The sequence below is a fragment of the Cornus florida genome, unplaced genomic scaffold (genome assembly GCF_030987335.1).
Source record: "Cornus florida cultivar Cherokee Brave unplaced genomic scaffold, ASM3098733v1 CherokeeBrave_3.0.0_Hap2_Chr11, whole genome shotgun sequence".
In the NCBI taxonomy this organism is placed as follows: Eukaryota; Viridiplantae; Streptophyta; class Magnoliopsida; order Cornales; family Cornaceae; genus Cornus; species Cornus florida.
In genome coordinates this window covers 125,254,397-125,315,344 of record NW_026775581.1, presented here as the reverse complement: position 1 = coordinate 125,315,344, position 60,948 = coordinate 125,254,397, and the positions used below count along the sequence as shown (strand labels likewise).

Genomic DNA, 60,948 nt, shown 5'->3' with positions numbered 1-60,948 from the left:
TGTATGTGGACCCCAAAAGTGGGGACCACGTGGATCTATCATGATTTAGCAACAGTCAGTCAATTCCAACTCATTTTCGTAAATTTTTAATACAGTTATTATTATTTTTATTTTTGTAGGTATTATACTCCTATTAATTTTTTTATTTTTAAAATTACTAAAAACAAATTACTACTGCTCCTCCCATAATTTCCTGGTCCCACACAAATTTGTATAAATTTGTCCTTTTGAAAAAAAGAAGTATTATAAGAAAAAAAAAAAAAAAATCCATTTTGGTTGAGTAGAAAAAAAGAAAATGAAAAAAAGAAGAAGAAAATAATAAGATGCATATTTCCCATTTTTTACGTTTTTGATTTTTTTAGCCGAATTTTTCTAATGTGTTTTTTAAAAAATAAAAAATAAAAAAAAAACTATATTAGTATATTTTCGTATCCATCTTTTTTTCCGTACCATACTAACTATGCTACTATTCAAACAAATAAATATCTAATCTGGATTGAGATTCCCTACAATTTCAACGAATATTTATAGCCATCAAAATTGGATTCAACAGTACCTTTCTCTTCTGTTGATTGGATATTTTTATGTCAACGGCTGAATTATATAATTTTGAATTTTTTTAGCTCATGCTTGACACGTATCTTTTAAATCATTGGACGATAATTGATCATCTAAAATTTGAAGATTTGGTTAAATAGTTAATCCCTTGATGCCATTGGATTGGGGACTGAAATCTTGGCATCTTACTTGTACCGAAATTTTAATCAACTGCATTTGCACAGCTTTTATAACTCCTAAGGTTGACAAGTTTGACCAGTAATATACGAGTAATTAATTAATTAATAGATTCTATAAATGTATATACACACATATCTGGTATAGAATCGTAAAAAAAATTATTAGTTATATTTTGGTAGAATGCATTCTTCTTCATAATATTAGATGATTTCTTGCAACAATCTTGGTGGGCTCATTTTAGTTAATGCTTGTACAAGCCCAAATGTTTATGGGTAATTAAGTTGAACTTTGGGAATCCCATTGATGTAAGGCTTTAGCCTTTAATAGACCCTTGGATAATTTGTTACTCTTTTATATAAGAGATTCTACAAATACAAGCATATAAAATATTCTGAACAATTATTTTGTTGATGCCTCAATTATAGTTTTGTTTTTTAGCATTAGCCCAATCCTAATTATAAAATAAGTATTCGAAACAATAATCAATATTAAGGCATTAGGAAATGATAAGTGATTCAAACAAACTGACTATTTTATATGAATGAAGAATAACATGACACATAAATGGGTTGGATGTATTCAATTTTCGAATGTTATATATATCTTTACTCTAAGATACTACATTAAGTAATGCCCATAAGAGGCCAGTTTTAATTATTAAATGATTATATTTTATGCTTTATCCAAAAAAATCATCCTCACATGATCAAAACAAAACAATTACTCCATAGTCTGCTGTAGACCATGTTATATGTCACACAAATCACTCTCACTCCTTTGATACGCCCCCGTCCTGTATTAAATCTCCATGTTTGCTTTCAGAAGTTTTTAAAGGAGCATGCAATTGTCCCTTTTAAAATTATCAATTTATCCCTTTTTAAAAAAAATTATATATATATATAGGAAAATGCTACTTCACGAAATTTAAGTTGTGATTTTATCTTGAATTTTGTGGTTACTTATTTGGCTGCTTTATGTGTTATAAAAGTAATTTTTTTAATATAGGAAAGATCTTAATATAGGAAGGAGAAAAAAAATAGCTAAACTTATAGTTATTGAATTCAAACCCAATTATAATTTAATAACTTGAATTTAATTATATATCTTGGTTTGAGAGACTCTTTCAATTAAAATTTTAAATAATTAAAATTAGAAGTTACAAATTTTTACTACGAATTAATGATCTCTTTCTGATGAATAAGAACTTTAATTTACATAATTCACCCAAAAGATTTTTATATATAATTGTATTTTGATTTTATATTTTCTAATTACATTAAATTTTAAAAACATACCCAACAAAGATATAAAGTAGTTGAAAAACACAGAGAGTGCATAATATATATAGGAAAACAAATTAACATAGAGGGAGAAAACCTAGTGTAATTATTTGTTCTTTCCTTTTCCAATTGACGTTTAGTCCAGTTTGCTAAAATATGAAACAAAAGTGCAGAAAGGATTATAATGTAATATATATTAAATTAGAGGATGTTAATGTCTTTTTAGCTATCATCACATCAGATTCAAGATCACATCTCCAATTTTAATGCGAGATGTGTAGCACTGTTCATATATATATATATATATATATATATATATATATGTATATGTATATTATCAAGTTTGAAAATGATGTAAAATAATAACATTTATTTGTTTTGATTTTTCCAATAGGATAATTATTTGGGGCATCCAAAAAGAAAATTGTAAAATATTAAGACAGAGATAATATTATGGAGACTATGAGTGACAAATAAAAATGTACACAAAAGACACCAAGTGATCGGGACACAACTAATTTTTTAAATTAAGTGTAAAAATGGGACCATCAAAACTTTTTGACAGAACTAATTTTTTAAATTAAGTGTAAAAATGGGACCATCAAAACTTTTTGTTTTTGTTAAATAAAAAAATAAAAAAAATTAAATAGGGGGTTTTATGCAGTTTTTATAGTTAAAAATTTTTAAAGATGGAATCTTAGAGTCCATTTCCAAAAAGCCAAGTGGAAGTTCAAGAAGTATAATTATACAACTTATCACAATATTATACGATGATATTCAACGCATGCTTCAAGTTGCAAAGTTTAATTGTTGGACCCACGAGCCTTTGTCCCATACTCCCATGAACGAGTGTACGACCCTAAAAAGACTAAAAAGCCCCAGTAGCATTTACTCATTTAGAGAAACCAATACCCACGCACTAACACCCTCCGTTTCTTAAAACTGTTAATGGAGGTTATTAGTTTTTGGGTTGGGTTTCTCTCTTGGTTCTCTTAGGCTTGTTTCTTTGGTCCAAATGGACTGCATGGCATGGCCTAATGGCTCACATTGTAAATTTTTATTTTTATATTAATATATTTCAGTCTCTTTAAAATCCCAAAAAAAAAAAAAAAATAACATCCACAGTTGAATTTAATAAAAGATCTTTATCATTGATTAATTTTTTTAAGAATAGCGTCAAAGTGGGTTCCTAAAATTGATCTCGTCTTGGGCTTAAACTATATATATATATATTTTTTCCTTTTCTTATTTGAAATAAACTAACTTAACTACTACTATTCTTGCGGGGTCCAAATTAAATAATTTTCATACGATGCACTTTTAAAAATTAAATTAATGCCTAGTTTTGTCCCGGTTATATTTTTATGGTGGAGAAAAGCCAATATTGTATTGTATAATTTAGCCTCTTTTAATTTATTCATTTCCTTTAAAAAAATATGTGATATATTTATATCGAAAATACAATTTGTACTCATGCAATAGCCTATTACAATTCTATAACAACATTAAATTAAGAATTTTAAAGACACAAAGACCAAGTCATGAATGGAAGTACAGAGGCAACAAGTCAAGATAAAAGGCATACAAATTATGAAGCAAAATAAGAAAAATAAAGAACAAATTCTAAATTTGTTGAGAAAGAGTCACAGCACAACAACGAAAACCATTAAGGGAAAAGAGCAATAATGGGAGTGATCCAAACATCAAACCATTATCAAGGTAACAGCTCCACAACTACATCCACAAGGTGTCTCTAACAGGGAAAAAATCACCCAAACTCCACATAAGATAAAATAAGTCGAGGACAACAAAACTGACATAGATTAGAGATCTAGACAAAGAGAAAACATCATATCCACCCAGTCTAGCCGGAAATAAGCCAAACATGAATAGATCTAGTAAAACAAAAACAAAAACGGCGTGAAAACCATCCACAAAGCGAATTTATTGTTACACGCCGAGTTTGTTTAATCTGTGAGAGGTAAGAAACAACACCTCTCCCCTCTCGTGGAAGGGAGCAGGGAGAAAAAACGGAAGGGAAAGGCGAAGTTGAAGAGAGAGAATAGAGAGAGAAGAGAGAAAAAGTAGAGAGAGAGAGAAAACAGTCATCATACATATAATTGAAATTGTAACATTGCTGATGTAAAGTCGTTGCATTACACATTCAAAAGACATAACTCTCACCCACTTGTATATGTCCGGGCACACCGGATACTCTTGTTTAAGTTTTTTGATTTTTTTTATCACTGAAATATATTTAGGATTGAGGTCGATCAAGATTTGGATATTTTGATATGTTAGGGAGTAGGCTACTACTGATAACATTCTGCATTCACGATATAAAACGGTACCATCACCTTTTGTGACAAATGACATGATGCATGTATAGTGCATTCTCACTATCTGACCACATTATCTTGTCCCCATTATTTTTTATATTTTGAATTTGATGATTTTCAGTTTATCATCCTCTTGTATAGATTTATGTTGAAACTAAACTTTTCCCTTTTTTTCCTTAAGACAATAATCTTCTCGCTTAGCGGATCTTGTAGATCAATTTAAATTGTTCATGGGCTTATTGCTCCAGCTTTATAACTTGCCTCTGGGCTGATGCCCTTTTGGGCCTGTATTTTTTGTTCATATTAATATATATTGAAAATTTACCATTCAAAAATGAATAAATAAATAAATAAAATAATAATAATAATCTTCTCACTTTTAGTTTACTAAAACTGAAAATTGCTGGGAAAAAGGGTTCCTAGTTTGACAAAACATAATTTGAAGATAATCATTGAACCAAACTGATCGCTTCTTTCTAAGTGCAAAACAATTCTTTAGGGGCCACGTTCATCGACATAGTTCGAACTTTACCCGATTCGTATGGGACGTCTTACACAAGTCTATTAGATTAGTCAGGCAAAGTCCCGAACACCTGTATTATATGTATTAAAAAAAAGTAATCAGAGATTCGATATCTCTCGAAATAAAAATAAACAAACTATTTCTTGCAGGCTCTTTTTTATTTTTAATAAATATTGATTAATCATATATAATTCATTATGGATATATGATTTATAGTAGAGTATCCTTTACTTTTTGATCCCTTTTAGTTCCATATTCATAATAATAAATTATTATTATTTTTGAAAGGTGTTCCATATCAATGATTGTGATCTGGTCACCAAGGGGGTCAGGGTTCGAACCTCAGTGGAGACAGTGTGTGTGAGTACCAACTAGAAAAATAAATAAAATAAAAAATAAAAATAAAAATAAAAATGATCGTGATCTGGTCTACTCATTCCTTTACAAAACAAGATGACCTAAGATTTTGGAGTTCCTCTTGCAGAGAATAATATTTAAATATTTTAACACGATGGCTCTTTTAAATATGATCTATGTTTCAATTTTAATTACCAGTCCAAGTGTTGAGACATATAATTTTTAACATTACTTTTGAGAGGGAGAGAGATTCATAAAGCAATAGACATTTATATACAATATACGAAGAAACAAAGATGAAATGCATGCATTTTCATGGGTACAACAAAATTATTAATAAACATAGTAGGGATAGGTGAGATCGATGATCTGAGAAGTTGAAATAGCTAGTTGTTATGAGAATGACCAGCGCCTGGACTGTGACCTGGTGCGGTGGGTCGAAAACCCTCGGCATATTCCACCTTACTAGTACCACCACCACCACCACCACCACCACCACCAGAGGCAGAGGCCTTAACTCCCATTGTTGCTCGCACAGTCTTCTTCTTATGATCATCCCCTGAGCATTTCTTGCACAACCCATGCTTCAAATGCCTTCCCTCCACGCATATAACTTCATGGCATAAAATCAAAACAAGAAGAAAAACACAAGAAGCACTGATTCTACTCTTTGCCATGAAAGTAAATATTGCAGAGAGAGAGAAGATATATATACACACACACACACAAACACACTTGAGAGGGGTTTTGAGAATCCTAAAAACCATTTCTTCAACAGTAGTATTTATAGCAAGGGAAATAAGAGAGATGTGAGGGTCCGGGGTGGTGGAAAGGGTTTAACATGATCAACCTCTGATGTTGAAGAAATTAAAAGGATAATTAAGATAGCACTATCTTTGCTCTTGATGAGTTGTCTATATTCTGCATATCTGGCCCATGCTACTACCATTTCTAAGATGCACCATTGTTCAACACATGTCCCATTTATACATGTTAATATTTTTTTTGGTTTCCTTACTATATAATATTAAAAAATGACACGTGTCTCTCTTCAATGACTCACCAACCACGTCAGCTCTGCCAACCTCTTCATCGAGTTGCAAACACATGGAACAAAGAGTAAGAGTACCAAAGATAAACATGTATGAATCTGTAAAAGAACAACACTGAAGCTGGAAATTTTTTTCTAGGTCAATCCCTTGCGTATTCAGATTAGTCTTAAAAATTATTAAAGATTCATGAAATGACACCACCGTTTGCTGCTAATGGGAAATGTTTGAGGAAAATGACTGCAGAAAATAGAATTCTAGTTATTGCTCAAATATCAAACTCACTCACATGTGACTGCCACATCAGCAGCCATGCCATTCGAGTAGTTCCATGTCAAAAAAATCATACCTGAAGTATTATTACTTTTTTCATACTATATAATATGTGGGAAGGATGAGTGCACACAATGTGTGTGTATATACATCTAGTATAAGAATAGAAATGGCAGGACTATAAGATACGCCAAGCTACTTGCACTTGACTGTTACTAGTGATTCAGATAGTATACATAAAGAGGCTCACTTCAGATGTATAGCTAATTGTTGAAATATATAAATATTTTTAGAAAAATGATATTATTGATGAATTTAATATACCAACTTAAAACTAACATAGATAAAATATGATATAGTTATTCTAAAATTTCAACTTAAATAAACATCTTATTATTTGTTTCTATAAAATATATACATCTCTTTTTCCTTCCTTATTTTTTAGTTTTTCATAGACCATTTTCTTATCTTTTTAGTTTTTCATTTATGGTTGTATCATCTTCTTCTTTTTTTCTTTTCTTTTTCTTTTTCTTTTTCTTTTTTTTTTTTTTTTTTTTTCACAACAAGTTTCATGGTACTCAAATATAAGAATTTAATTTGTACAAAATCTACAACAAAAATTACAATATTTTTACAATTTTTCAATACTTTGCAATTTTATTTTATTTATTTATTTATTTTTTTAAAAAAAAATTCATCTCCTTATTTTTGTTTATGGGAGTCAGATAGATCATTAATTTTGATCATTACAACAATTAACAAATTTCTATCAAAGTAATTGATATATATTAATGATCAAAGATACAATATTACAATATTAACAATTACAATATTGATGTAGTATATAACCAGGGATAACCAACGGGCCAGTGTTCTAGCGATATCAGACCCTTACTTTCCAAAGGGAGGTAAGGGGTTCAAGTTTCAGTGGAGGCATGTGTGTGTGAGTACCAACTAAGAAAAATATATATATATATATAACCAGTGATACACAATCTACGTATATATATATATATATATGAGATGTTTAAGTATCTCAAGAGTTCTTACACAGATGTAATGTGATGTATATATAAAATAAAATACACAATTTGATATATATGGTGATTGACACTTTAATCACCTAATTAACAAATATACTAAATTAAGATAGAAACCTAAAAAAAGGGATTAATTACAACTTTCTAATTACCTTATATTTTAATATGAATTCCATTATATTTGATACATAAATAGCCACATAGAGTCGGTGAAGTATTAGGTTTTTATTTGTCTGGCTAAATAACAGGACTCATATTTTTATATAATTAATTGTGAAGCAAAATTCTCCACCAATCACGGTGATTCGGGTAATTTCCTTCCAACTATAAATATTTCTATATAAATTAAAGGTGAAGTAAATCCTCCACCAATCACCGTGCCTCCTTTGATTATTGTACACCTTCCATATTTTATTATCTTTACCATGTCTATATATAAGGTACTGAAACAAAACAAATCTAAATAATAAAAATGTAGTCCTTAGTGGCTATTTGTGTACGGATGTAGGCTTTAGTGCCGAATCATGTATATTTTTGTATTCTCCATCTTTCTTTCTTCCTTTTTCATATTTGCATTTCTTATTTTCGTATCTAAATTTTAGTATGGTATCAAAGCGTAGATATTCTTGTAATCCCATCTATAATTTAAGGGAGAGTATTGGTATTATTATCATGGTTCCAGCCATTTCTTGGCTTTGTTCCGGCTATTTCCGGGCTTAGTTCCGGCTTTTCCTGGCCATTTTTCCCGGCGGGTTCCAGTTTATTTTATTCGGCAATTTAGATCTGAGATCAATTTCCTGGCTTTGTTCTGAACACCTTCTCATCACCTTTTAAGGCATTTCTTTGGAATGTTGGGCATTCATGATATTTATGTTCCAACTTGAGGGGGAGTGTTGAAATAAAGAAATATTTCTATTTAATTGTGAAGCAAAATCATCCACTAATCACGGTGATCTGGGTAATTTCTTTCTAACCATAAATAGTTTTATATAACATTGAAGCAAAATCCTCCACTAATCGTGGTGCCTCCTTTAATTATTATACATCTTTCATATAATCTTATCTTTATCATGCTTATATATAAATTCTTTGTACTAAAACAAAACAAATCGGAATAATAAAAAAGCAACCCTTAGTGGCTAGGTCTTTGTCTATAAATGTAGGATTTAGTGCGAAACCAAGTATATCCTTATTTTCTCCATCTTTCACTCTTCTTTTCTTATTTGTATTTCTTATTTTCGTATCCAAATTTTAACACATGTTTTTTTGGGCATGGGCAAGGCTGCACGTGTCTCTAGGCCCACGTTGGCCCATTAATTTTTTTACTTTTTGTGCATATATATAGTTATAAAATACTATAAAATGCCCCTCTAAAATTATTTTTTTCCAAACTGTCTCTCTAATGCCCCTTAAAATTCTTTTCTCAGGCCTTCATTTTTTTATTCACTTAAAAAAAAAAATTACATTTTCTGTCTTCAACTAAACCTATTTTTTTCCCTTTCAAAGTTCTTTTATATATTTTTTTCTTACATTTTTCTCATATATATTAATATGCCCCTTCCAACCAAATTCATGGATCCGTCCCTGATTGTGACTATAAGGAATCAATGCTGAACTTGCGACATAAACAAGCAAATTGCCTTGAATATTAATAATTAAGTAAAAACCTGCTCAAGCTTAATTGGCTTGAATATTAGCTTGAGTACTACATTTTTATCACTTAGCTTGACTTAGCTTAATTGTATACATACCCTCTAATACTCTAATAAACTTTTGAACACTTCACATATCAAATTAGACTCCTCTAATAAATCTTTTGAGCACTTCGTATATCAAATTGACTCCATTTTGTATCTTAATGCCAATGTGGTAGGAAGACCTAACAACCACTACAATTAGGGTTATACTAAAGTAATATTCTACTAGATATTTTTAATTTAAGATCTTGACCCAAGATCACACCTTAAAAGATAGCTAGTATATGAAATCCTTCCAAGGTGATTGGAATCTCCAGTTTAAGCTGTATGTATATATATCTTCCACAGATTCTATTACCTTTGAATGAACTCAAAGGTTGCATTAGGGTATAATATTTAAAATATAGCTAGCAGAGATTGTACTATTTCCGGTTCCCACTGGCCATAAGAATACTGTTTATTTGAACGGTTCGCATGAGCTAGCTAGGTCTGCCTTTAATTTTTAGGGCTAGAGAAACCTAACTTTACAGCCAAAATTAAAGGCTATATGACCTTTCAAAAGTTGGGCTAACATGATCATTAACCACCATGTACATATACAAGAATATTCCTTTGCAGTTAATGGCAAGAAATGAATTGAAGAATCAAAAGGTGGTTTCCCCAGCTTGGGGGAGTTCAATGGGACTTATATATATATAATTTTCTCAATACACACACAATATACAAATTCTAGACAATATTTAGTGGATCCAAGCTTTGTTTAGTAGCTCCGGTCCTATTTGATTCCATTGTGATATGTTATAATTAATCTCATTTTTTTTTTCTTTTTATTGGGGTTGGTGAAGGATTTCTTTAGTACTACTTTCCTGTTGGTTTCGAAGCAACTTCATGGCAGGACTTTTAATTTTTCAATTGCAATCAAAATCAAACTTGTACCTAATGTAATTATAACATGGTCGGCTTTACTTTGCCTTAATTTCATTTAATTATATTCTTTTCTTTCTACAAATTGAGGTGATAGAATATATAACTATGTGTAACTTGTAATTATAATACTTTAGAGGATTTTTAAAGTGAAAAATAATATAATGGTTAAAAAAAGAGAGGAATTCATGAAATGAGAAACAAGAAGGAAAAATTTAGTAGGGAATAGAATTGCTTTTGTTTATGTTAAACATCTGTATGGTCAATATTCTAGCTAAAAAACAATAAAATAAAAATTCTTCTTCTTGCATGGAGTTGCTCTCAATATCAGTATGAACTCAGATCTACCTTGCCAGCAATATAGAGCAGTACATGGCTAATTTTCTCTTCGAAAAAGAAAAAAAAAAAATACATGGCTTATTATTATTATTTTTCTTTCAAAGTTAAAAGAAAAATAAAAAATGGGATAGTATCTTTGTAGTGATATTTCTGTTTCAGTCTTACTTGGTCGTTTAATCTCACAAATGTGAGGCGTTTTGAAAGTTATTTTTCTTAAATTGGGATAGGTTAATTTCTTACCTATTTAAAATAGAATTGTTTTTACTATACTATCGTTAATCTTCTTTGTAATTAGTATTTTCAATCATAATGTGGCATTCTAATTAAGCAGTTATTATTAACATCATGAAAACCTAACGAGGATTCAAAATTAAGTTTGCTATACAGTGCACAAATCTATCATGGGGCATTGCATTCTTATCTTGAGCTCGGGCTTTTAACCATGGGATTTAGAGAAAAAATCGCAAGTTTCTAAGTTTTTTTTTTTTGGTAAGTCAAGCTTCTAAGTTGTTCAACAATAGTGTCGTTGAGTTTCTCAACCATTTGCCTTAGGATTAATCAGTTCCATTTTTCAATGGGGCAGCCAAAGGATATAACTAAGCAATAGATCGGACCGTAGAGTGTCACCCTAATGTGGTGGAAGTCATCAATTTGAACATGATTATCCCTAAACACAATGTGAGTTTTTTTAATTTTGACTTGCTTCCCCGTGATTGAATGAGAATGGATAAGAGGCTTGTTGGATGGCTATATTATGGGAGTGAACTCTTGACAAATATGAAGTGCATGGATACATGCAATTTATGTCTTGGAATGAATGACAGTTCTAAATCAACTTTGTCTACGAACAAGGAAGTTATAAGTAATGCAACTATGAATCTCATGAAGAGTTTGATCTTGATTGTAAAAATTCAAAGACTATCGCCCACTATGTGAGAGATAATGACGGTAAGACCTAACAGTCTAACTGAAATCAATTTTTGTCCTTGTCCTTTGAATACATTGAATAAGTCCAAAACGTTGATATGCATTATTGATTTGAATAATTTTTGTTCTAAATAACACAATTATAGATTAAATTATAATATTAAAGTGGAAGTACATACCAAATTCAAATTACACACTTAAATACAAAGCAGGCTGTCTTAAACAATATAGATCCAAGTGAAATAATTTACATTCTTCAATCCTAAATGAAAATAAATGCAAATACATAGGCCAATGAAGATGCCATACAACCACAAGCAGCATCATATATAACACCATTAATAACACCACAAACGAAGACGTCTTACGACCACATGCACAAGAAGCTAGGCATCATAACGTACGTACAGTACTAGAAGAAGCATTGTACGTAACACCTTAGTTGTGATCGGAGTGACCAACACCAGGGCTGTGACCGGGCGTTGTGGGTCGAAACGCTTCTACATAGCCTCGATCCATTGTCCCAAAACCAGGTTTCAGCTGGCTAGGTGGTTTTGGATTTATTTTTACCTTGGGATTCAAGCATTTCACACACTTGAGGTTCTTTCCTCTCTCCAAATTCCTTCCTTGGGTGGAAAGGAATTCGGAGGAGGAAATCACAAGTAGAAGAAACAAACAAGTGCATGTGAACTTGGTCATGGTTAGAGAAGTGAAAATAAAAATAAAACTTGGTTTCAAAGGTTGAGAGAGTTAGGTCACAAGAAGGTGAGGACACTCCTCCATTGGGCTGGCTTCATCGATATTTAAGGAGCTAAAAAGGTGAATTAAGCATGTGAGGTCCCAAACATAGACTCATAGTATATATGTTTGCCTGCAAACGTACACATGCAGCGCTAGAAAAAAAGGTGGTGGACATCAAAATGTCCAAATATTTTCCAAGTAATTAAACTAAAATAACCTAGACAAGAACGGTAGGTATGTCGACACAGCTTATAATTAGCTTGCAATACTTATATGAAGTAACAATAGGCATGTCAACATCATGCGCTCATTTTCTTTTCATTTGGTATATGTACAACTTTTAAATTAAGAATATTGATTTGCATGCATGAACTTTTGCTTCATTTTCTTAGTATATATATCCTATGTTGTATCATGGGGCTGATATTAGAGGCAGATTAATAGTCCCCTATTAATAGTATTATTATTTTTCCTTGTTAATAGTAATTTGAAAACATTAAAAAGAGTTAATTAAATTTTGTCCACCCAAAGCCTATAAATAAGTTCAATTTAGGTCCTTTTAAATTTATTTTATTTTATCTATTTATTTTTTGGCAACCAAGTCCTTTTTAACCTTACTTTGAAAACCCGCTTCAACTTGGAAATGCTGCTAGAATTAAAACTCAAAAACTAACCTCTATTTACATTCTTATTCTCACGATGTTGTAGAACAAGGGATCCAAACTCTAATAGGTTACAATTTACAATCATTTTTAAAGGAGTAATGATTTCTTGCACTTTGATAAGTAAAAATTTATTCACATTAACATAATCAGGTCGAATATGGTTCAAGTGAAAAAAAAAAAATTAATTACCAAAAAAATATAATAATCATATCCAACACAACATAATTGCTCTTTTCTAAATAATCTATCTTAAATACTTCAATCGAGGGAATATGCGTGCATATATATATATATATATATATGTTACTATAATTTATAATTGCTGTTTAAAATCTTATTTCACCCTACAGTGAAAACATTTTACTCCGTACCTATTAACAGCTAACCGTACTCTTCTTATTTTTATTTTTTGGGAAGGTAATGCTTGTATAAAAAAGAAAAAGGTATTCTGTTCATGGGCCAAACGACTGTTAGATTGGATCAAAAGAAACAGAGAAGGCCCAACGTAGGCCCAAACCGACTCCATTGCTCAACCCTCTTCATGATTTTTTCGATCCACAAACTCCAAGGTCGTTTACATTTTCCTGCTTATTTTTCTATATTTTTCCTGTTTATTTTTTCTTTTTTTTCCTGAAAAAAAATAAAGAAATACAAGTTGGTACCAGAATAGTTATCAAACTAACATGCCCAAAGAATGTGGGGGAGAGATTCTTTTAGCTTTCCCTCTCCCATGCCACTAAGAACAAAATTTAATAATAACTGAATGGTGTTGATTAGAGGTTAATATATATATTACTGTATCTAACTGTATTTCTTGGCTGCTACCAACATAAATCAGATTCTTTCAACTAAAAAAATCATAATGACTTTCTTGGCTGCACACCATCTAATTAATTTGCCGCCAGATATTAACTATGACCAAGAAAATGTTTATTAATAAACAAGTACCACTATTGTTCTATAATTAAATCTATCTAAGATTCTAAAGATTCACACTTTTCCAACTTTGCGGCTGAATAATAAAGATTCCAGCCAAAAGCTACAATATATCATATAGTATTTGTGTGCCGTATTATTCGTGTAACTTGATAGTAATGTGTGGTTATAACTCTTTGTGATTCCATCAGCTTGTTATCTAAACTTATACGAGTATAGTGGTGCAGTTGTTGATTATGATTTTTTTTTTTTTTAACACTATTTTTTTTATTTTAGTAAAGTGCAGAAAATACCGTAAATTCATTATAATACTTGCACTCCTATTTTAGAAAGTGTTATTAATTTCTTATTCTTTTATTTTATTTATTTATTTATTTTTTAAATATAATAAAATACTGTAATGACTTGGTATCAAAAGAGAGTGTTTTTCGGATCGAACAGTTCAACGTAGCACCAGATCATTTATAACTTTCCATTTTCTGTCTAGATTATTTATTTATTTATTTTTGCACGAAAACGATATCATATACCATTTTAAAGGCACAAAGATCAAGTCAACCACAGTACAAAGGCAAAAAACCAAGTTAAAAAAAGCATACAAATCATGAAGTAAAGCAATAAAATAAAGAGCATGTTCTAAATTTGTGGAGAAAATAAAACTTAAAACTTTGCGACGGAATCACTACAGGAGACCGCAGAAAAATGGAGTAACCTAAAGGTCAGATCATCGTCAAAATAACAAATCCAAAACTACAACTACAAGGTACTCTGTCACCCAAGAAACTCCGCACAAAATCAAATTAAAGGAAAAAAAAAAATCAAATCTAGACGGGCCAAAACCAAAACCGACTTAGATGGAAGATTTAATTGGAAAAAATAACAATCCGCTCATGTGATCCAAAAATGAATCCAACAGATCTACCGGAACAAAACAAAAACGACATTAAAAAACACTAACGCACTTATTAAAACTAGCTCAGTTTATTGCAGTAGTGCAAGGCAGTCATCATCTCCCCACTCCCGGAAACAGGGAGGCAGTGATGAAGACGAAGGGGGTTAGAGAGAGAACAAATACCCTTGTAACTTTGCATATACTTAACCCACTTTAAATCTTTTTCTCTCACCTTTTTCAAAAATAAAAAAATTTCTCCCTATATATTTTCTAAAAACTCAATGTACATTCTTAAATTTTCACAAGCTCTGGGTGAATGGTGATCGTTGGAAAAAAATCGTGTGACAGAAACGAAATGGCACGAAATATCAGAAAGGGTTTGGCGAGACTTTCAATCACATAAAAGGTGCGTTTCGTTTATAAGTTCTTTGCTGTTCACAATTATGGCGTTGATTGATGAGGACAATGATGATGATGATGATTGTGATTATATACTAGAAACTCTGATTAGCCTCTGTGTGTGTGTGTGTGTTTTTTTTTTTTGACCGCATGATTTGTGGTTTAGGGTTTGCAATGGAGTTTTTTTTTCCTTCTAATTATGCACTGAAATTTAGAAAACTAAAAAAAATTATAATCTTTGAATTGATTAGTATAAAACACTATTAAATTTAAAATTTCAGAGGTATTGGTGAACATGTGCTCCATGAGAATTCTCTCTCTCTTTTACTCTCTTATGAACTATGGAAGTTAAAAAAAGCGATTGATTGGCTCTTCCCAACCTAGCTTTTTTCTTTTCCATCGTGAAAAGTTGACTTATGAGTTGGGGATTCATTTGCACTATTGCACATGCACCAAAAGAAGAAAATTAAAAAAGGGGCTTAACATTCGTGTTTTGCTCTATTTGGAAAGCTTTTTTGCTCTTCTTTCACTTCCACTTTTTGGAATTTAATTTTGTTAGTCTTTAATCTTTTTATTTAGTATTCTTTTTTGGTGGGACGTTGAGCTTTTGATCTTTAAAAATAAGTTTCATTTTATTCTCTAAGTCATCCATAAAAAGGGTTTTTGCGGATGTGAATCGATGTAGTGACATCTACTTTTCCATGCCAAAGCTGATTATAAGAAATGCTAATCAAATAATTATTTTTTACGGTATATATATATATGTGTGTGTATTTATATATTTTTATCACAATTAAACACTTATTCTAATTTTGAGGAAGTTTGTGTATCAAAGGAACTTTCAATTTTGATTCCACTTGTGCTCATCTCATAAGAAGTTAATAGCCATTTATTTATTTATTGGTAAATAAGAAGTTAAAAGAAATTGATATTAATTCTTCATTTACTTCCATAAATCAGTTTGTTGCCCACAATGACAGTGGAGCTTCCAAAGACTCATTTAATCCCTTTCTCTTGACTGGAGTTAGACGTGGCAATTGGTGTTGGAGATAATTTTAGAAATATTGTTAGAATCAATTTAACACAATTGATAATTTAAATGTGGGAAAAAGCTAACTTCCTCAGTTGTTAGGAGTATTAGTATGCCCCCGATTGTCACTTCCTATTGCTATGTTCTCTTTGCATTGTCACTTCCTATCTGCATAATACTCCTTTTTCTCTGTTATTCATATATTTTCTTCTGGTTTATGATCCTATTCATATATTTTCTTGTGTTTCAAAGGATGGGTCCATATGTGAATTCCCACTCTCAGACCTGTGACACCTCCTCTTCTCATGATAGTGGCTGTATTCCTTTAGCTGTGAGAATGATGATTGGTGCATAGGTTAATTTGTTTTTCCTTTTCTGTGTTGGAGCTTGTAGTGCCTAGCCTCTTGGGTTCTGAGAAGATTTATTTTCACTCTAGCTTGTTTGACTATCATTTTGGACTGAGAGGGGTTGTTATTTTGTTTGTCAGGCTATAAACTTGCAAGTGATTCTGGTGTGTTTCTTAGTGTGCGCACGATAGCCAATGACATGTTTAGACTTCTATTTTATATTATATTTTTTTGGTGGAATAAAATTTTTATTATTTTACCAAAAGATAATAGAAAATCATGATCTTCGCTACCATAAACGTACTCAAACATGCATATATGTGTATACTCTATAATATATGGGCAACTAGATTATATACTCAGAAAAAAGGAATACAAGGCAATACCATGTTTGAAGTTTTGGACATAGTCGAACTCCAAACGAGGGATATGCTATGAAGTTTTGGACCTAAAAAGGAAAGTTCATGATGTAGGTTGATAAACACGTAAACATTTTTATTGCACACAATAGCCAAGTATGTCATCGCATGAGTGGTCTAATATACTTGGCATATAAGAGTCATAAAGAGACGATTAAAGTTATCAAACTGGTGAAACAAAAATACATTCTTCAAGCAACCTTTGGACCTACAAGGAGAGAAATTTACAAACATAGGAGTAGCATCCAATATTATACGTTTCATGACATGTCTATGCATTTTTCTGCGAGTTTCAGTTTTGAACAGAGTGGCCAACCCCGGGGCTGTGACCTGGGCTTGTATGCCGGAAGTCATCTGTGTTTCCTGCAATAGGGTGAGTGAGACCAGGACCATCTCCTAGTGCCTTAGGTTGAACATCATCTTTGTGTGCCGCAAAACGATGGCCATAACCAGGACTTGGTGTTGTAGGTCTGAAATCATCTATATTTGATGCAACTGAATCATCAAATCCAGGACTTTGATTAGGTGTCATAGATTGGAAGATCTCTTTGTTTTCTGCAGCAGAATGGTCAACACTTGGAACTGGACCTGTGTGTGGTTCTCGAAGATCCTCTTTACATCCTATAGGATTTTGGGAGTTGATAGCTTGGCTGACATGCTTTGTTCCCATTTGTCTTTCACCTTCATTGGAATTATACTCCTGTTTCTTCACTGATTTTAGTTGCCTTCCCTCAGTGAGTAGAATTTTATTGCATGCAATTAGTGCAAGAAGAAAAACACAGGTATAGAGTGGTTGTATGTAAGCCATAACAATAGCAGGAAAGAAGTTGGTTGTTCTTTTAGCGTTTGAATGAGAACGCTTACAATAAATTCAAGCTCTGTGTGTGTGTGAGAGAGAGAGAGAGAGAGAGACAGACAGAGAGAGAGAGTAACGCTTACAATAAATTCAAGCTCTTTGTGTGTGTGAGAGAGACAGAGAGGGGGGGGGGGGGGGGGGGGGGGCGGTTTGAACACAATGGTATCAACCTTGCATCTCCTTTGGTATTTATAATCTTGGTAGCATGTCATGCAATGTTCTTAATCATTAGCAATTTCTTAAACTCATAAAGTCCTCGGTGTTAATATGAATTTGGACAGTTCTCACTTAAAAAAATTCTTTTTGGAGGATCACTTGTCAAAAAAAAAAAAAATCGAGGTTTTTCTTTTGAAAGGACTTAATGTGTAATTGTGTATAATGTCTTTCTTGATTATCTTTCTCAATATATTTCATGTCTCTTGCTATCATTATATTATTTCTTTTCTTTTTGCAATTTAATTTTTTTTTTTTTCTTGGGTTGTTAAAGAAGTTCTTCCTCTAATGGCATATAAATAATAAAGTAAATTTCTCTTGCTGACTTTCTGGTCAATATATGTTTATAGACATTCACTAAATGAGGATCTTAATTCTAAGTATTTCTTAAAACTAATAAAGTCCCTGGTGCTAATTTAAATTTGGAAAGTTCTCATTTTCAAAGACTTTTTAGGGTTCTCTTTTTTTAAAGGACTTTTCTCAATATATATTTGATGTCTCTTGTTAGCATTCTTTTCTTTATTTTTTTCTTCTTTCCCAATATATGTATTGAATTTTTTCCTCTAGTAACATAGAAATAACAGAGTGAATTACTTTCGCTGACTTTTGGAGTGATGTGTTTTTTATAGGCAGTAAGTTAATTGAAGTTGAAATTTGATCCTTGACTGTATAATGACCTTTCATTTTGCTGAAATGCTGTTTTAATTTGAATGTTGGAAGGACGGTAATCTATTAAATCAATTGTTTCTGACAAATGAAATGGAAGAGCTCAGTTATGTTAATTTAGAATAACAAAAAGATGATCTTAGTCCGCCTCTCCACCACCGAAATGCACCAAAAGACAGCTTCTACTGTACTTCCCACTTGCAGATTTATATTATCGTATTTGGATGGCTCATGTGCAAGCTTTAAACTCTTTCTGTTGACACAATTAATTGAATCACATCTGTCTTTAATGTGAAATTTAATTATTTTTAATTGTATGTGCAAGCATTAAGCGATTTGCATGATCGCTTAGCCGCTCAAAGTCTAAGATTTTGCGGAATGATAACCATAACAATTATGTGCATCTTTCTAGACTATATCACTAGTTCTTCTTGCTATTGTCGCTCTCCGTGATTTGCAGATCATACATAACCAATTGTTTGAGTATCTTGGTTATAACTACTATTGTTACTCTTGTCTCATCTATTTCTGTTGAAAAGGAAAGATTTGGTAGTAATACTACCAAATATTATCAGTTGTAAATATAATATTTGGAGAATATTTTCTGTAAATAGAATATTGGGCAAATGCTGTAAAATAGGAAATTATTAATTAGGCTAGTTAGGTATGTACATGTATTCTCTCCTATAAAGAGAACCTGTGTAAACTCGTGAATTGAGTGCTAATACAGAGGAAAATGTTTTTCTATTTATCTTTCCTTTATAGTTTATATGGTATCAGAGCCACCCTAAGGGAAAAAAAAAAAAAAAAAAAAACCCTAATTTTCTTTTCTTCACTGGTCAGCCATCTCTGACGGTTCCTCCATGTCATCCTCGCCTATCACAACCCAGTCAACAAATCCGACAACCCAAGCCTCCAGTACCGATTCTCACTCGGTTCAGATCACCAATATTCGCCTTAATGGTGATAATTATTTACGGTGGTCCCAGTCCGTTCGGATGTACATCAGAGGGCGGGGAAAGATCGGGTACCTGACAGGAGACAAGAAGGCACCAGCATCGGAGGACCCAACGTACGTGACCTAGGATGCAGAAAATTCAATGGTGATGACTTGGCTTGTGAACTCCATGGACGAGGATATTAGCTCCAACTATATGTGCTACTCCACGGCTAAGGAGCTCTGGGACAACGTGAATCAGATGATCTTTGATTTGGGAAATCAGTCTCAGATCTACGAATTGACTCTAAAACTTGGTGAGATTCGGTAGGGAGAAGACTCGATCACCAAGTATTTCAATTCATTAAAGCGCATTTGGCAGGACATGGATCTATTCAATGATTATGAATAGACATCCACTGAAGATGCCAATCACTACAAATGGACCGTGGAGGCTCATCGTATTTACAAATTTCTTGCGGGGCTCAACGTGGAATTTGATGAAGTACGAGGACGGATCATTTGCAGGACTCCACTTCCTCTAATTGGTGAAGTGTTTGTTGAGGTTCGAAGAGAAGAGAGCCGCAGACATGTAATGTTGGGGAAGAAGACTACCAGCGGACCTGTTGAAAGTTCTGCCCTTATTGTTGCCGAGACTGCTGCTAATAAAGCAATCAATTTTCAGCGAAAACCTGAAGAAAAGCCACGGGTTTGGTGCGACTTCTGCAACAAACCACGCCATACTCGAGAGAACTGCTGGAAAATCCACGGAAAACCAGCGAATTGGAAGAGTAGCAAGCCTGGTGACAGAAATAGGCGTGCGGTTCCTACTGCCAATGAAGCCGAGACAAGTCTCTTAAGCAAGGAGCAAATGGATCACCTTCTGAAGCTGCTGAAATTTAATTTCTCATCTAGTATTCCTAATGTTTCTCTTGCACAAATAGGTAGTGCACTTAATGCCCTTTCTTGTTATTTAAATTATACTCCATGGATCATCGATTCTGGAGCCTCTGATCATATGACCAGCCTTTCAAATCTTTTTAGCACTTACTATGTTCTTGTCTTGAAAAAATTAGAATTGCAGATGTTAGTTTCTCACCTATTGCAGGAAAATGTTTGATAAAATTATCCGAGAATATAAATCTTAATAATGTTCTCCATGTCCCTAAACTAGCCTGTAACCTTTTGTTTGTGAGTAAACTAACTAAAGAATCTAATTGTCGTGTAATTTTCTGTAATTCTTACTGTGAATTTCAAGACCAGAGCTCGAGGAAGAAGATTGGCAGTGCTAAGATAATAGATGGACTTTACTACTTTGATGGGGACTTCTCTAGTAATAAAAAGGCTCAGGGCCTTAGTAGTATTAGTTCTAACTCTGTTTATGAACAAATAATATTTTGGCATTTCAGACTATGACATCCTAGCTTTCCATATCTTAAACATTTGTTTCCTACTTTATTTAAAGGTTTGGATTGTTCATCGTTCTATTGTGAAAGTTGTTGCTTATCTAAGAGTCATCGTACTACTTATTTGCCAAAACCTTATACTTCTTCAAAACCATTTTATTTAATACATAGTGATGTTTGGGGACCTTCAAGAGTCACTACTATCTCTAGAAAAAAATGGTTTGTTACTTTTATAGATGATCATACCCGTTTATGTTGGGTTTATTTGATGAATGAAAAGTCTGAGGTTGGAAAATTTTTAAGGATTTTTACACAATGGTTGAAACTCAGTTTCAAGCAAAAATTAGCATTTTTCACACCGATAATGGAACTGAGTATTTTAATGAAATTTTGGGGAGTTTTTTGAAAGAAAAGGGTATTCATCATCGGTCTACGTGTGTAGATATCCCTCAACAAAATGGAATTACTGAAAGAAAAAATAAACATTTACTTGAAGTGGCTCGTGCTATAATGTTTTCAATGAATGTTCCAAAATATCTTGGGGGAAGCTGTTTTAACAACTTCGTATTTGATTAATAGAATGCCTTCACGTGTTTTAAAATATAGCACGCCATTAGAATGTTTCAAAAGAACTTTTCCATTATCAAGGATATACTCGGATTTACCTCTAAAGGTTTTTGGCTGCATAGCTTTTGTTCATATACCCAATAATACTCAGTCCAAACTTGATCCCCGAGCTGAAAAATGTGTTTTCATAGGGTATGCTTCTAATCAAAAGAGATATAAGTGCTATAATCCCCAAACAAGAAAATTTTATGTAAGTATGGATATCTCTTTCTTTGAAAATAAATCCTACTTTCCCAAAAATTCTCTCCAGGGAGAGAATGAGGTGATGAAAGAAAATTTTTGGGATTTATCTCCTACACCTTTACCAAATGTGATTTTGACTCCTTCACCTCATCCTACTTTTATTCCCGAAATTCAAAGTTAGGAACAATGTGATAAAACCAATGAAAACAATGAAGAGAGTCCTAGTCATATAGTGCCAAACATTACTGTATTTGAAACAGTGGAAGAATCATTACAACCTGGCACAAAAGTTCCCAATACTGAGCCTCTGGTTTATACTCGGAGAATACTTCATCAAAAGAGTCAAAGTCAGCCTATTCCTCTTGGAATTGATCAATCTCCGGGAACTGGACTTCCAGATATCATAGGTAATTCTGATCCTAACTCATCTTCAGTTCCTATTGCTTCTCCTACTCAAGAACCATCAGATCTTGATATTCCTATCGCTGTTAGGAAAGGTATTCGAATCAAATATCCAAATCCAAAATATCCCATTGCCAAATACCTTTCTTATGAAAAACTCTCTCATACTCATAGGGCTTTTGCCTAAAAAATCTCACACTTGTTTGTCCCGAGAAACATTCAGGAAGCTCTTGATGATCCGAATTGGAAGTTAGCAGTGATGGAAGAGATGAATGCTCTTAGAAGAAGTGGTACTTGGGAGATAGTTGATTTACCTAAGGAGAAAAGAACAGTAGGCTGCAAGTGGGTCTTTACAGTGAAATGTAAAGCTGATGGTAGCATAGAGAGGTACAAGGCAAGACTAGTAGCAAAAGGGTTCTCCCAGACCTATGGAATTGATTATCAAGAAACTTTTGCTCTTGTAGCCAAGATAAACTCAATCAGAATTTTGTTATCTTTGGCTGTGAATTTTAGCTGGCCATTACACCAGTTAGATGTAAAAAATGCCTTTTTAAATGGAGATCTTGAGGAGGAGGTCTTTATGAATCTACCACCTGGGTTTGAGGGAAAATTGGGACCTAATAAAGTCTGTAGACTGAAGAAATCTTTATATGGTCTCAAACAGTCCCCTAAAGCTTGGTTTGAGAGATTTGGAAGAGCTGTGAAGAATTGTGGCTACTGTCAGAGCCAAGCTGACCATACCATGTTCTACAAACACAGTAGAGAAGGTAAGGTTGCAGTGTTAATTGTCTATGTGGATGATATAGTCTTGACAGGTAATGACAATGAAGAATTGGAGAGACTGAAAAAGAGACTTGCAGCAGACTTTGAGATCAAGGATTTGGGTGCATTAAAATACTTTCTTGGAATGGAGTTTGCTAGATCCAAAGAAGGTATATTTGTGAATCAACGTAAATATGTTCTTGATTTACTTAGTGAGACAGGTCTGCTAGGATGTAAACCAGCCGAGACACCCATTGAGCCCAACCTTAAGCTGCAGTATTCTAAAGATGAAGAAGTTCTGAATAGAGAGCAGTATCAAAGACTTGTTGGAAGACTGATCTACTTGTCACATACACGTCCAGATATAGCTTTTGCAGTCAGCATAGTTAGCCAGTTCATGCATTTACCTGAACGAGAACACTTTGATGCAGTCTACAGAATTCTTAGATACCTAAAGGGGACCCCTGGAAGAGGCCTATTGTTAAAAAACCGTTGGCATTTGCAAGTTGAAGCCTATACTGATGCAGATTGGGCTGGGTGTGCTATTGATAGACGGTCAACTTCTGACTCCTGCACCTTTGTTGGAGGAAACCTTGTCACCTGGCGGAGTAAAAAACAGAATGTAGTAGCGAGAAGCAGCGCAGATGCCGAGTTTAGATCAGTTGCTCATGGAATTTGTGAGGTTTTATGGATTAAGAGACTATTGGATGAATTAAAGGTCTCTAATCCATTGCCTATGAAATTGTACTGTGACAATAAAGCTACTATTTCGATCGCTCACACTCCAGTGCTTCATGACAGAACAAAGCACGTGGAGGTAGACAAACACTTCATCAAGGAAAAGCTCGAAAATGGATTAATCTGTACGCCATACATTCCTACTACCGAGCAAGTTGCAGATGTGCTTACAAAGGGACTTCCTACAAGACAGTTCGACCGACTAATTGGCAAGCTGGCTATGGAGGATATCTTCAAATCAGCTTGAGGGGGAGTGTTGAAAAGAAAAGATTTGGTAGTAATACTACCAAATATTATTAGCTGTAAATATAATATTTGGAGAATATTTTCTGCAAATAGAATATTGATCAAATGCTGTAAAATAGGAAATTATTAATTAGGCCAGCTAGGTATGTATGTATATTCTCTCCTATAAAGAGAATCTGTGTAAACTCGTGAATTGAGTGCTAATACAGAGGAAAATGTTTTTCTATTTTTCTTTCCTTTATAGTTTATAATGTCCATCCACCAAAAACTATCTCATGGAAGAGTTATTGGAACTCCACAGTCTTGTTCAGGCAATTTCTTCTTAAAACTGTTAATTCTCTAGAAAGGAACATTACCCTGCTAAAATTGAGATTCCTAAACACACACATTTCATGCACAAAGCAGTGAACGAACAGTATATATTCTATGCTGATAAATTATGAACCATTTGAATTGATCAGTGGCGGTGCCACGTGGTGCCCAGTGGGGGCAAATGCCCCCCACTCAATTTTTTATATTTGCATTTTGTATACGCAATTTTCTAGTAATTGTAAACATTCCCCCTATCAAAAAAAAAAAAAAACTACAGCTCTTAATTTTCTATGCCTTGTATTTATAGTCTCTATTTATTTTCTAAACTAGAATTTAGATAATTTATATTTTTTAACTTTGTTCTATATAAGCAATTTCTCAAAGACCTACAAATCACAGTTGTTATGAAAAGTAATTCCAAAATTTTCGAAGGCATGCTATCAACACCCACGTAGTTAAATGCCTGACTTCACCTATTAAACACTTGTATCCTTGACCTTTGAGTTCCTATGATCAAATGTGTCGCACTACAATTTAACAAATTGAACAAAACTGAGATTGATAAATTGAATGCTTAGTCATGACATTATAAATGCGTACATATTGTATTGAATATTTGAATGTATCAATCGATATTTAAACTTTTGTACTTACTGTTTTGGTTCAACTAAGTTTATAGTTTAAGGTCGCTGCCCCCAATAGTGTAAAGTTCTTGCTCTGCCACTGGAACTGATGCTATTTTTTTTCACTTCGTCCAATGATACAAAAGGAGTTGAGATATATTTGAACTTTTTTTTTTTCAGGGCGTAGGAAAATAAATCAAATTTAATATATTTATTTCTTTTGTCTCTTGACATTTGATAGGAAAATAAATCAAATTTAATATATTTATTTCTTTTGTCTCTGGACATTTGATAGGAAAATAAATCAAATTTAATATATTTATTTCTTTTGTCTCTGGACATTTGATATATTTACTTGTAATCTTGGACCATTATAAACTTGTAGATGTTAGAGATTTTAAGTGAAAAATCAACATAAGATGTATTGTTGCTCTCTATCATCTTTTTGAGTTTTTGTGCTATTTGTTATTGTTGTAGATCACATAAGCTAGGTGCTTAAATCATATAATATTCTGTGTAAAAGTAAAAGCACCCGGCAGTAGTGAACATATGGACTTAAAAGAAAATGATTTCTATTTACAAGAATAACTACAACTAAGGCCTAAGGGTAAAGGCAGTTGAGTTAGGGATGGACGGTTTACCTAACTGAGCCATAATTTAATAATATCACGTGCCACGAGTAAAGATTTGAATTTGCTTTTCTTAGGTTTTTATAAGAAAATTTTTGACCTCTGCAATCTTTGTGGAACTTTTTTTTGTATATTATATGAGTTTGACTCCCTCATGATATTGGCCTCTTCAGGCTCTTTTTGTTAAGCCACTCACAGTCTGCCATGTCATTAATGACTAACCATTTATAGTGCGGCAAATAAAGAAAAGGAAAATAAACAAATGGTGTTTTTATATGGGAAAATGATACTTAAGACAAAAAAAAACTTAGCTGAGTAGCCAAACTGAAAGAAAAATGACGAATTGATACTGATTAGATGACATCATATGTGACCCAAGTAAACATATCTGTTGGTCATTTTTCTTTTACTCTGTTCAGTTGACTTGGTGTTTTGGTTTGCATAGCAATAATTTTTATATATATTCCAAAAATGGAGGGAAACACTAGAGCGGAGGTGGGTGCTTTTAGACCTGTAAAAATAATTTAGTGTAAAGTTAATGGTTTATATGAACCCACGAGGATTGGTTCAAAGATTGCTATTTATAGTTTCAATCTTTTCTAGGTCTTTTGTGCAATTATAATCATTTGGACAAATTTAAAACTTTTCCTTTCCAAATCCCACTGGGCCTTAGATTCATCAGTTTTACATAATTACTTATATTTCGATTTTATTCTATTTGTCCCACATTTTTTAATAATCCTCATGGTCAAGAATCAAAAAGTTAAGTCAAATTGGCCCAGTACCACCAAATCCAGAGGGTCCCTACCACTCCTCTGCTTGAAATCAGGTAGTTATTTGTTTATTCAAATAAGTCAAATGAAGCAAATCATGAGTTTGGAAGTGCTGCCATTTAATCCCTATCCTCTTAATTAAAATGAAATTGAAAATGGAGATTCTTCTGAAAAGGACATTGTGTGGTTTGGCTCCTTGACTTCAGGAAGCCTCTACCCATCCTCCTCACACTAAAATATATAAATGAATATTAAAATTGTAGAGAACAAAAAGCATTTGGTTCTGTTTTGTGCTGGCTGTAGTGCACGAGCATTGGTAGTCATTACTGGTTATTAAATTATGATGTGCAAAGGTTGTTGTGTGATAGTGACAGTAACATGAAGAGAGAGTATCTTTTCCGTGCCCTTTGAATCCGGTCGGTACAAGATATTGTATTCTTTCCCTGTAAGCAGGTTCTTTGTAGTTATACGCCTTGTACGGTTGATCTACGCAATGAACTACTAGTGCATTGCAGTATAGTCTGGTGGGTTATTGGTATACTTTTTTTTTCTACACAAGGAACAGTACTCTTAGCACTTGAAAGCATGCAGATTTCTTCTAGGTCAGTCATGAGTTACAACTTGAGATTTGAATACCTTTTCTTGCACAACACCGGATTTGTATCATCCAAGGAATTATTTGGCATAATGGAGCATGGATAGTGGATACTGGAAAGAATAATGAGTGTGAGATGTTAACTTTGAACCTTGCACTTCAATGACACTTCAATACCCATTTGAATGAAATTGGGAGACTGCCTTGATGTGCTTATGTTTTTTAAGTTGTTTCATTTTCTGAAATAGGAGTTACTGATCATCTATGCTTCAGACTGGTGAAACATTAATAAACATTACGAAATCTGGAGGATTATGCTAAGGGTTTCACCAGTTCTGATGATGGCTCCATCACTTGAAGTCGAAGCATTGCCAGTTATTAAGAATGACAACTAAAATCATTGTGGTACTTGAGGGAGGATTTGAGACTTTGTCCATGTGCAGGTTTACCAACCTGATATTGTTAGTCTTGGAATGGTTGCTAAAGAATTTAGTCAAGAACATGTTTTAGCGGTGCAAGATGATTAATGTGCTTTTGTTTTGATTGTTAATATTAAAATTTATTCAACAATTGTATAACATTTGGTGGCATGTGCAAGATGCCAGGTAAATTGTGGATTACCTGTGGTTTAGCCATGTTAAATCTTGATTAGAGGACCATCACATTGCGTTCAGCCTCTCCAGTGAACACATCTTACTAGCATCTGTACTCATCACCCCTGCAGAGCAGAAAACTTTGATTGTGTAGACTGAGAGCTGCTCTGTGAGCTAAAAGTAGAGAATGATTGCAGTTATGTATATGGTTTGCTGGTGTAAATCCTTGCCTGCTTGTTTCGTAATAAATGAGATGGTTTCATCCATAAAAAGCTTAGGGAGAAAAAGACCTGATGATTGTAGCCATTTACTTGCAATATATTGATGTACAGATAATTAAGCTAAGCAGAATGCAATACTTTTAAAAGCCAAAACAGAAGTTCTCATGCTTGGAAAACTTGCTTCCACAGAATTGGAACAAAGTATTCATGAATGTCAAGCAATCATGTTACTCACCTTTCCCCCGTCATTCAGATGATTGAATGATTCTTATGGGTTTTGCTGTTCTAATTTGTAAAATCAGAATGTAATTTGCTGTTCTAGTTTGTAGAATCATAATGTAAGTGATGGGTTGGAGAAAATTGTCTTGCTTACATTACAATATATATAGGGTTTTAAACATGAAAAATTGAGGTGCTATGAGGCTGTACATTATGTTGGACGAATGTATTGATATATTATGGCTTTATGTATACTTATATATTTGTGGGGTGGTATCCCATGGGTTGATAGAAGTGAATACGAGGATGTATATGTTTGGAAAGGAAAATGGCTAAAAGAGGGGGAAAAAAAAAGTAAATTAAAGTATTAAGTGTTAATTAAACAATTGCGAAAACATAAGAAGCTTGGTAAATTAGATTGCTTAATACCTTTAAACCATATTTTTCTTTCCTTTATCCTTTCAGTGAGGCATAACTGTATGGAGGTAAAACTGATCACAAAGTGTGCTCTTGTTACTTCTTTTTTCCCTTTTCTTGTTACTAGTCAAACCTCTTTCAGTCAGTTGGCTTAATACTGAGTTTAGAACATGCTAATATATAAAACAAACAAATAAATAAGAAACCGCTAATAGCATTGCCATGTCGATTCATAATTTTGTAGATATGTACAAAAACTACACACTAATGTAGATTGAGGCTAAAATATTATGCCATTACTTGAATAGGTAGATGATACATAATAATACATAAATTTATTCCTTGTACAATGAGTGAGATGCATAGCACTGAGAACATAGCAGATGGCAAATATTTGTAGGGTATATACATCAGGAGAGTTGCAATGTTGCACTAGCCCTAGTTTTGAAGAGAATGCCCGACACCGGGACTGTGACCTGGGGCTGTGGGCCTGAAGTCATCAATATTATGACCTGGGGGTGGTGGCTGAGGCTTGTTTACAGCGTCACCTGGTGCCATTGGTGGCACTGGTGCAGTGGGAATAGATTCATTTGCATATGCCATCTTCTTTGTACCGTCAGCACGCGAATAGCTGTTGTGCTTTGCAATCTTTGTTTCTTTTTTGATCATCTTGGTGTGGGTTTGAAGTTTTGGAAATTCATTTTGGTTCCCTAACTTCAAATTCCTTCCCTCACTAGACTGAATTTCTTGGAAGAAAATCAGTACGACAAAAACAATAGCAAGTACTAACTTAATTTGTGCCATGGGGAGAGAGAGAGATAGATAGATAGAGAGGGAGACACACAGAGACAGAGAGAGAGAGAGAGAGAGAGAGGTTGATGCTATATTCTTCTATCTCCTTAGATATTTATAGAGTTCAAAGAGCCATGCCATGTGAGTTTACACAGGTCCTCTCCAGTAGGAGATTCTTCAATATACAATATACAAAGATATTAGGACAATGTAGTGGACAGCTTAGGGTTGTAGGAATAGTCTGTCAAAACTTTCTTTGCATGCCCATGCACCCATGTTCACTCGTTCCTCCTTTTTACTCTCTTTAATTATAGGTGTTAACCAACGCGAAGAAGGCACGGAGAATTTAATTTCACCATCATTGTTGCTTTTATTCTGTATAAATGGAATTAGTTACATGAATTATTTTTTTTCATTATATTCTATTATAAGTATGTCTGCTATTATTGTTTGATTTTTCCATGTTAGTTTAGGACGGCCTCTCTGTCTCGTCTCAATGCAAAGCTAATTGATTTTTCTTACTAGTGCATCAACTGTTCTATGCTATCTAAGCATGTTTTCTCTTATTTATCACTAATATGTGTTACTCCTAGTGTGTTCCTTTTATGGTGGTTCTTATTGATGCTATCACTTTTAGTCCTCCTATCATACATCTTAACATTCTCATTTGTTTTATTTCTTCTTTTACACCCTACACTTTGCTCCATAGAAAATTTAATTTATTTTTCCAAATGAAATTATTTATGTTCAATCTGTACAAAATTTGATCATTAAGCAACTATTTTAAGTGTAGCTTTAAAATTTTGAACATGGTGCGGTTGGTGTGCAGTGTGAGACTATCATATAATATATTAAGATGTTAAGAGGTTAAAATCTTATTTTATATGTAATAGAATATAATTCAAGAATTTAAAAACTTATTCTATATGTGGTACAATAAAAGAGAGATGTTCTTGAGACAAATTGGACGTACAAGAGCCGACCTTTATGTTATTAAAACATTGTTGTGTTACCTTTTTAAAAAAAATTATTGCTGTGTTTATTATTCAAAGAGTTACTTTTTCAGGCAGACAAGGTCAGCTTTCCAACTAGTAAATCTGACTCTTCTTTTGTATTTTGCAGCCTTTTGAATGTTAACCAGCTGGTTTTCTTCTACATTTTTGCTGCTACAACTAAAAAAAAAAAAACAGGGGCTAGCTCAATGGCACTAGACTCCCGCCACTGTGGAGTATGGGGAGGGTTAATGTAAGCACTTCTACTTCTGAGTATAGAGAGGTGGTTTCTTGTTTCAAATCCGTGATCTTCAGCCTCTCTACGTCTTTTTGCCGTCACAACTAAACTGTGAAAAAGTTATTTGATGAAACTGGAAAGAAAGGGAAAAGATATTGCTTACTTTTTGTAAAATTAGTTTAGTCAAAAAGATGGAATCATTCTCCGCACAATTACGATTAAGGCTTTGAGAAGTCAGTCCAGCTAGTCCTGCTGCATTGTAATTCAAGTGTCGGGGCCGGCCAATTTTAATATTTGTTGGTTCTAGTGCTATCAACTGAAGCTTCAATTCCAAATGTGTTTGATATTATTAAGTTTAGCTTGAGATGCTTGATTCCATGAGAATAACTCTTTAATATCCAACACTCCTTCCAAAGAAATCTTTTTTCAACTTGCTCAATAAAATATATAACCTGCTTTAAAAGCATGAACATAGCTGCCCAATACACTTGCACTGAGAAAAGCAGAGAGTTTATAAATTGCATCCTATCAGCTGCATAACGTTTTTATCCTGGTGTGAACTTTCGGCTATCATTTTTTACCAAAAGAGGCTTCCAGGAGCTCTAATTTTACGTTTAGAAATTGGAATTGGAGAAAAATGAGCTTTAAATTTAAATTAATATGTTCTAAACCATGGATTCCATTTGATTTCAGAATATCAAAAGAAAATTTCAAAATTTCAGCTAGGGCAAGGCATAAAACCAACATTTCAGTTCACAACTGCCGTTGAACATCAACCTGTTCAACGACGCGATACCATTTAGTGCCATTAACAAACAAACATCAAATTTGTACAGTAACTTATACAATCTACAAGCATAAAGAATCTGGATATCAGATTGGTGCTGAGTGTTATTGCATTCAAATAGGTAAAAGCAATAAATATCAGATTTCTCCTCTATAACCCCCACCACCAAAATAATCCCTCCTAGAGCTAGCTATTTGCATACTTTTCTGATGCTCCAACTTGGGGCAATCGCGGATGCGATGGCCAAGCCCACCACAATATGCACAACCTTTCACTCCACTTGCATTTGTAATTGCTTCCCCATCTTCCATTGGATCATTAAGCTCAGCCAGCACTGGAGGTATCCTCTGTTTTGCTTCTTGCAACAGGTGCTTCAAATCGAGAAGTGTCGTCTCACTTTGATTTTTGTTAATAAATGTTGTTGCTATTCCCGTCTTCCCACATCTTCCTGTTCGTCCAATCCTATGGACATAGTTCTCAATTTCAGCAGGCATATCGTAATTAATAACGTGCTGAATGTCAGGAAAATCCAAACCCTTCGAGGCAACATCTGTTGCAACCAATACATCTTTCTTGCCTGCTTTGAAGGACGAAATGGCATATTCTCTCTCTTCTTGATCCTTGCCTCCATGAATTGCCACTGCTTCAACTCCTTTCAGAAGAAGATACTCGTGAATGTCATCCACATCAGCTTTGTTTTCACAGAATATTAACACGGGAGGAGGGGTCTTCTGCAAGCATTCGAGAAGATAAACAATCTTTGCCTCCTGCTTCACATACTCAACTTCTTGAATCACATCGAGATTTGCAGCTCCAGCCCTTCCCACGTTGACAGTCACAGGCTTAACCAACGCACTTCTAGCAAAATTCTGAATCTTTGTAGGCATGGTAGCAGAAAATAGAAGAGTTTGTCTCTGAGCTTTGAAGTGATCAAAGACTTCTCTTATGTCATCTTCAAAGCCCAGATCTACCAACCTGTCTGCCTCATCTAATGTCAAATACCTACAGAGAGAAAAAAAAAAAAACCTGTTACGATCAAATTTGAAAGTAAATACAATATGGCACAAGTATAAGAAGTACAAAAGTTTGTCAGGCCTATCCTCAAATTGAACATGTCTACAAGTTTGGAAAATGCATAATACTGAAATACAAAGCAACTTTATACAAAGCAAACGGAAGTAGAAGGTAATAGCTACAAAAACATGAAGGCAAATCACAACACATACTGTGATTGAGGATCAGTCTTTCTTTAGATTTCAAATTGCTCTACTGGTAACTAAAAACATCCATTACAATAATTCAAGTGTCATAATAAGATAGTAAAGTTCCTAACATGTATAAATATCAATCTAGCAATTTGTAATAAAGTGCAAAATTAAACATTAAACTTTAGATTCAAAACATTCGTTAATCACCGGCTAATAAATTAAAGCTCTAGATCCAAGAGCCCATTGCAAACTTCCATCATAAACTGGCAATCATTAAATTAAATATATATAATAGAAATAAGAAAAAATACTAACCTCAACTACCTTTTTTTTAAAGTAAAATTGTATACAGTAAACCTCCAGGGATGGTTTTAGAGAACCTCTTTACTTCAGTAAAACCATCCCTGGAGGTTTAATCTCTAGAGAGAAGTAAAAAGGTTCTCTTAAGTAAAATAAAACCACAAGTAAAATTGTGATTGCTTTAATGAATCCTAAGGATCAAATAGTGCACCTTTTATGACTTATCAAAAAATAGAAATAGTGCATCTTTTGTGTTGTGATGATGGGTACAAGTCATCATCAGACCCCAATCAAGATGTTCTCTCAAGTCATGGGAAGGACAAGTAAGAAAATAGTGGTGCCATAAAAGAGAAGATTGTGATTTCTGCTTGTCAGGAGAATGCAGGACTAGCAGGAAAAGGTGAAGATCCAAGTATGCTGGTTAAGGAACAGAGCTTGATCAGCGAGGAAAGTGAAAATTAAACTATTTTGGACATTGACGAGGAACCACTTCTTTAAGCTGCTGCCACTTGAGCTATTTCACAGGTTTCAAGTGCTTGAGTGTAGAATCAACCCATTATGCAATTGGTATCAAAGCCAACACGGGAGTTCTACAACGCGGGTTGCGGCAACTATTGCATAGGTCCCACGCAAAGGTGTAGGTCCCCCTTCTAAGGGCACAAGGGTCTGACCAGGGGTAGCTTTCATGGATGCGTAGATGTGCTTTGTCCCACATCGGATGTGAACCAAATCATCTAAGGGTTAATAAATGGTGAGAAGAACCCCACAAGAAACTAGTCCTATTGGGTATGGAATTGAACCATTACGACATTAAGCCGAATTCTTAAAAGCTTAACTTGATGTAGCTCACGATGGAACTAATAGAGGAGATAAAAGTAAATAGCTACAAAACTGCATATAGAAGAAAACGAGCAAGACGGATTTAAAACAAGAAGTCCCCATCGTGAGCAAATGAAATTGAGAAGATGCATAAATCGTTTATGCAAGGTTATAGAAGTACTTGAGCCCTGGGAAAGTTGCATTAAGGGCCAATGCAGAAGCTGTTGGAGGAGCAAGTGAAACTCACTTTCTGATCAGGAACATAACCCAGCATTTTCAACAAAATGGTAATATGAAAACTGTAGAAAAGCCTTCTGTAAATGCTAATAACTGTCACATTACATGGGCAAAGGGTTGGCTCACAGCCTATAACTCTACAACTCATGAGACTAGGATGAATAGGGTCCAATTGAAAATCATGCAGATGCTAATGGATTTTATTTTATTGTTCAAATTTTCTGGAGAATTAAATTGTAATTCCATTCTATCAAGAGGCCCTTGGTTATTTGTAAAAAAAAATCTCTTTGGTTATTTGTAAAAAAAATCTCTTTCTAAATAAATTATAGTCTAAGACTAAACTTCAGAAAGAAAACTACAGCCGCTCAGACAACTAAACTAAGCAAACCAAGCAGGTTCTCTATCACTAGGGCCTCAGTCATGGAGGGGGAAGAAAATTTCAAACAGTGCAGAATAAACTACAACAATGCTTGGCAGGGCTTCTCGAAACGAGAAGACCATTCAATATGAAGTGATTTTTAAGAAGTCCTTCGTTGATTGTCCTCTAAAATAAAGATGGCATTTGGTGAATGTCAACCAGACAACTGGTTGCTTTTGTGGTTTTTCCCCAGTAACGTGTAACGATTTTATGATGTTACCATACTTCATTCATTTGACTAGCAGCCATAACATCATAATCACCAATAAAAATCAACAAATAACCAGAACTTTCTTCTTCATCATACGTTATTTAAAAAATAATAATACCAAATATATTCTAGACAAGCTAAAATTCCTTTTAAGGTGTTCAAAAAGCTGCGCAAAGCACTACCTATCTCGCTTCTTTTGTTTATCATATATAGAAGGAAAGAAATGTCAGGGCCTTCTGAAATGAGTTCAGATATGCACTATCCGTCCAACAAGAGATTTATCCAACTTCCAGATGCAGATTGTGCTCGATGAGATTTGAAAAGTATTCATCTAGACATAATCTGGAGCAGTTCTTAATTTCTATCTCTGGTGCAGCAGATAACAACTTATTCAGCCCCATTTTAAGTTTTTCAGCAGATGCCCAGTGTATTGTCATCTATTTCTCTAGTTTTGCAAAGGTTGATTTTAAGCTTCATAGTATAAGAAGAGTTAATGAAGTTCATAATTCCCATTATATAGAGGGGGTTATCCTATCTTCTACAAACGACCAATAATAAAGGCAAGAGTCTCTTGTAAGTACAACAAAAGCCAGCAAAAAGAAAATCTTGACAAAAAAATATGCAAGAAAGCTGAAAATTAAAGGATAATTTAACCTCTCCTCCATAATAAAATTATATTTAGTCCCAAGTCCCAACAAATGTAGTACTAAAGTAAACTCCAAAATGGTATAGGAGGATTGAAAACTAACATTAGCAATTCTACTACAGATTCTCGTGAGAAATTTATTTCAATCTCTAATAATAATTAAAAAATAAATAAATCAATCAATCAATAAAATAAATGCTCTCTCCTTCTACGCTTAGTTGAAATCTAAACTATTTAGCTGATTAATTTAACCAGGCATTCCCTTACAACCTCACTACTTTTGGCTTTATAGCCAAAACTGACTATAAATTTTGGAGTATGATTATTATCCTTGATGTTAAATACTTAAACTCCCTTGTAATATGAAAAGGAACTGATAAAATCTTAAAGTGCATCACCCAGTATAATTTCTGGCCATGAAAATGCAGGGAGCGGATCATAGCAAAATCTGATCATTTATTTTGCATAAGGTGTCTGCTTTGAGAATCAAACTGAGTCCTCAGATCTGTGGGCTAGAGTTTATAAACTACACCAAGCAATGACCCCCTACAGAAACTGACAAATCCTTGATGTATATTATTCACACAACCAACAGGATCTCTAGAAACACTGAAATATAAAGGAAATTTCAAACCTTCTAGTACAAATAAACAATTTTTTCTTTACATGAGACCCCATGAAAACATCTAGAAGGAACAACAAACACTAGTCATAGTGCCATCAATAAGATGAACACAAAATATTAGAAAAGCAAAGACGGCTCCAGACTTGGTGTGAAACAAAATTAACGTAAATTTTCAAAGCATATTTTGTGTGTTAACATAACTGCAAGAAAAAATAAAGCCCATTCAACGTAAAGAGATCTCACCTGCAATTATCAAGACTCATCTTCTTTTTTGCAAGCATATCCTTCAACCTCCCAGGGGTAGCAACAACGATATGAACACCCTTCTTCACGACCTCCAACTGCGACCTCATATCAACCCCCCCAATGCAAAGCAATGGTCTCAATTCTGGATAACCATGCTCCCTCAAGGGAGCCAGAAACTCCTCCACAACGTCATAGGTCTGCCTAGCAAGCTCTCTCGATGGGCAAATTATCAACCCAAATGGCCCTTCCCCGGGAACAATAGGCATCATCAATTCTTCTTGCAGTGCCACCATGATAAGTGGCAACACAAAAACCAATGTCTTGCCAGAACCTGTGAATGCAATGCCAATCATATCCCTTCCCGATAAAATAACAGGAAGTCCCTGCACTTGAATGGGTGTTGGTTGTACAATTCCCTTAGCTTTCAGCATCTTCAAAATTGGCTCTGGAAATCGCATATCCTTGAAATTCTTGATCGGTGGGGGTATATCTTCACCATCCACGATAATATGCCACTGCTTCCGAAGGACATCACAGGCTTTCTTGGACATCCTTCTAATTAGTAATGGTGGTTTCCATCCTGTTAACAATGGCTCCGTGTAAGTTATACCTTTTGCAAGTTCACGAACAGACATCAAAGTCTTACGATCCGACAAATGTTCAATCATCTCCTTTTCTTGTTGCACTATTTGTTCAGTGGGACTAATCTCTGGTTGGTCCCGCTTAAGCTGAGATGCCTTGATAAGCAAACTGGGTTTGGCTTCAGCTAATTTTAATTTCTCAGTATCATCTTCAAATGCTGATGATTTCCCCTTGCGCTGGAGAACTTTTTGCGCTTCAATAGCCCTACGCTTGTTCACCGGGATGTATTCGACATAATCATCGTCCTCCATTTTCTGCAGGTATAAAATAAATTTTAGTAAGATAAAGGACGGCACTAAATCTACAATGTCATTTGTAAAGACTACCAATTAAGTTAAATATGTCAGAACCTGAGAGAAAAAGAAGTGATCAAAGCAAGTAATTTCCTTGACAAGAAACTGTCAGCAGGATAAATTCAATGACCATATACCATCAAGGTAAGGGTGGATTATTAGTAAATATGTGGATAAGAATCCAAATGCAATTTGTTTTATCTCATCAAATCTTCTCTCTCCTTGTTTTCTCTGTCCTGTCCATTTCACTTTTTCAACTCCACCTTCATGCACCACAATTCCAACATTTATGCACCAAACAATAACAGCAACAGCATTTATTACAACCCATCTAATATCTTCAAACAGGAATCTAAACACATGTTTCGGATGCTATATGGCTCGAAATAGTGTAATCTCTAAGCTAGGAGAAAGTCGACGGTCGAACACATATGACGAATTGAGTGAGAGTTAATGTCATCATGACATCAATCCTCCCTCGTATAAATCAGTCAAAGTTGTCCGACTTTCGAATTCCAAATTATCATTCTTATTATAAAATAAATAAGAAAAAAAAATAAAGCTCAAACCCTAATTAATTAATAACTAAGCCATGACCTAGTCAAAGTAAAATAAAATGCAGACAGTCTTACAGGGATTTGGTTTGGTTTTCACGTGATTGCCATAAACCAACTTGCAACACAAAAACCATTTACTTTAGTGGGAAAAAATGGTTTAAAATAATCATTACTCTTTTCCAATCCACAAAGGGTTAGAAAAAAAGGATTAGGAGGAGAACAGAATTAATAATTATTCTACTTTTTCTTTTTCTTTTTTTCCCTTTTTTCATGCCCAGATTCAAATTTTCTTGTAGACATAATTGACAAAAAAAAAAAAAAAAAAACAGAAATAGAAGTTATAGAAATAAAAAAATATTTGTTTTGCTGATATAAAATATAGATTACCTCAATGCAATGCAATGCAATGAATTGATTTAGGTTGCTGAAATAAAATATAGATATCACCTCAATGCAAAGCAAAAAAAGTGGTTCATAATTGTTTGACTAAAATCAACAATGTTTGATTCTTCCCATATTTTCCTTAACCTAATTAATCAGAAAAAAGAATGGAGGTTTTAGTCTGATTCTCCATTTTGATTCTCTTTAATTTTTTTTATTTTTTTATCACATAAGCAATAATTGACCGCAAATATTTGGAAAAAAAAAAAAAAAAAACCTTGGTAATTTTCCTTATTGTTCATCAGTACTGTTTTTATGATTTTATCGTACTATATATAATATCTATATACTTGGAACACAACCATTTATACTTGGACATATAATTATATAAATAGCAATCCTAGCAAGGCTGAGATCTTCATAATCAGAAAAAGAATGGAGGTTTTAGTCTGTACGGAAGATTGAATTCTTGATTATCCAATTTACCCTGCCTTTTTTGTTCTAAGCCTCTAAGGTAAGGGGAAAATCCCTATTTCAAGCGTCCCATAAATTTTCAAAATTCTATAATCAACCAGAACTATGCAATTAGATTCAAATTGATCAAAAGGGAGATAAAGGATTCCATAAACACACGGAATCAAGAAAAAGAAAAAAAAAAATCAATTTCAGATTCGAAAAAGCCAAAAAGGAACCCCGTACCATAAATTGGATGAGTTATTTGTAATATTTTCGGCGCTGCTCCGGATGAAACTGAAGCTAATCTCCCAAACCCTAAACCCAAATCTTTATCCTTCGACTTCGAGCCTTCTGGTCAGTTTGGTGCAATGGAAAAGGGAGGAAAGGAAAGGAAAGGTGATGGGTGATTAAAAATTTGTGTTTGGCATAAATGGTTGGAAGGAAAGGAAAGGGAAGGTTTCGGAAGGATATCACAAGCTTTGAACAGTAATTTTCTTATCCTCCAAAAAATGGGAGGAAATGGAAGGAAAGGGAAGGCTAGGGTTGATGAATTATTTCTGATGCCAAATTTAACCTTACACAAAATCAAAGATTACACTTGATTTTAGGATTTAGTTTGCAAAACAAGAATTACAGACCTTGATTGGTTGATTTAGAAAAAAAATTAAAACAAAACCCATACATACAATACAAGTTAGCAGTTGCAGAGAGAGAGGGGGAAACCTTGAGAGTTGAGAGACAGCGGCTGAGGCGAACCCGAACTGGAACAGTGGGCGACGGAAACTGAAAGATATGGGTTTTGATTTTTGGAACAATCTGAGATGATATGCCGATATGGGTTTTGATAGGTAATGGGATTTGCACTTTTGATTCTTGCAGACAGATAGATAAACTGAAATATATGGGTTTTGAACTTTTGATTCTTGTAGATTTTGTAGTTGCAGAGAGAGAGAGAGAGAGAGAGAGAGAGAGAGAGAATTTCAGAGTTGAGAACGAGAATAGAGATGGAGGCGATTGGGGAGGCTGAAATTATTTGCCCTAAAATTAGTATATATTTTTCTTGGCGGCCCATCATACATGGGCCTATAATTTTTGAGGCCCATAAATTTATCTTTTTAAAATATAAAAAGGTATATTAATAAATTTATTAAAATACTTTTCTTTTCCATTCTTTTCTTAAACATGATCATTATTATTATTATTATTATTATTATTATTTTTATTTTTATTTTTATTTTTTTCCTTCATTAATCAATCAAATACAATATGGATTAAAATTATAATTCCCTTCTTTTTTTCTTTCTTTCCATTTCTTTTATAACTAATGTTATCTTTGCTGACAGGAGCCCTAGAACAAAGATCGTTTTTTCATTTTTTTTTTCTTGAGGGTAAAGAAAATCAGTGGCTAAAACAGCAAACTGAACAAAATTGGGCCCATAAACCCAAACGTTTTATTTCTATTATGGGCCCAACACTTTTTCTTTCTGTATCAGTATTTTTTTTTTTGGGCCAAATTTTGATGCCTATAATAATAACTTAATAAGTATATTGGTTGGGCCAAATTTTAAGGCCCCCAAAATTTGGAGGCCCTAGGCGACAGCCTGGGCCGCCTAGGCCCACGGCCGGCCCATGTGTTAAGTATTGAACATAGCAAAGAAAGCACTCCCTTTTCTTTTCATTTATCTTTCTCCACAACAAACTTATTGGACCTTTTTTTTTTTTTTTTTTTGATATATTGGATTTGGTTGGTCAACTCCCTCCACTTTGGAATTCCTCTCTCTCTCTCTCTCTCACACACACACACAAACACACACAAAAAGTCTAAGCTTGAAAAACCTAACATAATCAAGTATTACCGTGCAAGTACCAAATTGTATATAAATTGATGAGTCAAGTTGAAGAACAGAAATAAAAATAAAAAATGGTTGAGGCTTGCAAGTTAGACAAAACAAAATTTTAATTAATTCAACTTCTAAAAAATCAGAATATGCATAAGATCACTACGTGTCATATCATTCAAAGTACATACTTAGTCTTAATTTCGTTTTAGATCAGTCCATTTCAAGACCTTGTTGACTACATGCTTTAAGTAAATTTTTCTTTACTAATCTGGTGTAGTATATTCCTATAATCCTATTACTTAATTGCATTTAGTATATATATGTTTCTTGCAGGGCTTACTTACATTCAGAGTATTTTAATTTTTTCTTCTGAAATTATTTTACTTTCATTTTTTGCTTACAGATTTCTTGTTCCTCGTATATCACTGGATTAATTAGACTTCGTCCACTATATGAGGAAAATTTATCTTTCTTTCTTCTAAAAAAAATATTTGTGAATAGTAGTGAAGATCATTAAGCATGTGAAAACGTCTTAGTTTCGTGAAGCAGATATGAAAAATTAGATTCATGTTGACAAGTTTTGTTGATCCTACACTAGGAGAAGGAGATAGACATGCAGGGCAGGTATAATGTACGGGCGTGCGCTTGTCCATTTACTCAAAAATTTAAGTTACCGCGTACTGCTGCATATCCATCCATTTATATCCCAATCACTTTTTCATCCGGATTTGATATTGGGTAAATGATCCTTGTTACGTTCTCCCCCTCCCGAACCCAAGCAACGCCCTCGTTGCGGTCGGATCACCCTGCCTATTCGGGGTTAAAAAACCTGGATGCCTTCCTTTGCCGGGCGCTTGACGTGACACCGGATTAATGATTGGGTCTGGCTCTGATATCAATTGTAATAGGTGGACGTTTACCTATTTACCTAAAAGCTCAAGATGTTAAGTAGTATTGCATATCCATCCATTTATACCTAATCACTTTTCCATTCGAATCCGATACGAGACAAATGACTCTTCTTATAGCAAGCCTAAACATCTTTCAATTTGTTTATAATATGTATAGATTAATCAATACACATAGTAATCAAAATATTCTATAATTTTTATGATTTCAGTAGACCAATTAATTAATGATCCTTATTGAAAAACTAGGAAATTAAGATATGCAATAACATTATATTTATGTTAAATTAAGCCATGATGACTTCTTCTTGAAATGAAAGAACCGAAATATTGTTGGCTATATTTTATTTGATCTCTTCTATCACAAGTTAATTAGATAATAAACATTAACAGCAATAAATGTATAAATAAACAAGAATATAGTGGAAAGTAATACACGACATCTATCAACTAATAAGATCATACCATCTTTTACAAGAAAAGTTGAAACTCAGAAGATCATTTTGACGTTCAACAGGAGGGTGTGGTTAATTTAGATGAGTTGTTGGCTTCTATTAACAAGAAATATATGACTGGGATCTTATTTTCTTTCTTCTTCTTCTTTTTTTTTTTTTTTTTAACTGAACTGTGCCAACTACTAGTCTCTGCAAGTTGATATTACTGTTTTTTTTCCTTCTAATGTGAGTTGATAAATATTTATTTATTCATTTAATTGCGTGTGTAGTGATGTACAAGCTAGGGGGTGGCTAGTTTTGCATCACGTACCATCATCTCGTGACCAAAAAACTTTTATACAAGAAAAATTCTAAATTGCAGTGCGGTCGTTTATCCATTCAAAGTTATCATTATTATTATTATTATTTCAATGGAATGGATTAAAATTTGTTTCTTCCAACAAAGTTTATGTATATATATACACTACTGATGTGATCAACTTCGACTCATTCGACTCTATCTTCTTAAAAACATTACATGCATATTCTCTCTGAGCTTCTTAAAAATATTACATATTCTCTCTGTGCTTCTTGAAAACTTTACATATTCTATATATATATATATATATATATATATATATTATTCTATATATATATATATATATATATATATTAACGTGCTAAAGTACGTATTAATGGAGAAAACAACATCATCCATACAAATTAGACCTCCGTGTTATGGGAATCTTATAACAATTCTTAGCATTGATGGAGGAGGAATTAGAGGAATCATTCCCGGAGTTATCCTCGCGTACTTGGAATCACAACTACAGGTACGTACGTAGCAATTCAAAGTACTTACATCCATGAAAATTCTATATACAAAGAAAAGCTAGCTACGTACATATTATAAATATATATCCTTTAATTATGTTCAAAACCATATTAGTCTTAATAAATATAGCTTTATGTTTTGATTCTAACTTGGAAGACTACATTTGGCGGTGATTAGGAGCTCGATGGTGAGGATGCAAGACTAGCAGATTACTTCGATGTGATTTCGGGAACAAGCACAGGCGGTCTCATTACGGCCATGTTAACAGCACCAAATGAAAATAAACGACCTCTATACGCTGCCAATGAAATAACGCCGTTTTATCTTAAGCAAAGCCCTCAAATTTTCCGACAAACAAGGTAAAATTGATCGAACTGAAACTCTGACATGAAATTTTGATTCTATGCAAATCAGAAGTATTAATTTTAGTGCATGCTAAATTTCCCTTGACATTAACATTCCCATCAATTATGATGATGCCAAAATTTAAGGTAACTTGAAAAGTGGCAAGACTGAAGATGAAAAATTCTAAATTATCTCATGAATACGGTACTCCATGTCTCCTAGTCATTGAATGTAACAGTAAGACCCATATGATGAATGATCTAACCGTTGGGAGAACTCGGGTACGGTACTATGATATTGAAAAGTGTGATGGCACATTAATTAATGTAATATGGTACTAAACTTCCTAATTATATATTCACGTCAGTTTGAGCAATGCATGCAACAAAAATATTTCTGGAATCTGGGTTGAACAGCATCGCTGTTGTGGAAAATTACTCCGTTTGATGCAATAGAAACTAAGTCATTTCCTTATCTTCCAAGGGAAAAAAAAATCTAAAACATTCTTTTTTCTATTGGATCACAGAGGAATTTTTGCTTCGGTAATGAATCTAGTAAAAGCTTTAGTTGGACCCAAATATGATGGGAAGTACCTTCACAAGCTGTTAAGGGGCATATTGGGGGGCACAAGGTTGCACCAGACCTTGACTAGTGTTGTTATTCCAACGTTTGACATCAAGAATCTCCAGCCTACCATATTCAGCTCATACCAGGTTCTCTTTCTCTCTCTCTCTCACACACACACACACACACACGCATACTTAGTGTGACCGAACGAAAAATTATTACTTGGTGGTGGACTAATCAACACTTAATATATCAATAAATGTGTCAGAATTGTAGAAGCTTAATTTATTTAATTTTTTGTTGATTGACCAGAATCAATAGTTCCGAATCATGTAATAATTTCTCGCAGACACAATTTAAAGAAAATCAACACATATATTTCTGTTTTATTTATGATTTTTTGTTTACTTATAATATATAAAATCAAATGACAAACCACTGCATGCATGGACTATTAGCTAGCATGCATTAGCTATGAAACTTATCAGAAGCTGTTAGGTGGTTTATTTGGGTTACTAGTTGATAGGAAGCGTGGTGTACACTTTATCTTAATTTAGCCAAGTCAACTTCAAATATTTTGCGGGTATTTTGGCACATATTTTCACACTTAATACGTAAGTCCTAATTCTATGCTTGAGCATAGTAGGGCGGTGGTTAATCATTGTGAGTTTTGTAATTTGTTCTTTTTAATAGTGAAATTTCGGTGGTTTTCTGGAAGAATTCATAATTTTGAGTGAACCACACAAATTTGTATGTTCTTACTTTCTTTTCATGTTAATTTTTGCAAAACTAGTAAAATTTCATCAAAGACCAACTGTACTAACTATTCTACTTTCCTCTACTCCTGTAAGTAGGTCACAGACGCTCCAATCTTAGATGCCTTATTATCAGATATATGCATCGGCACCTCAGCAGCGCCAACATATCTTCCTGCCTATTCTTTTGAAAACCATGATCAACAAGGGAATGTGAAAGAATTTAACCTCATTGACGGTGGTGTTGCTGCTAATAATCCGGTACTTAGATTGCTTTATAAAAACAAATTTCTGATAAACGATCTGTTTGGTTCAGTTTTCATAAAACAATTTTTTTTTTTTTTAATCTAAAAAACAAAAAATTATACGAAATTTATTTCGTTCAAAGTTTCTAAAAACGACTTCCTGATTAAAAAACGGACTTATTATTGTAGGGAACTGTTTTAAACAAGTAAACCAAACAAGTCAATCCTTTCTTTTTTTTTTTCTAATTATTTGGAATTGACTTCGAGAATCAAAACAGAAACTAATAAATCGTATTGACGTTGCAATGTCATAATTCAATCCAGGCTTTGGTTGCTGTTAGTGAGGTGACGAAACAATTGTTGAAGAAGAATCCAGATTTCTTTCCCATGAAGCCCATGGACTACGATCGTTTTCTGATTATATCAATTGGGACGGGCTCACCCAAGTCCGAACATAAATACAATGTTAAAAAAGCGTCCAAGTGGGGACTTGTTGGGTGGTTATACAACAATGGATCTACACCGTTGGTAGATATTTTTAATCAAGGAAGTGCAGATATGGTTGATTTTCACATTTGTGTGGTTGCTGAAGCTCTTCATTCAGTAGATAACTACCTCAGAATCCAAGTAATTTTTATTTTATTTATTTTATTAAATGCTTTAAATTAAATGATAATGACTTAATTGATTTTTGTTCTTAAATTAATACAAAACCAGGTTGACACTTTAAGCGGCGATTTAGCTTCTGTTGATGTGTCTACAGAGAAGAATTTGGAAAATCTTGTGAAAGTTGGTGAAGACTTGCTAACTAAAACAGTTTCGCGGGTGAATGTGGAGACTGGTAGCTATGAACCAATTGAAAATGGTGGCACTTACAAGGAAGCACTTACAAAGTACGAATATATATGCTGTTATTTTAATTTATATATATATTAATTCTAACTTTGTAATAATCATCCCCTACACAATCTAATAATAATTTTCAAATATTGTAGGTTTGCAAAATTACTTTCTGACGAAAGAAAGCTCCGACAGTCAAAGTTCGTGGACATGAAAGAAACAAAATAAAACGAGTTCCAGTCACTTGTTTATGCTTTAAGTTTTATTTTATTTTTATTTTTTAAATTCTTCTTTGTAACTCTTGTAATAAGTTTATTGAGAAATTTCTAATGTTAAGAAATTTCAAATTCAACTGATAATAAGTTTATTGAGTGATGCTTAGATGTTGCGCCAACTCCTCACAACTTCACTAGTGCTATGTGACCCACTACATGTTGATGTTAGTGAAGAGCTTTTGCATCATCTTTTTATAAAGCGTGGTATCTGATAATGTAAGGCCCCAAGGATGGTGACCAAAGCTAAGTTCATCATTCCAATTTCCACACACAACACATTTGAGTGTTTTACAGATAGATGAAAAGACAACACCCATGCCAAATTTCTTGTGATAATGCATTTCAAAATTCCTTAAATTTATTTTCTAAATTTCATCCTTACTCTCTCTCTATATGTATATATAGATTCAGGCATGATATTGCAATTCAAAATCCCTTAATTTTGTTTTTAAAATTTCATCACAACTCTCCCTCTCTCTCTCTCCCCATATATATAAAAAATAAAATAACAAAATTTTAAATTTTCATCGGAACTCTTTCTATATATATATGTATGTATGTCTAAGAATATGTATGTATATGTATGTAAATTCCCCACCGCCCCCCCCCCCCCCCCCCCCCCCCCCCGCGCCCAAAAAAAAAAAAAATCCCAAAAAAACCAAAAGAACAAGTGGTGTGTGCCTCTGATAGGAAACAAATAGTATTACAAGTAGCAAATAAGATTTAATTGATTTACGTAATATGTTATTTCTGCATTTATTTTGTGAAATTCAATACCTAATTAATTAATTTTTTTTATTACAACAGCATTCTTATTAAGAATAATTAAAAATAATAATAATAATAATAATTTGTGGGCCAAATTTGTCAATTATCAAATTTCATTTATGAAAGGAGTGATAGGGTCTATTACATGACATGTGGGACTCACCGCCCCTACTCACATAAATTACTACTCTGACACTCAAATGTGTTGCGTGTGGAAATTGGAATGATGAACTTAGCTTTGGATCCCACTCCTTCTAGGAGGGTTCAACAAAAAACTTGTGGACGTGCCGCGTGCGCCCAGTCACGTGAAGAAGACGACACTAGAGGTGCGGAGTTCATCCTAAAAACATTTTTCCTGTGTTAAACCCTATTCTCTCTTCAACCATGTTTTCCCCCTTAGGCCTTGTTTGGTGGGTTGCCCCTTTATGCTTGTATCTTGTTTCTTTTTCATAAATCAATTAATTATCCAAAAATATATATAGTTTTCTCTAATTTATTGAATTTCTCTCTACATGTATATATATTATTTGTTATGAATTTTAAAAAAAAAAAGAAAAAAAAATTCCATAATTGACAACGTTGTCTACTAAATGAAAAATCGTTACAATTATTTTATTTTATTTTTAAAAAATTAATTTTATATTAGTATCAAAAATGAAAATTTCTGGTCCAACTCATGCATGTATGTACATATTTTTGTATTATATTTTACTATGCAATAAAATTCAGGACAAGAATGTTGATTAGAAGTTATAGGCGTGAAGGGTTCGAATGGAGTTTTTAAGAACAACGAGGAGGAGCAACCTAATCACTGGACTACGAAATGCTTTTTAATAATTGGGTGGACACCAATAAAGTAGTAAATACGTCCGCCTAATGTCTTCTCGCCAAACCACCTTTCCACCCGTCACAAAAAATCTCTAAACACATTTTCTCTGTTGGACTTCATTATCTTTCAACAATCAACTTCTATATATATGTATATAGTCCACAACTTTTATCAGCTTCAACTCATTCGACTCCTCTTGAGAATTACTTATATATTCGATCTCTTTGCCTGTAAAGTTTTATTTGTCATATTGTGTGTGTGTGTTATATATATATATATACATCCCAAATGCCGCCAAATAGACCTCCGGTTTATGGGAAATATATCACAATTCTTAGCATTGATGGAGGAGGAATTAGAGGAATTATCCCTGCAACAATCCTCCACTACATGGAGGAACAATTTCAGGTAATACTTCAAAAATACTAATGTACGTGTCATATCCATAAAGCTATATATATATGAGCCTTTATTTTCAAATTCATGCACATGTAATTTGTATTCTAATTTACATGATCAGCATATATATTATGATTTTGAGGATTAAATTAATAAATTGTGATATATATATATATATATATATATATATATATATGTTTAATTAGGAGCTGGATGGTAAGGATGCAAGGTTGGCGGATTACTTTGATGTGATTGCAGGAACAAGTACAGGTGGTCTTATAACTGCCATGTTAACTGCACCAAATGAAAATCAACGCCCTCTTTTTTCTGCGAAAACAATAGTGGAGTTCTATATGGAAAAAGGTCCTGATATTTTCCCCCAAGGGTAAGCATAAAATGAAGATTGGATATGCATATATAATGCTTGATGGTTTTAGTTATTATATTTCACAGAATTCTAGTATATATGCGTAATTTGTTCCTGAAACAAATAAAAATAAAAGAATAAAAGAATAAAAGAAAAAGAGTTGGTCCACTAAATTTATACTATATAGCTTAGAAAGAGGAAGATTTGATCCGCTTCATGTATAATTAATATATACATATATATATATACATGCACACACACAGGAGCAAAAGAGCCGTTGGTGCCTTCAGGCTCGACTTGAGTAATACTGAAACAAAACATTATATATATATATATATATATATATAATACAGTTTTATGGATAATTTTAGGACTCTCAAGATGCAAAAGTAACTAACTGCAATGTTCTACTTTCTTTTCTTTTCTTTTCTTTTCTTTTTTTTTTTTTTTTTTTTTTTTTGTTTTGGTACCGCAGTTGCCAAGCTTGCTGTGATGGTGGTTGTGGTTGCTGTTCTTTAAATTGTGAAAGCTGTGGTTGCTTTGGTTTCATTTCTGATATGTGTAGAAAATTGCGTTCTTGTTTCTGTGGTTGTTGTGGTCGCATTGCTGATACTGGTAGACAATTCCGTTCTTATTGTTGTTATCCTAAATACAATGGGAAAAGCCTTCACCACCTGCTATATACAAGGATGGGGACGACAAAGTTGAACCAGACATTGACTAATGTTGTTATTCCAACCTTCGACATCAATAATCGCTACCCCACTATCTTTAGCTCATTTCAGGTTAGTACTGAGACAATATATATATATATATAGTTATAATTTCTGCTGGATAAAAATATTGTGGTGGAAACTCTAAACAATGATGTCCAGGTGTAAAACACACAAGTAATCGTATAGACAAAACAACCATACACACCATAGAATCTGATTATGGTTCATAAACCAACTTGGCCCAAAACTCTAGACCTTTTGAAGAGTCCAAAAGAATAAAAGAAACTAATTTTCGCACTTTCCATATTGGACGGTCCAACTTGATGTAGCTCTCGTTCTAGTCCTCTCTGATAAAGTTGAACCGGTCTATATAATTCTCCCAGTCACAAACTCTCTTTCCAAAACCAGCAAGTATGACCGGTTTATACACTTGGACGGGTCCATGTTTGACATTTCTAATCCCAAATGATCCCCGGCCTATACCTAAAGTGAAGAAAAAATTTCTACGGTATAATGTTCACTCTCACACGTGGTTTGCAGTTACTTAGGCCAATAAGTGTACGGTATCGAACCCTTCAAAAAGGGTTCCGAAGCGAACCATGCTCTCACACTACCTCTTGAGAGATTGCTCAAGGTATTGAGTGCCCATTTCTCTTCTCTCCTTACTCACTCTTCCATTCTCTTTTCTTCTCTACTGGCTCAACATATCCAACTCCATCTCTATTTATAGACTTCCTAACTTGGTGAACAAGTAATACAAATTCTTCTGGTTAAGGAATGTAACTACTTACCTTTGGAAAAAACAAAAGGAATACAGCTACTTGGCCTAAAGTATAATGATTTACTTTGGGGCAAAGTCCAGCAAAACATTTTCAGATCATAACAACTCAATGAGAATTTGAGACATATATTACCTTTCCCGGGGGGAAAAAAATTACAGCGTACTATGTTAGTTTGATTTTCGATCTAGGTGAATTTCTGGCAAATGAACCACCATTGACACCACCGTCACCACCCCACAATCACCACCAACAGTGTATTATGGTCAGAGACAATGAGAGTGCGTACTGACCAAGGTTGTTAAAATCGGGATTCTACGCAGAATTGTTTTGGGCTTCGTAGAATCGGATCGTAAATCGTAAGATTCTACCAAATTGTGAAAAATCAATTGAAACTAACTTATTGAATAATAAAATCTGTAAAATATAACAAAAATGAGACCAAAACACACAATATTATATATCCATGAGTTCGCAAATCTCAAATCCTAACAATATTACAAATTCTGAATATAAATAAAAGAGAATGCAGTTCAAAATAACATGAGTTTACAAATCTTAAATCTTAACTCATCCATATCCAAAGTTAGAAACTAAAATTACATATCAAAAGTAATTTTTTTTTTTTTTTTTTTTAACTCTATGCAATTTCCTTTTTCTTTTTTCTTTTTTTTCTTTTCGAAAACTAAAGAAATAAAAAGACATTTTTATCCACCAATCCAAGTGTTACGATGTACATGACCTTATTAGTCACAAGCATGAAATTAATCAAGAGTTAGTACAACAAAATTAATGAACCACGTGTTAACTCGATCTCATTATATTATCAATTTAGACTACAATATTATACCTTGGCTGGCATATCCGGCAAGTCTTTTAAGCTTTTAAATTATTTTTAATTTTTAATATATATGATAAGCCTTCAAAAAAAAAAAATTTAGTCAAATGAAAATATTGATCATGAAACCAAAATTTGCCTAAATGTGTTAGTCACGAGTATGCATCCTTAAGATATAATTGATCATTTTAATTTTTTATAATTAAACACAAAAATATATTAGGGAACATCGACATGCATGGTAAAAATAATTGATATATATACATATATATATTTCTTTTTCTGCCAATAATGAAAAATAATTTATATTTTATAAAATAAATATTTAACTTTGTATACTATACTTGGGTCAGGCCTCTTTTATTTTGTAGCTCAGAAGAAACCAACCAAAAAATAAAAAAAAAGCCCAAAAATAAAGGCCCAAACAACTAATTTTGTAGAATCGTGTAGAATTGTACGATTCTACCTCCGATTCTACGATTCTACTCCCGATTCTACCGATTCTACCCCCGATTTTACCAATTGAGCGATTTTGCTACGATTTGACTCGATTTTGAGTTTTGAATCATTCTACGATTCAAAATCGCGATTTTGATAACTATGGTACTGACATATATATGTCATATATGTATATATATTTGAAAAGAATGTATTTATCATTATAAATCATATTAATGTATGATAATAACTATGTTAGTTTGATTCTCAATCTAGGTGGATAACATCGCGATGATGAATGCCAAACTAGCAGATGTATGTATCGGCACCTCAGCAGCGCCAACTTATCTCCCTGCACATGAATTTACCGTCGAAGTTGATAAAATAGAGGAACAATTTAACCTCATCGACGGTGGTGTGGCCGCTAATAACCCGGTAATTAATTAAGATTATCTTTATATATATATAGGATAATACTTAGCTACTCAGAGTAGGGTAAAACTACTAACCCCTATTTGGTACAATAATAAAATAACATATCACATATAATAATAAAATAATTCACACCTAAAAACACAATATACGTTTGTTTATTCAATGGTTGATCCGAAAAAGTAAAGAAATGTGTGGATTATTTTATTATTAAAGGTGATGTGTTATTTTGTTATTAGACTACATAAGAGTGAGTAGCTTCACCCTACTCACTAGTGAGTAGCTAAGTATTCTCCATATATATATAGGATAATGCTTAACTACTCACTGGTAAGTAAGGTGAAGCTACTCACCCCTATATGGTCCAATAAAAAAATAACACATCACATTTAAAAATAAAATAATCCACATCTAAAAACAGAAAAATGTGTGAATTATTTTATTATTAAAGGTGATGTGTTATTTTGTTATTGAACCATATAGGGGTGAGTAGCTAAGCATTGTCCATATATATATATATATATATATATATATATATATGCACATACATGCAGTACTACTACTGATACATATTTATTTAGAAATGTATGTATATTCCTGCAGGCTTTGCTTGCTATTAGTGAGGTGACCGAACAGGTGCACATGCAGAATCCAGATTTCCCAAAGATCGAACCCTTGGACTACACTAATTATCTTGTGATCTCAATAGGGACAGGCGAAAAACTGAATAAGAATAAATTCAATGCTAAGGAGGTTAATTGTTGGGGAAAAATCGGCTGGATATTGAACACTAATGCGTTTACTGATATATTTTTTGACGCAAGTGCGGCTATGGTAGATTTTCACAATTTTGTGATTTTTAACTCTCTTCAGAGGAAAGATAACTACCTCAGGATCCAAGTAAGAATATATATATATAGATATAGTATAGTATAGTACCTTCATTAATTACAAACAAGAAGAAGAAATTTATGGAGTATATACATTATTCCAAAAATATTTCAATAATTATTTTTCAGTACTGTTGTATCTACGTATAGAGATGAAGAATTTCAATGGTCATATTCTTTAATATATATTTTTGTTGTTAAATGAATGACCAGGACGACAAGCTAAAAGGTGATTTAGCTTCTATGGATTTGGCTACACCAGAGAATCTGGAAAATCTTAAGAAAGTTGGCGAAAATTTGCTGGGCAAACCAGCTACATGGGTGAATCCGGATACTGGTAAAGAGGAAGAAATTAAAGGTGACTGGTTCACCAATAAGTTGGCACTCAGAGGGTACGTACCAGTCAATATGCTCACTTTAATTTATTTCATCTCTCTAAATTCCAACTTCTAGACCAACTATATATAAATATGTGTGTGCGCGCGCGCGCGCCTTCGATCAATTAATGATTATATATGTATGATGTTCTCATATAGAATTCTATTTATAATAGATTTTTTTCTAATACTTGTAGGTTCGTGGAAAAAATTTCAGAAGAAAAGAAAAACCGAGAGGCAACTTTCCAGAAAATGGAAAATGCGAATTAAAACGATTTGAAGTTGCTGTTCTATGTTTTATCTTATCGAATTAATTGCATGTGGTCCTAGCTATTGGCCTCTCTCTCGTGTCTCTCAAGATGTGGAGAGTATGTCCTACACTATTTGTTTCGAGGATATTTTTGTCTATTATCTGGTGTTTATTATTATTATTATTATTATTATTATATCCTCAGGTAATGGTCTATAATATTGGTGTGTGCCTACCTACCTCCCTCGTCTCTTCTTTTAAGAGATGTGAGATGTGTTGGGTTTTATTTCAATTACCCATGTAAACATCAAGGATATTTTAATTAATTAAAGAGAAGAATTTTATTTCCTAATTTTTTTTTTTTTTTCACATTTAATATTCACATACACATGTTTTTATGGAGGTTTAAACCCTTAATCTTTCTTTAAAAAGTAAGGGTCTGATACTGTTAGGCCATTAGCCTATTGGTATTTTATCTCGTACTTTGTGAGTGAAGCAGAGCAAAAAGTTGAATTGATTGATGATTAAATCACCGAGTACTTTTAGATATTAGATAAGATCCTCAGAACCTTTGAGAATTTCCTGCAAAGTATTAGAGTGTTTTACCCCCTCATGAGAGTTGTCCTTCGATAGGCTTGAATATAGGTTTATGAGAGTTGTCCTTCGATAAGCTTGAATAAAGTTTTTAAAACCTTTATATATAACAACAACAGGTGGACAATTTCTTTACAAATAAACATATATAAGGTTACATTCCTATCATAGAAACTTAGATACCAATGATTAGAATTAAATCACACGAAATAAGTTAAAAAACCACAATCCAACAATATAAAACCAAACTCCCAATTAGACCACCAAATTACTGGGAAAAAAAAAAAAAAAGAATTAAATAACATAATGTATACACTTTTATAATTGAAATAAAGTTTATACATTAATTACAAAAACAAAAATATCATAATTGATAAAAATGAGTGAAAATAAAATTAGGATAACCAATTAAAAATGTTGCCCAAAAAATTCAATAACTAAAATGATGAAAATTAAAATGATTATTTTGTTTCAAATATGTAATGTGCACATAAGTGCACCTTTTGATATGTATTTGACATATATGTAATAATTCCATTGGTCAAGTTCTTTTTTTTTTGTATTCTAAGTACTTTTACTCTCAAGCTATATTATGGAAAAATGGAAAAATAACATGTTTTAGCATCATTGCATTCGCATGGGGTGTGGGAAATGTGCTAAGGCACATTCATAGGGTTCATTTATTTATGTATGAAGTGTGGCCAAGGGCCAAACAGTCTTTTGACACCATTTAATATTTTTTAGTCTCAAGTTTTCTTTTAAAAGTCATTTTTAGGCAAATTTGAGGTTTAACATGTTAATTTTTGCAAATGACTTGTATTGAGGCCGAAAGCCATTAGAACACATGTGAATATGTAAATTACATTTGCGTGTATGCTCACATTTCACATAACATCACATTTGCATGAAATGGGTGTTGTAGGCTTCATGTTTTTCTTTTAAAAGTGATTTTCCTCATTTTAGAGGTTCGGATAGGTTGTATTTTGTATCGGTCCTTTTCGGGAGCCGCGAACCATTCTCTCTCGCTCAAAATCACTTATTACGCTTGCGTGCATATTCGTTTCAGCCTAGAAATACATTTATGGTCAAATATATACTTAGTGCAAAGTTGCATTTTTTTTAGTTTTGCCCTTTTCTGATCTAGGGGTATTCTAGGTATTTTACAGTGTATTTTTTTTTTTTTTTTTCCGTCAGCGCTGTCGGGTAGAAAACTTGATTTTAGGGGGGGGGGGGTTTCTTCTTCATATTTTTCCAGAAAATGTCGTTAAGAGCCCCGTTTTTGCTCTCTGTTCTGGCAGATTTCATAAAAGCATGTAGCAGCTTTTTAACCCTCTTGACCTATGCTGATCTAAGGGCATTTTAGGGATTTTATAGTATGTTTTTTCATTTTCTTCCACGTTGCCGGGTACAAAACATAATTTTAAGGGGGTTTCTTCTACGTGTTTTTCAAAAAAATGTCGTCTCGGACCCGAAAATCCCGCATCAAATCCGATTTTTCCTGTACGCACCTGCACTATTTAAAAAGGTCTGTTATAAGGGCATTTTGGGAATTTCACGTCAAAAATAAAATTTTCTTTCAATATGGTCAGCTTGGAAAAATTATTTTGAAGGGGGTTTCTTTTTCATGTTTCTCCAAAAAACGTCGTTTAGTGCCTCAAAATGGCACACGAATTTCAGCATTTTACCCAGGTTACTTTTCATCGCTGTCAAAACACTATTCACAGCCTCGGGGAAAAGAGAACTTGCAGTACCATTGACCTCTCACTATCTCGCCAAAAGGTTCCGCACCCTCCTATGTAAAAGAAAAAAAAAGCTGTGGTGTGGATGGGTGGAATAGGATCAAACAACGATTCTATGTGTTTTTTCTAGTCAGTGGACAGATTGATATTCCTTCTTTTCCCCGTCACTATCTCTTTTGTTGATAAGAAATCCACAACAGACACAATAAACCTCAGTAGTAATGCTAGGCTCAGGTTGCAAAACAAAAGTGAAATACAAAAACAGTGCTCCATACATCTTACTTTGGAAGTCCCAGCATACGATGAAAAATGATCTATGTAAAAGATATTGTATATTCATCAGTACATTGAGAGGTGTTATCACTGTGTAGTTCGTTATAGTCTGTGTTGTCAGTATCGTGCACTATGTATAATAGCTGATTTCCCGGGTAGGGAAAGGCGACACTTAACCACCTAGTGTGAGTTTAAGTGATCACCGTCTATTCTGGTTGAGGTCATGTTATATATTAGATAGTTCCCTTGTGATGTATACAAATATAGTACTCATCCAATTAATGATTAATTTATTTGATTCTCTGATTTGGGTCATAGTAGAGAGGACTTGCTCGTGGGGTTGACCCACCATTGTTGTTATTTCAGGATACGGTTAGTACCCGTTCCAAGGTTGAGGTTAGCAGTATGGGACCACCATCCAAACTCATCTACTCATATGATCCAGTTCAGGGTAGAAGTTTTATGTATTACCTCAGTTTCAATTTTTATTTACTTTTGACGTTGAACTCTCAGATTTATATTTAGGAATCCTTGACATAGGATTTCCAAGTTGTAACGGAGTACTGTATTAAATAAAGGATGGATGGATGTTGTATTATTTAGTATTCCTTTCCTGTCTAAATTCTTTTATTATTATCATTTTGTATTCCATGCTTGTATGTTGCCAATTGTTTTTGATATCCCTCGTTTTTCGGGTATAAGCCTGATCAACTTATGCGTGGAAAATGTGGGGGTGTCACAGCCACTTTGGTAGCTACCAACCTTTACATAATATGAATATTAAATTAGATAGTAACTAATTTATGATTAATTATGTCTATTACAAAAATTAATATTCATCAATCATTATGATTGGGCCACTTTAGTAGCTACCAATCTTCACATAATATGAATATTAAATTAGACAGTAATTAATTCATCATTAAGTTATATTTACTACTAAAATTAATATTCATCGACCATTATGGTTAGGCCACTTTGGTAGCTGCTAACCCACACATAATATGAATATTAAATTAACTAGTAATTAATTAATTATTAATTTACCCATTTAACATTATACACATATACTCATAATTGTCGATTAAAGTTTAAGCAACTTCGATCTCAAAAACTTAATAGTCCGAAATTTCATAGAAAATATCTTTTTATTTTATATACATAATTAAATATATTATTATTATTATTATTTTTATTTTCGGACTTAAAGATCAAAATTGAATCAATCTAAAATTGGTTCACCATTATGTATGTATGTATGAGTACAAAACAATAATTATTTGCATGTTCAACAACATTAAATTAAATTTTTAGACTTACACATTATTCTAAAAAATTAAATTTCCATTAAAATAAATAAATACACATACTTTATTTATTTAATAATTTATTATATATACACTGAGTTTCGTAACAGCACTTTTCGATCTTCTGTACGAGAACTGACCAGTCACAAAAAGCCACCTTCCAATTCTATATAGAGATCATGCACGAAAAATAAAAAATCTATGGATATATGTTGTCTCAATTAGCAGCATCTCCATTGCATTGCTTTTCCATAAGCAATTGAAAGTTGTAAAATGTTACTGATTTGTATGGAAAGATTCTCGCACAGCCAATGATTAGAAGATGGGTCCATGGCAGTTTACTATCATTATTGTACAATATGTTTATCCATACACATATTGCGTCTATATATACAATGATTCCAGAAGAAAATAAATTATATATTTATATAATTTTACTTTATATTTATACATATTATTTATGCAATTTTAAAGGAAAATAACGAATTCCTAAACCATAAGCTCTGATACCACATGTAAACTATAATTATTCGTGTTAAATCATTCATCACAAATAAACATGAATCTCATAATCTTAGAACTTCATGATTTTCATATATCTATAATGCATAAATAAATAGTTAGATATAAATACCTCGATTCATGATATCAAACCTTATTGAGATTAAATCAAACTTCTAGATCCTTTAACCACGAACTAATCTGCAACTCTGATCAACAGGCAAAGGTAGAAACTGGTTTCTCTCTCTTGGCCTTTTGCACACATAAAACTTTTACGTATTGTTTCATTAATTGTACATAATTGATGGAGTATATGCACTTTTATAAAGGCAGAGAGAGGACCAGTTTTCCTATTAGTAACATAATTCTACTTTCCATCAAAGTAAGAAAGAAGAAAGGAAAACACTTCTCCAATAAGTAATTACCAAAAAGGTAATTATAAGTTAACCATAAATAAATAATATTAATTGATATCTATTTACTTAGCCACCAAGTAATATGTCACATGTCCAAATCATGTGGGTCACAATTAAATAAATAATCTTACATATTTATCTTGCACTATCCCAAATTTTTTATTTTAGTTATTGAATTTGAAAAAGCACACCAAATGGCCTTTTCAATTGATTATTTTAATTTTATTTGTAATTATTAATATATAAATAAGTCATTAACTATTTATTACTAGTTTTCATCATTTTAGTTATTGAATTTTTAGGGCGACCTTTTTAATGGGTGTTGATGTGAAAATTCTCGCGACTCGAAATGACAGCATTTACCTGCAAAACAATGGAGATTATGTCACATCGGATGACACCGATGGAGTGCCAACCGAAGACCTCCCGACGATCAAGTTAGCACTTGTAACCATATGACAAAAAAATAATTATGTATTCAATGTTTAGGGATTTTTTCCTCATCCCTTCTTTAATGGCTCGACGCCCTATTTATGACTGTCGATTGGAATCAAGTTGGTTCAGCCGATGTCGATAATTGAGATCCCCCTTATCATTAGTAATTGGATTTGTTGACGTGATGAAGTTAGTTACGAAATTGGGATTAACCTTATCCTCTTTGTCAGTTGAATAACAATATCTTTATATTCTCAAGTTGAAGAGGAATGGCGGCGGGTCAACCCTAGAGCTATTTTTTTCCCATCAGTTGCTCCCTATTTCCTGATTCGAAACGGATTAAGAAATATAATTTTTTTTTCACCCCAGGTCATTATTCCCGAGGTGAACATTACCTCCGGGCATTGCTCCCAAGGTGGAAAAAAGTTTAAACCGGGTAAACCTAGGTAGAATATCCATCTAGCCTCCTATTTTTATCTTCTTTCCTTTTTCTTCTTCGTCTCTGTCTCTCTTTGGACTCGTTTTTCAATCATTTTTGTCTAATTTATTGAATCTCACTTTTTTTTTTTTTTTTTCTTTTTTCCTTCTTTCTTTTTTTTTTTTTTTTTTTTTTGGTTTTTCCTAATGGAAAATTTTATCAGACAGTGTTATACTTATATAGGATGTTTATTTATGGTTATTGAAAGTGATTTTAATATTTATTTAAGTTTATTAATAAAGTTAATTCTCTTCAAAATTTTCAAAATTCGGGTAAAAAAAAAAAAGGATAAAAACCTTGGGCTCCGTTATAATTGAAGGAAGAGAAAACTCACGGTCTACCTTGCTCTCCTCCCTTCACAACAATACAACCATATAATTGTTAGTTACAATAAATAGGCAAGTGTAGCCAACCCAATTACTGGGTGACAGTTGGCTTACATTAATGGTTACAATACAGGTGTCCTGTAATATTATGAGAAAAACTTGTTTGGGTCCAAAAATTGTGGGTGAGTTTCACAATATTTTTCGTGAAAATAAGTTTTTCTCTCATATTAGATACATTGTCTCTTTTTATAATTATTAACTTATTTTTTTACTTTAAATATCTATAATTATCAAATTTAATTTTTTTTAAAAAAACATAAAGAATAACGATGGAAAGAAGAATTAATTTAGGATACTCAAGAAGGAAATAATGGAGATAGTTGAAAAGTGAAAATAATTTATTACATTTATTTAAGTAAGAAATAGAAAATGACATCATTACATCGTCATTCCAATTAACAAAAATGTGACGCTATTAGATTATTTCCGAATAACAATGGGGACAGCTTATACGGTCGACTGTCATGGTTTGGACCACCGTAGACTTGGAAAAGTGTGTCATTGTCTGCCATTGTCAAAAACAAAAAAACAAAAAAAGGAGTTGTAGTAGTTGTAAAAGCAAGTTTCACGCGAAAGTGGAAAAAGTGGTAATGTCCACATTAATGCCAACTAGTGTTGGTGGACGTAATTAATTAATGGCTTTGTCGCACGCCAATCAATAATCTTGGAAAATAATAAGAGCATCAGCAGGCACCCACCTAAGTTGGCCCCAGTATATATTTATTTCACATTTAAAATAAAATGTACTGTAACATTTTCAAAATGTAAAATTTATCCAAAACAATTATAAATGCATTTAATAAAAATATTATTAATCAATATTTAAATTTTTATATATTTATTGTCTTAGTTTAAATAAATAAATCAATCTTACTAGTATTATTCTTCTGCACTGCCCCTATTGACAAAAAATCTTGTGTCTGTGGATAAGTCGGTGATTTGTAACTGTTTGGATGTGTACATAGTGATTTATATATACACACCCGTGTTAAACTACAACATTTGGCTACACGTAAAACTTACAGTATATTTTTAATTACGCAAACAACTCACACATATTGATTCACATCTTCAGGATCCATTTTCTCTCTTTTGGACTCAAATTCCTCACTATGTCAATGAGAAAGGAGAGCTTATATAACATCTAAGCCAATGGGCATGTGATATATGAGAGAGACTCGTTTTATTTTTATTTTATTTTTACATTGATAAGTAATTCATATCATTTCGTAAAAACTTGAATATTCAATTTTCTACTTTAAAAATAGATAAATTTTTACTAAATTACAATCCTTAATATTGAGGCAAATTATCATTAGAATATAATTTGTTTAATTACACTCATCCTAGCAATTTAAGCATTTTGTTGCAATTGGTAGTTTGAAGGTTCAGATAATTCTTAGAACGTAACAAAATTTAAATCAACTTCGTATGCTTTACTAAATTACAATCCTTAATATTGAGGCAAATTATCATTAGAATATAATTTGTTTAATTACACTCATCCTAGCAATTTAAGCATTTTGTTGCAATTGGTAGTTTGAAGGTTCAGATAATTCTTAGAACGTAACAAAATTTAAATCAACTTCGTATGCTTTCACCTGTTGTTGATTTGGCATATGAGTGTGTCCTCCGTTTTCTCCATAATAAAATGGTAATCCTTATTTAATGGTGAAAATTTGAATTGACAAGTACAATATAATAATGCAAACCCTTAAAATAATAATAATAATAATAAAGTAAAATATTGGAGTTGGTCAGCCACATGAATTATGTCTTAACTTATTCTATTCAATGTCATATCCCTATATTATATTAAGGGCCTTATAGCAAAGTGGGTATGTGAGTATTTCTTGCCAATAAATTAAAAAAAAAAAAAAAAAAAAAAGGGCTGGGATGTCATTATTAAAAATGATTTCAAAAAATATTCCTACATTATAATTTTTGAAATCATTTTTAATAATTACATCTCAGCCCTTTTTTTTATTTTTTTTTTAACAACGAATATTTCTCATTTTCATCTCCACTACTTTCACTAATTTCTAACAGATGGGTGTTACCTCTAATTTTCTCCACACTTTTATTAGTGACCCCATCCTTCTAGTATATCTACTCATTTATCTTAACATTGCCATCTTCCCTACATAAAAGTGTTTTCTTGTTTCTTATTTAAGCCCCAATACTCCCACTCAATACACCATAGTTGGTCTAATAACAATTTTATATAAATTTTCTATTAACTCATGCGTTATTCTTTTATCATATAAGATCTCACTATTCTGTCTTCATTTCATTTAACCTGCTCCAATTCGGTCTACTAAATATAATAATCTATCTCTCCATCATTTTGTATTATCTGTCCTAGATAGTGAAAATGTTTATTTTAAGTAATCTTTTAATTTTGAAGTGTTATCACTGTATAAAAACTCCAATGGAAAAGGTTAGATATTTTTTTTTCCAAAGCCAAAAAAAAAAAAGTTTAAATATTTGTTATATAAGTATCATTTAAA

At 33.0% G+C, this 60,948-nt stretch overlaps 3 protein-coding genes and 1 long non-coding RNA gene across 5 annotated transcripts; 3 read left to right on the top strand and 1 right to left on the bottom strand.

Moving 5' to 3' along the window:
- The first annotated feature begins 13,965 nt into the window (after positions 1–13,965).
- On the top strand, positions 13,966–30,733 carry LOC132285231 (uncharacterized). Its single transcript, XR_009472478.1, has 2 exons — positions 13,966–15,126; positions 30,248–30,733. It is a non-coding gene; the product is annotated as an uncharacterized LOC132285231 (long non-coding RNA).
- Positions 30,734–31,101: 368 nt separating this feature from the next.
- On the bottom strand, positions 31,102–39,210 carry LOC132282557 (DEAD-box ATP-dependent RNA helicase 35). Of its 2 annotated transcripts, XM_059784281.1 has the most exons (4): positions 38,905–39,025; positions 38,425–38,755; positions 35,850–36,748; positions 31,102–32,144 (listed from the first exon to the last, which is right to left on the bottom strand). In XM_059784281.1, the coding sequence occupies exons 2-4, from the start codon at positions 38,425–38,427 to the stop codon at positions 31,280–31,282; spliced, it is 1,767 nt and encodes a 588-aa protein (XP_059640264.1). In that variant the 5' UTR covers positions 38,428–38,755; positions 38,905–39,025; the 3' UTR covers positions 31,102–31,279. The 2 variants fall into 2 exon arrangements, with proteins under 2 accessions (XP_059640264.1, XP_059640265.1); XM_059784282.1 differs by lacking the exon at positions 38,425–38,755 and having other exon boundaries at positions 38,905–39,210.
- Positions 39,211–42,050: 2,840 nt separating this feature from the next.
- On the top strand, positions 42,051–45,179 carry LOC132282067 (patatin-like protein 1). Its single transcript, XM_059783698.1, has 7 exons — positions 42,051–42,197; positions 42,377–42,558; positions 43,071–43,257; positions 43,966–44,127; positions 44,436–44,738; positions 44,829–45,004; positions 45,107–45,179. Exons 1-7 carry the CDS (start codon positions 42,060–42,062, stop codon positions 45,177–45,179), a joined length of 1,221 nt encoding a protein of 406 aa, XP_059639681.1. The 5' UTR covers positions 42,051–42,059.
- Positions 45,180–46,819: 1,640 nt separating this feature from the next.
- On the top strand, positions 46,820–52,661 carry LOC132281224 (patatin-like protein 2). The gene is made up of 7 exons (XM_059782945.1): positions 46,820–47,231; positions 47,429–47,607; positions 48,065–48,374; positions 50,637–50,795; positions 51,396–51,692; positions 51,896–52,074; positions 52,257–52,661. Exons 1-7 carry the CDS (start codon positions 47,112–47,114, stop codon positions 52,327–52,329), a joined length of 1,317 nt encoding a protein of 438 aa, XP_059638928.1. The 5' UTR covers positions 46,820–47,111; the 3' UTR covers positions 52,330–52,661.
- The last annotated feature ends 8,287 nt before the right edge of the window (positions 52,662–60,948 follow it).

Bases quoted from the DNA above. Each gene is read 5' to 3' on its own strand.
- LOC132282067 (XM_059783698.1), top strand. From the start codon at position 42,060: ATGGAGAAAACAACATCATCCATACAAATTAGACCTCCGTGTTATGGG. The intron at 42,559-43,070 runs GTAAAATTGATC...ATTGGATCACAG, and splicing joins CAAATTTTCCGACAAACAAG to AGGAATTTTTGCTTCGGTAA. The intron at 44,739-44,828 runs GTAATTTTTATT...ATACAAAACCAG, and splicing joins ATAACTACCTCAGAATCCAA to GTTGACACTTTAAGCGGCGA.
- LOC132281224 (XM_059782945.1), top strand. From the start codon at position 47,112: ATGCCGCCAAATAGACCTCCGGTTTATGGGAAATATATCACAATTCTT. The intron at 47,232-47,428 runs GTAATACTTCAA...ATGTTTAATTAG, and splicing joins ACATGGAGGAACAATTTCAG to GAGCTGGATGGTAAGGATGC. The intron at 50,796-51,395 runs GTAATTAATTAA...ATATTCCTGCAG, and splicing joins GTGTGGCCGCTAATAACCCG to GCTTTGCTTGCTATTAGTGA.
- LOC132282557 (XM_059784281.1), bottom strand. The intron at 32,145-35,849 runs GTGAGATCTCTT...TTCTCTCTGTAG, and splicing joins ATGAGTCTTGATAATTGCAG to GTATTTGACATTAGATGAGG.